The sequence below is a fragment of the Lontra canadensis genome, unplaced genomic scaffold (assembly GCF_010015895.1).
Source record: "Lontra canadensis isolate GAN:19392208 unplaced genomic scaffold, GSC_riverotter_1.0 scaffold13, whole genome shotgun sequence".
Taxonomy (NCBI): domain Eukaryota; kingdom Metazoa; phylum Chordata; class Mammalia; order Carnivora; family Mustelidae; genus Lontra; species Lontra canadensis.
This window is the reverse complement of record NW_022631007.1, coordinates 1243589-1311707: the sequence shown is the minus strand read 5'-3', so window position 1 is coordinate 1311707 and position 68119 is coordinate 1243589. Positions and strand designations below refer to the sequence as shown.

At 52.8% G+C, this 68119-nt stretch overlaps 4 protein-coding genes and 1 pseudogene across 12 annotated transcripts in view; 2 read left to right on the top strand and 3 right to left on the bottom strand.

Annotated features, from left to right (window-relative positions):
• SLC4A3 (solute carrier family 4 member 3) overlaps nucleotides 1–11852 on the bottom strand; it is a 14164-nt gene extending 2312 nt beyond the window's left edge. The window contains exons 1-19 of one of the 4 annotated variants that reach the window (XM_032857315.1): nucleotides 11551–11852; nucleotides 10634–10777; nucleotides 10122–10287; nucleotides 9234–9514; nucleotides 8951–9066; nucleotides 8334–8560; nucleotides 6631–6779; nucleotides 6345–6525; nucleotides 5791–5926; nucleotides 5353–5536; nucleotides 4804–4903; nucleotides 4173–4357; nucleotides 3059–3284; nucleotides 2686–2904; nucleotides 2213–2361; nucleotides 1826–2020; nucleotides 1143–1361; nucleotides 713–802; nucleotides 48–214 (exon numbers count right to left, since the gene is read on the bottom strand). In XM_032857315.1, coding sequence (XP_032713206.1) covers nucleotides 48–214; nucleotides 713–802; nucleotides 1143–1361; nucleotides 1826–2020; nucleotides 2213–2361; nucleotides 2686–2904; nucleotides 3059–3284; nucleotides 4173–4357; nucleotides 4804–4903; nucleotides 5353–5536; nucleotides 5791–5926; nucleotides 6345–6525; nucleotides 6631–6779; nucleotides 8334–8560; nucleotides 8951–9066; nucleotides 9234–9514; nucleotides 10122–10287; nucleotides 10634–10684 — 3041 coding nt within the window. In that variant the 5' untranslated portion in view covers nucleotides 10685–10777; nucleotides 11551–11852. Of the gene's footprint in view, nucleotides 1–47; nucleotides 215–712; nucleotides 803–1142; nucleotides 1362–1825; nucleotides 2021–2212; nucleotides 2362–2685; nucleotides 2905–3058; nucleotides 3285–4172; nucleotides 4358–4803; nucleotides 4904–5352; nucleotides 5537–5790; nucleotides 5927–6344; nucleotides 6526–6630; nucleotides 6780–7244; nucleotides 7623–8333; nucleotides 8561–8950; nucleotides 9067–9233; nucleotides 9515–10121; nucleotides 10288–10633; nucleotides 10778–10931; nucleotides 11101–11550 lie in introns of those variants that run through there. The other 3 variants (XM_032857314.1, XM_032857316.1, XM_032857317.1) reach the window with 3 other exon arrangements.
• Nucleotides 11853–24288: 12436 nt separating this feature from the next.
• On the bottom strand, nucleotides 24289–40837 carry STK11IP (serine/threonine kinase 11 interacting protein). Of its 2 annotated transcripts, none has more exons than XM_032857313.1 (25): nucleotides 40736–40837; nucleotides 40481–40566; nucleotides 37831–38036; nucleotides 37569–37643; nucleotides 37192–37287; nucleotides 36705–36812; nucleotides 36511–36582; nucleotides 35301–35427; nucleotides 34970–35073; nucleotides 34745–34840; nucleotides 34473–34514; nucleotides 34146–34292; nucleotides 33863–33947; nucleotides 32760–33083; nucleotides 32388–32581; nucleotides 31070–31186; nucleotides 30794–30968; nucleotides 28082–28312; nucleotides 27884–27987; nucleotides 26779–26876; nucleotides 26507–26685; nucleotides 26193–26274; nucleotides 25914–25984; nucleotides 25170–25417; nucleotides 24289–24536 (listed from the first exon to the last, which is right to left on the bottom strand). In XM_032857313.1, the coding sequence occupies exons 2-25, from the start codon at nucleotides 40539–40541 to the stop codon at nucleotides 24387–24389; spliced, it is 3192 nt and encodes a 1063-aa protein (XP_032713204.1). In that variant the 5' UTR covers nucleotides 40542–40566; nucleotides 40736–40837; the 3' UTR covers nucleotides 24289–24386. The 2 variants fall into 2 exon arrangements, 1 of the variants encoding a protein (XP_032713204.1); XR_004382645.1 differs by lacking the exon at nucleotides 24289–24536 and adding an exon at nucleotides 25720–25804 and having other exon boundaries at nucleotides 25350–25417; nucleotides 40736–40812.
• Nucleotides 40838–51886: 11049 nt separating this feature from the next.
• Nucleotides 51887–52522, top strand: LOC116867680 (annotated as a pseudogene).
• A 9595-nt stretch (nucleotides 52523–62117) lies between these two features.
• Nucleotides 62118–65343, bottom strand: INHA (inhibin subunit alpha). The gene is made up of 2 exons (XM_032857311.1): nucleotides 64755–65343; nucleotides 62118–63150 (listed from the first exon to the last, which is right to left on the bottom strand). Exons 1-2 carry the CDS (start codon nucleotides 65026–65028, stop codon nucleotides 62318–62320), a joined length of 1107 nt encoding a protein of 368 aa, XP_032713202.1. The 5' UTR covers nucleotides 65029–65343; the 3' UTR covers nucleotides 62118–62317.
• Nucleotides 65344–65575: 232 nt separating this feature from the next.
• The window catches only part of OBSL1 (obscurin like cytoskeletal adaptor 1), a 20527-nt gene continuing 17983 nt past the window's right edge, over nucleotides 65576–68119 (top strand). For 3 of the 5 annotated variants that reach the window (XM_032857306.1, XM_032857305.1, XM_032857307.1), the window contains exon 1: nucleotides 66055–67118. In XM_032857306.1, coding sequence (XP_032713197.1) covers nucleotides 66107–67118 — 1012 coding nt within the window. In that variant the 5' untranslated portion in view covers nucleotides 66055–66106. Of the gene's footprint in view, nucleotides 67119–68119 lie in introns of all 5 variants that reach the window. The other 2 variants (XM_032857304.1, XM_032857308.1) reach the window with 2 other exon arrangements.

Genomic DNA, 68119 nt, shown 5'->3' with positions numbered 1-68119 from the left:
TTCCACTCCTCCCTGGCCTCCCCCACCGAGTCCCCCGGCCCTCTCACGCAGTGATCTGTGTCTCCATGAAGATCAGGATGAGGACCAGCAGGGCAGGGACAGCAGCTGCCACCATCATCCAGGGTGGGAAAGGACGGGCACTGCCCAGGGGTGGGATGAACCATGTGCGCTTATGGGGGGATGTCACTGAGAGTCCAGTGGGCACCGTCAGCTTCTGCACGGTGGGAAGGAAGACAGGGTTCAGGGACACGGCCTCCCCATGTTAAGAACCCCATGTAGCAACTGCTCCCACCAAGCTCTGTGTTCCCAGTACCAAGCCTCCAGGAAACCTGGATGTGAACAGGTTTGTGGGAAATTAGTTTTCCATCTCCCAGAGTCCCTCCAAGGATTTGGTAGCAGACAGAGAATGACATCCTTTCTCCCTGAGCCCCAAGTACAACTGTCCTTTGGCTCCCAGCCCCACACCTGTGCCAGGAGTCTAGGCTAAGGCTCACACATAGCCTCAGACCCCTTGACTGACCTCATCCGCTGAACCGCTCAGCTGTCCCTAGCCGGCCCACCCCAGCATGGCCCCAGCAGGTCAGCCCTCCACTAAAAAGGCTGAATTCTGCCTGTGATCGTGACCACTATGGCAATGGGGATGTGTTGTGGCCTCCCTCCCAAGATGATGGGGTGAGACCCCCCCCGTTGGAGGGAGGCAGGCCCTGCTCACCTGTGTGTAGGTGTCTGTAATCGAGTAATCCACTAGGACCATCACCAGAATGGAAATGGGGATGCCAAAATCCCCAATGATGCGGCGAGCCTTGGGAGTGGCCAATGGGGGGAAAGGAGCAAAAGGCGGAAGTGAGGGTCAGGAGACAAACATGGGGACTTATTACTCCCCACTCTCTCATGTCTGGAATCAGAAGTCCCCTGACCTGTCCTTCTAAATCCCACAGGTGCCACCCTGATCAAGACGGCATTCCTGGACTGATTAAACTTCACTGAAGCTTCTGACCAGGAAGGGACCGCACAGATGTGGTTTAGGTTCACCGGTTGACCGGGAGAAGGGGAAAGTGCCCCTCTGGAGCGAAGACTGGCTGTGATGACAGGAACTCCCAGGGGAACCCATGGAGACCACCCCCCCCTTCTCAGCCACGCACCTTGCCTCCCAGGAAGCGGCTGTTCCTGAACTTTCGCAGGAAGAAGGCAATGAGAAAGGTTCCAAGCATGAGGATGAGGGACAGCAGAGCCGTGTTGGGCTGGTTCCTAGGGCCAGGCAGCCCCTCGGTGGGGGGCACAGCACTCCCATTCAGCTCTAGCCCAGCTTCCAATGCCCCCTCAGGGGGGTAGAATGGCAGCAGTGGGTGCTCCGTGAACACCTGTGTGGGTTACAAGGTTGCCCTAGCACTCCCCTGAGCAGGTGACCACAATTTTATCAACTTAATTTCATACCACTGTGAGGGGGAGTGCTGACCCCTCCCACACCTGACCAGGCAACAGGGTCACAGGACATCGAGCTGCATCACACACACACACATACACACATACACATACTCCTCTACAAAAGGAGCCCCACAGCACTGAGAGTGCCCCCCACAACCACATACTGGCTGAATCCTGCTGGGGTTCTAATCTGTACCTTCTGGCTCCAACTCCTTGCCTAGCAGTTCTGACCTAGCTCAGGGTGTCCCGCCCCCCCCGCAATGCCCACACCCAGAAGGAGCCCTCCTCCCTGTCCCCTCTGCTCCCAGTGCTCCATGCCTCCCCACTCCCGTGCACCCCTCCCCAGGGTGCTACCCAGCCCCCACCCATGTCCACCCCGAAGACCTCTCTGGACCTCCACCTTGTAGAGCTTGTGGAAGGTCTCGTAGATGAAAATAAGTGAGATGAGGAAGGCGAAGATCTCCTGGGTGAAAGGTGAGATATAGCGGACCAGGAAGCTGCCTTCAGCGGCCACCAGGGCAAGGACAAAGACCACCAGCCAGAGGCCAACCCACACCCGGCCGGTGAGGTACTCCAGGTCCTGGGCTCGGCAGAACTGGAGGCCAGGAGGGAGGTGCGGTTAACCACCATGGTCTGCCCTGGACATCGGGCCCCATGGGATGGGCTGGAGTGGGGGTGGGCGGGGTGAACTCTAAAGGGGGAGGAGGAGAGAGACTGCAGGGACCCCATCATCTGGGCCGACAGACGGGACATGAGATCCCTGGGGAGGGGCAGGGAGGGCTGTCACCTTGAAGAAAGCTTCTTCGAAGACCAGCAACGGCCCTGAGAAGCCAACTACAAGCAGCGGCTGGGCCCCCAGCAGAGAGAAGAGGACGCCGAGCACCGCGGTGGACACAATCAGCTCCGACACACCCATCAGCCCCTCAGTCTTCTCCCCTGGTGCAGGCAAGGGTCAGTGGGAGGGCCCTGGCCTGGCTCCTTCTACCCAGCCCCTCCTCTTCATCTAGCCAACCCTGACCTGGGGACCCAACTACGATAGAGTAGCCCCGTAGGGCAATAGACAGGTCCCACTCCCCAGCCCCACCCCCCCACCTTCCCCCCCTCCACCCCCACCTCCAGTCACAGGCTCCCCGACCCCTTGCACCCTTCCTGCCCCCTCTCACTGTATAGCCCCCCCTGCAAAAGTGATGCCTGAGACCCCCGACCACAGACCTTGCAGGTGACACTGGGTCCCCTGCCCCGGCCTCCCCTGCCCCTCACCTAGCAGCCCCCCGAAGGTGATGGCAGGGCTAAGGGCAGCGAAGTAGATGAAGAGCACAGCTGCCACGCACTGGGAGTGCAGGGCGTCTCGCAGGTCACTGGGGTAGTGTGGGTACCGACGTTTCACATCTCGCACAAGCCCCCCAAACACCGAGCCAGTCCGCAGCAGGGGGTCGTCTTCGGGGGTTGCCTCGGAGCCCCCCAGCTCCACTGACAGCTCTGGGGGATGCAAGGAGCTGCTGGAGCACAGACCACCCCCTCCTGCTGGGGGGCTCTGGGCTCAATCCTTCCCATCAGGGACTGGAAGCGGGCATACAGGAGTTAGGAGCTGCAGTGGGCAGGAGGGCGGGGTACGGGCCCCAAAGGGTCTGACCTTTCCCGGGGGCCACACAGCTTCCCTGGGTGGTCATCTCCACTTTGGTCTGTTCACGCTCCCGCCGCTTCCTCAGCAGCTCCCGCTGGAAGGCAGCCACGGAGCGCAGCAGGTCACGGCCCTCCACCTCGGATGGAGGGATCACGATGCTGCCATCCAGGAACTCACTGATGGCACTCAGGAGGTCCTGCCGGTCATCCGCCTGGTAGGCAGCCTCATGAAACAGCTGGGGCGGGAGAGGCAAGGACTAAGCTGCCAGAGAGCCTCTGGGAGGGCTTCAAGGAGGAGGTGTTGGGCCATCACTGACCCAGAGGCAGGGTGGGTGTCTGGCCACATATACAGGCCCAGTCCAACTGTCAAAATATTGACTCATGGGGCGCCTGAGTGGCTCAGTGGGTTAAAGCCTCTGCCTTTGGCTCAGGTCATGATCTCAGTGTCCTGGGATGGAGCCCTACATCGGGCTCTCTGCTCAGCGCGGAGCCTGCTTCCCCCTCTCTCTCTCTGCCTGCCTCTCTGCCTACTTGTGATCTCTCTCTCTGTCAAATAAATAAATCTTTTTAAAAAAAATAAAAAATAAAATAAAATATTGATTCATGTCCTCGCTTGCCCGCAATTGGCCACAGCCCTGAAACTCTGAGTGCCTTCTATTCCCCTAGGAGCTTCCAGACTTTTCCACAATGCAATAACTAAATGGGCAACACCAGGCATAGTAGGGGCCCCCAGAATCATTTTGTCCAGAGAGCTCCCACCCGCTCCGGGTTGGTCAGTTAGCGTTTCCAACATCACCCCTGGCGAAAGGACCTTCCTGTCCCAGCTGAGAGAAGCCACAGCAAAAATCAACATATCAAGCCCTCCCTTTCCAGTCTTAGGTCACATCCAAAATTTGGGGATCTGGGCTTTTTTCTCCCCCTTCAACCACCTCCCCTTCTCACAGCCCCAACCCAGGCTCCCTTTTCTGCCCTTGGACAACAGCTCCCTCCCTCACCACTCCAGAGTGCTGCTTCTACCCAGAAAGGCCTCCAGGGCGAGGAATGTAGGCAGTGAGCGACAGGGGAAGAGGAGGACCCCAGGGGAACAGGCCTAGAGCACCCAGCCCAGAATCTGCAGGACCCACCTTGTCAGACATGAGGGTGGCAATGGAGCGCCCAAGCTCGTGATAGTCAGTGCTGGTATGGCTGGGACCCAGCATCACAAAGAGGAAGCGAACAGGCACAGGGACCTCGAGCACAGACTCCAAGAGCACGGCCTCATTCAGGCGCACAAAAGCTGCTGCCGGCTGCTCCAGGAAAGGCACACACCCTTGGGGGAAAAGTAAGGCACAGGGCACTGAGCAAAGAGGAGCCCTCCAGGCTGGACCCAGAGAAAAACATCTGGGGCCACCCTGTACAGTTGAGCAGGTGGTGTGCTGCACAAATAAAGCCCAATCTAAAGAAACCCTATTCGTGTATACATTTGTAAATTGATTATAATTTACGAGTAGAGGAAAAGTTAACAGCCTCCGAGAAGGAGTCCTTCTCTTTAATTCTCACAAAAGTGCTCTGTGGACTAGCAGCAGTCTAAGATAGCGGAAAACCGAACAGGAAGCAGAGAACTGAGAAAGAGCGAGCTAGGGGCGAGACAGGCTATGAGGAAAGGCAGGGATGCACTGGGGGCCTGAACAGGGTTGGAAGGAGCCTGCTGGCCGGAGCTGAGGACAAGCAGAGCACAGGGGAAGCCCACACGCCCAGGACCCCCTTCCTCCTCACCCACAAGCACAACAGTAGCCTCAGCATCTTCGGGGATCTTCTCCAGCAGCTTCAGGCTTTTTCCCCGGTGACCTTCTCCCCCAGGCATGTGGAGAGGCTTCTGAGGACGCAGAACTGGAATAGGGCTGGGACCCTGACCGGAGGCCGTGGCAGGCCTTCCCATCCCTTGCTCCAGCCCTGGACTCTGCCCTCCGACCCCCAGAGGGGGGCCTCTTTTCTCCCTCCCCAGCCAGGAAAGGGATTGTCTGTGATGCACCCCACACCGGGAGGAGACTGCTCAGGCTGTCGACTCCCACCCCAAGCTGCCCACCACCACCTCTACCTTGTCTTGTTGAAATGGGTCCCCTGGGTCTGCCATATCACCCCATTTAACCTCCTGGTTCTTTAGGGCAGGGGCCCTCATGCTTGTCTCCTACAGATCCCCCCACATCCCCCACAGGGTACCAGGCATCCAACCTCCCCGACCCACTCAGGGAAGCCAACGGCGGCCTCCAGAGAAACCAGAAGCCCCCACAGTCCCCCAGCCCAGGTCCGAGCAAGGCGACTGACCTCCTTGGCATCAGGGTCATGAGGCCAGAGTGGGGCTGGCTCCCCCACATCATCGGCCATGGTGGGCACTGCACCATCAGGGCCGTGGCTGGGGGTGGGGTGATGATTCCCTAGGGCTGAGTTCACGCTGGAGCTGGATGGGTTTCGGGGAAAGAAGCCAGTGTCCTTGTCATCGTTGGGATGGCTGTGAAGAGGGCAGAGGGGCAAGGCCGGTTAGGAAGAGAGGCAGAGAAACGGGAGGGTCAGGGCCTCCACCCCTTCTCCCTCTGTGGAAGGAAGAACTTTCTAATGGCTGGTCCTGTCCCAGAGTGAATGAGTAATAAGCTCCCCATCACTGGGGTTATTCAAGCAGAGGCTAGAAAACCGCACAGGAGAGTCCATGATCCTGGAAGAGCACAGGCACAAGAATGCGCCCACCGAGGCCCCCCACACTGGCACCTGTGTTTCAGTAGGAGGGTACGCAGGACGCTGGCCCTGTCCTCCGGACGGATCTGGTCAGACACAATCATGGTCTCCACCACGAGATGGGCGATCCCCGGCAGAGTGGTCTGTTCCAGGTCCAGGAGGGCAGCTCCTGGGGGCACAGTTCGGGGAGGGTCCCATCAGAGAGAAAAAGCCATCCCTGTCGCCTTGCTCCCCAAGGGCAGGCAGACATGCCGGGTGACCCAGCCCTCAGTGCAGGTACTCAGTGACACCTGGCACCAAAGAGCCAGACACAGGGATGCGCAGAGGGAACCTGGAGCGAACCAGGGAGAGGAGACGCTGGTTAGCGTTGGGCGCGGGGACGGGAGCCTACAGCGGCACAGCCTGGCCCCTCCAGCTCACAACTATGCAGGTGGTCGGACTCCACATCTCCAAGGTGGCAGCCAGACCTCGCCTGGACACAGGCCCCCGGGGAGCAGCATCCCCAAGCTGGACAGCCTGCTGCTAGCCGAACTCCACGGCCGGCAAAGAGGGCACACGGCCCAGGGCCAGGCCTGCAGGGTCCCTACCACGGGCAATGGTCCTCCGGAGTTCCAGAAGGCTGCGGAAGGAGAGCGAGGCCACGTGGGGCTTCCCCCAGCGCTCTGTCTCTTCTTCCACATCCTCCTCAAACTTGATCCAACGCGCCGTCTCCCGCCAGTGGGGCTCCTGGCTGCGGTCCAGCGTCAGTTCGTTCAGCTCCACGAACACCTGAGGCAGGGGCCCAGGGTGAGGGTCTGCGGCCCACAGTGGGCGGCGAGGGGGGAGGAAGGAGGGGAGGAGGGAAAGGGAGGCCCAGCCCCCGGGCCCCTGTACCTCATGAGGCCTCCGATCCAGCTTCTTCTTCTTCTTCTTCCTGCGCAGGATTGGGGCCAAGCCCGCCGGGCTGCCCCTCCCGGCCTGCGCCCGAGAGGGCTTCTTCACCAGGTGCCGCCGCACACCAGGGTTGTCCTCCAGCCGGTGACCTACAGGCCAGGCAGGCTTGGTGGTCCTGGGGGTCCAGCTCAGGGCCTCACGGTCAGAGCCAGCCCTCCAGCCCCCTCCCCTGGCCAGCCAGGGGCCATGGCCACACAACCGCATAAGCCAGCACAGACATGTCACAGACAAAGACATGCAGGCCCAGAGAAGGGGAAGGACTATTCCATAGGAACACAGGGGACCACCGGCTAAGCCACTGTCAGAAGGCAAATCCCAACTCGGTCCAAGCCCCGGCTGCCCAACCTCCCCCATGGCCACTGCCTCTCATTCCAGAGCACCATGACCCACATGAAGTCACCAGGCCCCCAGTCCTTTCCCTATGCCCTCTCTTGGCACCCAGGTCTCCCCCACAGGTACACATCTGGCTGACTCAAGCTGAGCTCTTGCCCTTCCTCCCTGCTTGCCCCTTCCAGGCCAGCAGCCACAGAGAGCCCAGTGGCCCGCTTACTCACAGGCTGGTTCCCCGGCCATGGGGCTCAGCTGGCCCTGGGGGGATTCGCACAGATCACCATCCTCAAGGTCCAGCACCAACATTTCTAAGTCCTCTGAGGCCAGCGAGTCTCGAGGGCTGGGGGCCGGGGCCATCCAAGGGCCCTGGCCCTCTGTGTCCCCAGGCCCAGGGCTCAGTGCCCTCTTGGGCTCTGTGACCTCCTCCAGCAGGCTCATCGTTCTCCTGGTGGCTGAGCCCTTGGCCACTGCTCCCCCCACTAAGCCCTGGCTCTCCTAAAAGGTGGGAGCCTGGATCAGTGGTCTTTGTTCAACCCAAGCCTCCAGACTCCCCACGGCCCTGGGCTGGCTCCCTGCTGCTTCCAGCCCCCACCCTGAGTCTGTAAACACGCCCTCCCCTTACCCACCCCCCACCCCACTGCTGCCATCGGATTGTTCCTGTCCCTGTCCTCAGGCCCTGGCAACTTTCCATGACGTACTGAGCTCAGAGCCCTCCCCACCAACCCCCGCCCACACACTGTGTTTCCAAGAGGGAGGGAGGTGGGGTCAGTGATGCCCCCGGCCTGGGCACAGAGCCCCGTGAGTGATGACAGGTGGCACAGAAACCAGGGCACTGATAAGATGGAAGGAATGTGCCACAATCACAGCCAGGCCCCGCCGAGGGTGGTGCGACAAGTCAGGGGACCCCGATGTAGGAAGAAGCGGGACCTAGAAGAGTGGCTCACCCTCAAGGGGCCTGGCGTGAAGACGACAAAAAGAGTTTGCCCTGAGAAGAGGAGCCCTGCGGGGAGGGGGACATAATGTCTCTAAATGTCACGTGGAAGGGGGGGTTGCCTTATTCAGGGGGTGACTCAGAGGACAAAATCAGGACAGAAGGGCAGAGGTGTCACGAAGGGAAATCTCAGCTCTGGCAACCAGAGAGGCAGCTTGGTGAGGTAGTGAGCTCCCTGTCCCTAGCCACATTCCAGCAGACAGGGATACTGCAGAGGGGACTCAGCACCAGGTTGGGGAGAACACAGATCTTCTCCTAGGTTCCCCACCTGTGGAGCGCCCATGGGGGTGGGCCAGGGGGGCTGCCACAGTGTGTCACTCACTCTTCATGTCATCCAGGTCCGCGGAGCCCAGCATCTGGGCCTCTGCCTCGTCAGTGGGCACCTGCTGCTCCGGGCCACCTGGGGTGCCCAGGGCACTGCCTGGGCACAGCCGCTCCCGCAGGTCATAGCTGGCCGACGGGCTCCACGGCCGGCTCTTCTCCCCAGCGACTCGGGAGACCCGGGCCCGGGGGCTTGAGGAGCTGAGGAGGCACCATGGCAGCCTTGGACTTGACAGGGAACCACGGTGGAGATGGGCCAGGTTAGGGGGTTCCTTTGTCCTCCCCCAGCTTGGGGTGGGGCCTGGAATAGCCCCCTGGGCGCTAGACACAGACTCCTTCTGGACAGAGAAGGAAGCTGACCTCTACCTCCCTCTCCCCATCTCACCGCCCCCCCTACTTCCTGTCTGTCTTCCACTTTTTATCCCTGTCCTCCTCTCTAATGACACCTTGTCTCTTCTCCTTGCCAATCCTATGGACAGAGACAGGATGCACCCCTCCCCCCTTCCTCTGTTCCCTCTCCTCTCCTCCCCTCTTCTTCTCCAGGGTCAGAGCTGGGGACAGTCACCAGGGTCAGAAGAGAGCCTGGGACATGCTCTGGGCTGGGCTGGAGGCCAGTACCTGACTGACTGCTGGGGGCTCTTGTCAGAGCAAGGGCCCACCGAGGGCAGGGGCTTGGTGAAGGCAGCCCTCCCAGAGAGCCCAGGACTTTCATCCTCATCACTTCCAATGGAGAACTGTGGACAAAGCAGCGTGCCCTGGGTTCCTGCACCGGGGCTCAGCCCCCAACCGCCCCCCCACCCCTCTGCCTCCCCAGGCAGCCCCGGCCCCCTCTGCGGCATCCTCTTCTCCCCCCTGCACCCCTCCCTGAGGACTCAGCCCTCCTTCAGGAACAGACCCCTACCTTCGCTTTCTGTGGGGACCCTGAGGGTGGGGGTTCCACAGGTTCTGCCTCAGATTCCCCTTCCTCTTCCTCTTCCTCTTCCTCTTCCTCCTCCTCCGCTCCAGCTCCCCCCTCCTCCTGGATGGGAGGGGTCCCCTCTGAGGGGGGAGCCGAGGTTTTCTCCTTCTTCCTCTTCCTCCTGCTCTGCCGGGCAGAGGTGGGGGGCAGTCGCCGCAGCTTGTGGGGTGGAGGCAGGCGCGCCGAGAGCGGGTGGTGGGTGTGGTGGGATGTGTGCCGGTGAACTGGGGGTGCAGGAGAGCCGGTTGGGGGTCCCCACGGCAGAAGCGGGCCCCCTCACCACCCTAGGGGCACACACCTTATTCTAGCTCAGGGCCTCAAACAAGGGCACCCTAGAACTTCCTCGAGAGCCAGCTCCCCCCAACACCTGTGTCCTTGTCCTGCCATTGGTAAGGCCTGGTAGAGTGGGGGAACGGGAGTCAAGGAGAGGGCAGGCTATGAAAGTGGGGCTGGGGGACATGGGAAGACACGATAGAACAAGGGGGGTAGGCAGAGTCAGAAGAGCTGAGGGAGGTGAGGAGGCAGAGAGAAGAGAGCAGGGCCGGAGGTACAGCAGAGCCTAGGTGAAGATGAAGGTCACCGAGGGAGGCCTCGGGCCCATCTCCCTACGTCTCCCTCTGCGTCTGGGGCCCGGCTCCCCTGGAGGGTGGACAGGCGATGGGTGAGTGAGGCAGGATGACTTAACATGGCATGGTGGCCCAGCACAGCGTCCCGCACAGCGTCCAGCACAAGATGGCACTGGGTGACCAAGCCAGTGGTGAACACGGTGATGGTGGCAATGAAGGTGATGGTGGTGAGGGCGGCCACACTAGGGGGCCCCGGGCTACCCACACTCAAAGTCCCGCTCGCTGTAGCTGCGGCTGGGCTTCTCAGGGTCCCAGGCTGGGGGCTTGCTGATGAGGTCCCCAAACCTGCTCACAGCCAAGGTCTTGCCCAAGTCATCGTCCTCCTCCTCCAGGTCTGGACTCAGAGGGGGCTCCTCCAAGGGCACACGGACCTGCAGGCTCAGACAGCCTCTTCTAAGAAGGACCCTTGACCCAAGAACGCCCCACATCCACTCCAACTCCAAACCCTGGCTGGGGGTGGAGAAGACCAGCGGCCTCCATCTTCAACAATCCCCTCTCCCTGCGCCCCAGCCTTGGGTCAGCCTCCCAGGACCCTAGGGCTTGGGGGGAGAGGGGGCAAGAGAACTGAAAAAATACCAAAAGGCCCTCCCTTTCCCCATCCCCTCTAGCCCAGCTCCATCCCCGGATGTGGGGGTCCCAAGGTCGGCCAGAGGACTCCCCTCTCCTCCTTGGGGTCCCTCCTTCCTCTTCTCCCACCTCCGCGCGCGAGGCAGTCACCTGGGGTAGGGGGGAGGCGCCCCCGGGCGGCGGGATCACTCCGTTGGCCATGGCCGGGGAGGCAGCTCGGGAGCCTCTCGCTCACTGAGGGACCCGCGACCGGATTGAGAAGAAGGGGGCGCTGCGGGGGCCTAGTGGGGAGCCCTGGGGGAGGAGGGCGGGGTCAGGAGCCTCGCGCCGCCGCCCTCTCCCCCTCGCCAAGCCCGATCATCCGACCGCCCAGGCGAGGCCCCGCCACGCCCGCGACACCCCGGGGCCCCGGCCCTGGCCCGCCGCGCCCCGCCCCGCCCTGCGGTACCTCGGGGCTCCGGAGCGTGCGGGGCCTTCGCCGGCCGCCGCGCCCCATCTCCCTCCCGCGCGCGCTCAGGGGCCTGGCGCCGCGCAGGGCCGCACGGCCGGGGGCTCGCCCACCGCGGCAGCAAGCCGGGCCAGCCGGGCGGACGCAGGCGCCGGAGCCCGCAGCCCGGGGCTCCACCTCCTCGCGCTCGGCTCCGCAGCTCCGCCGCTGTCGCCGCCGCCGCCGCCAGGCCGCACAATGGGAGCGGGCGGGCCGTGACTCACCCCGCCCCGGCCGGCCCGGCCCCCACGCGCGGGCCCCCGCAGGACCCCCACCTCCCACCCCCCACCCCTGCCCACCAGCCCCTTCCCCGGGGCGCCCCACGCAGGGCCGGGGTCGGGTGCACGGCCCCACATTCCCACAATCCCCAGGTCGCTCTCCTACTTTGCTTTTAGTCTCCCCTCCCTCCCCTCGGGAGTCCTGGAGGCGACCCCTATCCCACACAAGCCCCTCCAACCTTGGGAACGGAGCTCACAGACACCGGAAAGCTCCCACTACCTGCCCCTTTGGTCCCAATATGGGCTCAGATGCCTGGTTTCTGCCACCGGCCACCACCCAACATTTGACCTTGGCACATTACCTCCCCTCCGGGTTTCCCCCTCCGTGGCCTAAGGAACCTGGAGTAGAAATGTTCCAGGGTTCCATCCGGCTCTAAGATTCTGTAGCTCAGTTTCCACGTCTCCTCTCCCCTCCTCCACTCCCTGGGATCACATCTCCTTTTCCAAGGGCAAAGGTCTCTGGAAGGACTTGCTGGATACCAATTTGATCTTCTGGTGTCTGGCTGAAAATTGGGCACCTAGCACAAGGCTACATCCATTGCAGCCCCCAACCTGTGTGCTGAAGCCAGGTCCCTGAATCCTTGGGAAGACCGGAGAGGATGTGGGGGTAGAACTGCGGAGGGAGCTAACGGGCAGAAGAAGGTGAGCCAGCCAGCTCCAGAGAGGGAAACCCACACCTGCAGAGAGGGGTGTGGGGGACAGACAGGGTGCTGGACATGATGGACCCCTCTGGGTGGCAAGGAGGTTTAGCCCTGTGACCTTTGACATGTAATAGACCCTCTCCCACCCCTGCCCTCATCTGAGTCTCAGGTCAGCCCAAAAGATTTCTACATTCAAAGCCACATACGAGGAGAGGGGAGAGCAGGTGGCGGGTCTGTGAACACTCACTGCCTTGGCTGGACCCTCCCCACACTCATCTTAGCCTTCCCCCAACAGACACGCAGAGAGACTTCCCACCCCACCACAGTCACAGCTGGGAAGCAGGCTGTGTGTGTGTGCAGGTGACTGTCGGAGCCACAGCCATCTAACTGCCCCCCCAGCCTCTTCCATCAGAAGAAATGTGCTTGGCCTCCTCCCCACCAGGAGTTGAGAAAACGAGATGAGAGAAGATGCTGGTGAGAGTCAGCTGTGTAAGTGGAGGTGTGAACTGTGCTCCAGAACTCGGGGGTGCAAGACCCACCAGGGATGGCTGGAATTGGGTCCCCACCAAATGTATATGCTGAAGTTCTGATCCCACGACCTTATATGGAAATAGCACCATGGGGGGGGGGCGTTAAGGGGAGGTCGTCCTGGGGTAGGATGGGCTTCTTTTCCAATATGGCTGGTGCAGTCATAAAAAGGGGAAACGTGGACCTAAATGCCTGCTCAGGGAGGACTCCATGGGAAGATGGAGTCAGCACGCCACAAACCAAGGAACTACCAGAAGCTGGGAGAGAGGCCTGGAACAGATCCTTCTCTGGCATTTTCAGAGGGAACACAGCCCCACTGACACCTTGATCTCAGCCTTCCAGCCTCCAGATCCCTGAGATAATGAATCTCTGTTGTTTAAGCCCCTTAGTTTGTGGTATTTTGACAGCAGCCCTAACGTGCCAATACACAAGCCCAAACCCTTACACTCCGAGTCAGGCGGCTGGGTGCCGAGTCTCTAGAGGATTGCTTACAGAGGGCCCTCACCTCCCAAAAAAAACTCAAGAGCCTTGGAGCCTTCCCCAGTCGGGAACATTGCAGAGGACTCTCCCTGGTCTACCTCTGACACCTCGGTCCTCCTCATGGCCTCTCAAGCCAGTCCCTGGCTTGTAGGCGAGGAACTTGGGACAGCAGCTACTTGAATACCAAGACAGCCTGAGGAAGGTCCTGCCAACCTGGGACCCCAAGTGTACTGGGCCCTGGACACCGTTGCCTTAAAGAGACTCGTGCCTCTGAGGCCCCTGCCTTTCCCAGGGAGCCCGCTGAGCACAGTCTTCCTGGACCATCTCAGGCTCCCACCCTCTTCCCAGGTGGGGACTCCTGACCCCGCCGGGGAGTCGACAGCTTTGGTCTCTAGCCCGGAAGTCCCTCCCCTTCTCCCCGAGTTGCTGGGATGATGGGGTGACAGCCCCCTCAAAGAACCTTTAAGATGCTCATGTTCATCTCTCCCTCCAGGGTTGGACTGGAGGAGAAGCTGACCGCCACCCCCGACTCATGCCAGCTCATGCAGTTGGTCATCCTCGAATGCTTGCATTATTCCCACTCAGATGTCCTGCCCTCCTGCTTTTCCAGTTGTGTTCTCTGGCACCTGTCATGTCAGTCCCCAGGACAGTGTTCCCAGACACAGTCTTTATTCCTGTGACAAGAGTGTTCCCTGCATACACAAAGAATGGTCACTGTGTGTGAGAGACAAAGCGGACAGCAAAGGGGACCACAAAGGTAGAAGCTCCTACTGCAAAAGTAGAAGCCTCCTCCTCCGCCCAGGCTGACCTGAATGTCCCCACCCTGCATGCTGAGGCCCGGAACGCTCATGGGACATAGGCAGCACCACTGAGGTCTGTCCCCAGTGTCCGAGAGCCCAGGAGCCATCCCGCCACACCACCCAGATACCAATACCAGGGAGCTGGGAGCAAGCACATGAGAGAAGGGCGTCTTTTTTTTTTTTTTTTTAAGTTTTTTTATTTGATGGGCACCTGGGTGGCTCAGTGGGTTAAGCCTCTGCCTTCAGCTCAGGTCATGGTCTCGGGGTCCTGGGATTGAGCCCCATGTCGGGTTTTCTGCTCAGCAGGGAGCTTGCTTCCCCCTCTCTGCCTGCCTCTCTGCCTACTTGTGATCTCTCTCTCTCTGTCAAATAAATAAATAAAATATTTTTTTAAAGATTTTATTTTTTTGAGAGAGACAGCAAGCAAGAGAAGACAAGCAGGGGGAGGGGCAGAGGGTGAGTGAGAAGCAGACTCCCCACTGAGCAGGGAACCATCCATGGGCTCGATCCCAGAACCCTGGCATCATGACCTGAGCCGAAGGCAGACACTTAACCCACTGAGTCACCCAGGCACTGGGAGAATGGCCATCTTATTAGCAGGCCTGGGTACTCCTTGCATCTCTTGTTACTGTTAACTCCATCCTTGCATCTCTTGTTACTGTTAACTCCATCCCTTAATCTTTTCAAGTTTATTTATTTGGGGTACCTGGCTGGTTCCGTCAGAAGAGCATATGACTGGGGGTCCTGAGTTCAAGCCCCACCCATGCTGAGTGCAGAGATTACTTAAATAAACTTTAAAAAAAAAAGTCCCTCGGGGCACCTGGGTGGCTCAGTGGGTTGAAGCCTCTGCCTTCGGCTCCGGTCATGATCCCGGGGTCGGGGGATCGAGTCCCACATTGGGCTCTCTGCTCAGCTGGGAGCCTGCTTCTCCGTCTCTCTCTGCCTGCCTCTCTGCCTACTTGCGATCTCTGTCAAATAAATAAATAAAAATCTTTAAAAAAAAAAAAAAAGTCCCTCTATTCCTGAATCTTAATGCTAACACAATGATAACCTCATTACCTTAAATGTAGGTAGTGCTGTCCGGGTACAAACCACGTTGATATCCATAATCTCATTAGTTCGCAACAACCCTCTCAGGTAGAGTGTCTTAATCCCATTTGACATGCTAGAGAGAAATAAAGGCTCAGAAAGTTGAAGTGATTTGCCCATGGTTCAAGGCTCTGTAGGTAGCCTGGCCAAGAACTGAACCCAGGGGCGCCTGGCTGGCTCAGTTAGTGGAGCATACTTCTCTTGATCTTGGGTTTGTAAGTTTGAGCCCCATACTGGGTGTAGATATTGCTTAAAATTTTTTTTTGTTTTTAAATTAAACCCAGTGGCTTCTGGTTTCATGTGCAATATGTACCCCCATACATTACAGGGCTCCTAGCCCCCACCACCCTGTCCTGACGCCTTTTCCTGCAACTGTTCAACCTCCCAGACCATCGGCACAAACTGAAATATACTAACTTTCCAGATGAATTTTTTTTTTAAGATTTTATATATTTATTTGACAGAGAGATCACAAGTAGACAGAGAGGCAGGCGGAGAGAGAGGAGGGAGCAGGCTCCCTGCTGAGCAGAGAGCCCGACGCGGGACTCGATCCCAGGACCCTGGGATCATGACCTGAGCCGAAGGCAGCGGCTTAACCCACTGAGCCACCCAGGCGCCCTCAGATGAATTTTTTAAGGAGATTGCATCTTTGCTACTAGAAGCTGTACAGGGGAGTGGTTAGGCATGAGATGTCAGAGCTAAGGGTTCTGAGTTCCTAGGCCAGCCCCTGGTGCCACACAGTCACATGACCTTGAGCAAATTATTTACCTTCTCTGGGCTTCAGATTCCCCATCTGTAAAATGGTAATAATAAAGGGGTTGTTGAGACAATGAAATGAGTTCGTCCATGTGAAGTGCTTAAAACAGTGCCTGGTACAAGGTAAGGGCTTGATAAATGTTTGCTAGCTTCACTACTGTTACAAATCTGAGAGACACAAGCGTGCCTGGGTGGCTCCGTCAGTTAAGCATCTGCCTTCAGCTCAGGTCATGATCCCAGGGTTTGGGATCCAGCCCCTCATCAGGCTCTCTGCTCAGCAGGGAGCCTGCTTCTCCCTCTCCCTCTGCCTGCTGCTCCCCTTGCTTGTACTCTCTCTCTCTCTGTCAAATAAATAATAAAACCTAAAAAAAAAAATCTAAGAGACACAGCACTGAAAAGACCTCAGGTAACTTAGAATGTGAAAAATGATAAAATGTACGCACATGAAATAAGTGGAAATTGCCTTACATTTACAAGGACAGCTTAGTCTTTCTGCCAAATTGAAGATGCTAGTCATGCAAATTCCAAGAAGACAGAGAGATCCAGAACAGCCTTTACCTCCACTGGGGTAGATCCTGACCCTCCTTGGCCAGTGGACCCCTCTTTGCATTTGTAATCCTCACTCAGAAAACTAAGGAGTTTCTGGAAGGTGGGAGGGCATGGGCTTAGCCCCCAGCTGCCATTCCGACTGGCTGGGAACCCCCTCTGGCCAAGAGTATCCCCTCACTGCTCCTCAGAGCTGAGCACCCAGTGCCCTTTGCTGTTGACTGGCCTCATGGTGAGTAAGACTTTATTTTTACAAGAGACAAAACCGGGCTGGAGAAAGAGCCCCAACTCTGGAGTTAGAAAGACTAAAATAAAAATAAAATGAAATACCAGTTCAATGCTTGGCGCAGAACAGACACTCAACAAAGGTCATTCTTATTTACTCTTGCTGTTGGCCTGCGGTGGTTATCCCATCCTCACCGGTGTCCCTCAGTAAACCTGGACTCAGATTTGAAACAAATCCAATCTTGGGAGGGCACCGCGTATCCCAGGAGATTCGCTCACTCCTGCAGAGCCCGCCTTTCAGCTCGGATGCGCGGATTTTTTGTGGCTGGACTGACATTTTGACATACAAATCTGTGTTGTTTCTCTCTGCTCCCCCAACCACCCGATCAGGAAGCCTGCTTTGAATTGTGTTGTGTTTTGAGAATGGATAGAACAGAAACCCGTAAGTCTTTTTGTCTTTTGTTCACCCAGAGCCAAAGCCTCAGGAAAACTAGGGAGGTTTGCAGAGGAGGAAAAAGATAGTTAGCAAGACATGCAGTGTCTTGGCCAGAAGTGGGGGAGAGGCCGGAAGCTGTCCCAGACCCCTTGTCTTGCCTCATCAGCAAAGCAGGAGATGCCCCTAAGATGTGGGGGATGGGGAGAGTGAGGTCAGGGTGTCCTGCCAACCTCAGGGGATGGGGGCTTGAAATAAAAGGTTTCGAGAATGTCCTAACTTAGTAATTCATGCATACCCAAGGGTGTAAATGAAACCAACACACTCCGTACTCTATGCCAGCTCTGGGGTGTTTGTCAGTGAAAAAACCTGACATGGTTCCTGCCCTTGGGCACGTTACAGTCAACAAACGAGCAACATGTCAACTTGTAATTACAAAATACAGCAAGTGCTAGTTACAGAGCGCATCCCAGTGCACAGTGAAGGATGGGCTCTGTAAAGAGAGGACAATGGAGCAAAGACCTGAAGGATACAAAAGAATCAACCATGGGATGAAGGGTGTGAGGACACACGGGGCAAGGGAGGGTCTTCCAGGCAAAAGGAAGAGCTTGGGACCGGCCGGGTGGCAGGAAAGAACCAGAATGGAGATTTGGGCACTGAGGATCTGGATGGTGTTCTTCTGGTAGCTTGTGGTATCCCTAGAACCTGGGGCCAACAAGGGACAGATTGAGGGTCTGAGGGTGAGGGTGCCTGGCTGCCTCAGACGGTAGAGTGTACAACTCGATCTCAGGGTTGTGGGTTCAAACCTCACGTTGGGTGCTGAGAGTACTTAAAAAAAATAAAATGTTTAGGGGCGCCTGGGTGGCTCGGTTGGTTGAGCGTCTGCCTTTGCCTCCGGTCATGATCCCAGGGTCCTGAGATCAAGCCCTGCATTGGGCTACCCATTTGACACGGAGCCTGCTTCTCCCTCTCCCCCTTCCCACTGCTCATGCTCTTTCTCAAAGAAAGAAAGAAAATCTTTTTTTTTTTCTTAATGAGACAAAGTAAAGTGACTGAAGGTAAACCAGAGTGGCCAGTCTAGAAGGTCTAAGAGGCAATAAATACCATTTAGGAAAGAAAGGTCCTGAATGTGAGATCCTGTACCCCCCTTGGTGAAACTCTTAACCTGAGCCTCAGCTCCCTCCCCTATAAAAGAGAGATCAGGCTTTTCCCTAGGGTTGTACTGAGCACAAGAGTGTCCATAAAACGATCAGTACAGAGAGCCGCACAAAGAAGGGGCTCCAAAATTGCAGCTGTGACCATGTTCTTCTCCCAGAGTCTCACCCATCCTGCACTAGCCAACCCCAAGGCACCGCGGTCCGCTCCCTCCCTGGACGATAAGCTCCTTGACAGCAGGAGCAGGTCTGATTCCCCCTTCTAGTCCACCCTCCCACCTGCTCACGGCAGAGCCTGGCCCATGCAGGGAGCTCAGTAAACGTTGTAGAATTGAAGACAAGTGTGTGAGTAATTATAGTAACTAATAAACTGAGGGATGTTTTTGCAGAGGACAGAGAAGTCACCGAGTCCAAAATGATCAAATGACAAGGGACGGGCCAAGAGAAAGCACACCGCGGCTTGCTCAGCTCCCCGGCCATGTCCGGAGTTCCCTCTGAGCCACACCGGGGAAATAGCCACTCATAAGGGGATGGGCAGTAAGAGGCAGGCTTCTTTCCTCTGCTTACAAAGGGCATTTTGAGGCAACCAAGTGGGCTGCAGTAACTCACGGGCAGTTTCTGAAACCAGCTTGGATTTGAGGCTTGATGGCTCACAGATCACCCCGTGCATTGCTACGCAGCATAGTTTAGTTATGGATTGGTCCCATCTGCGCTGGAGACAACGGGGCCACCAATTGGCAAGGGCGACTTGCCCGTGGTTAAATAGCAAGCCTCAAAACTAAGGCATAAACATGGACCTTCTGCGCTCAAAACCACTGTCCTCTTCCCGTACGACTGCCACACCACGCTGACTGGTGAGCACACAGGTGCACAGTTCTGCGGGCACCAAGAGACGGGCAACACGTAACACAGCCCTGGGGCAGGATTGCCAACCACGGCTAACCAGTCTGGGGAGGGTCTGCTCAGAAGCCACCAGGGCATCCTGGCAAAGGAGGAAGGATATCACCCCTCATTCCATGTGAAAGGACTCACTGACTATCTCTCCCATTGAGAAAAAAAGAGCCTTCAACTGACCTACACCCCACCTTCCAAGGTCTTGGGAGTCAGGATTTATATCACTCAGTTTAGGGGGCGCCTGGCTGGTTCAGTGGTTGGAGTGCAGGACTCTTGATCTCGGGGTCATGAGTTCAAGCCCCACATTGGGGGTAAAGTTTACTTTAAAAAATAAAATTTAAGAGGGACGCCTGGGTGGCTCAGTTGGTTGGACGACTGCCTTCAGCTCAGGTCATGATCCCGGAATCCCGGGATCGAGTCCCACATCGGGCTCCCAGCTCCATGGGGAGTCTGCTTCTCCCTCTGACCTTCTCCTCGCTCATGCTCTCTCTCACTGTCTCGCTCTCAAATAAATAAATAAAATCTTTAAAAAAAAATAAAAAATAAATAAAATAAAATTTAAGAAAGAATAAGAACAAAAAGTAAAAATAAATTCAAAAATAGATCATTCAGTTTTGGCCACTGAACACCCTACGGGCTCATCTGAATTTTTAAATGTTACTCTTTTTTTTAAAGATTTTATTTATTTATTTGACAGACCACAAGAGAGGGAACACAAGCAGGGGGAGTGACAGAGGGAGAAGCAGGCTTCCTGCTGAGCAGGAAGTGGGACGTGGGGCTTGAACCCAGAACCCTGGGATCATGACTTGAGCCGAAGGTAGACACTTAACCAACTGAGCCACCCTGGTGCCCCTTAAATATTACTTTTGAACCAAAATACATTCTAGGAGTTTAAAAATACTTTTAAAATAAAAAGTAACAGAACCTCGATACCATCCCTGACCCCTTCTGCCCGTTCTCATCTTCATTCCCACCACCAATTTGTTTGTCTCTCTGGAATTCATTTATACAAATAGAAGCTAACAAGAATATATCCCAACCTACCTTATTTCTACAGAAAAAGTGGCAGAGTGCCATTATGGACAGTTTTAGGGAGTGAATCTTTCTCTCCACTGCCTCAGGCCACCACTGCCAGCAAGCCCAAGGCTGGAGAGCCAATCAATAAGCACTTGTTAGGGGAGGGAAAAGCCAGACTGAATGGACAAGTTGATCTCTGGGGCCAGTCCAGGGTGCGAGAAGCAAGTGCTTGCAGACAGACATCTGTGCATAGGCATCAGTAGCGAGGCGGTCCCGTCCACCCGGTATGGCAGGTGTCGGAAACAGGTGCATCCTGGCTCCTGAGGAGACGCCAGACGCTTCCAGGGGCAGCAATGGCCTCACCCTTGGCAGCTTCCTTGGTGGCCAATACCAGCACCTGTCTCCTGGGTCACCAAAGACACAGCACCCCCAGGATGAAGGGGGCAGAGGACTTTGCTGCTCTGTTAAAACAAAGTCACGTGCAGAGAATTTAAGCACAAAGAAACGGGAGGATACTCCTCTTCGGCTGCTCTGGCCTCACACCGCTTGGCGGATCATTCTAGAAACCTTGCAGGTGACTCTGCCCCATCCAGCCCATGACCTGCCAGGACTTCTGGGGAAGCGCTTGTAAATGGGCCGGACCTATCTGAAAGGGAGCTCTGGGCCAGGGGCTGGAGAAGGGCTCTCTCGGGGCCAGTCCTGGCTTGCCTCCAGACAGCGCAAACATGCTGTTGGGGAAGGGGGTGTGCACACTGCCAAGAAAGTGAACTCATATTTTTGGGAAGTATTAATTTGCTTCAGTTAGAAATTCAGGCCAGCTCTGAGCAAACAGAAGTAGGTGAACTTGTTTTCCGAACCTCTGCTTTGTCCTTTCTGGGCCCCTCCACCTTTGTGCAGGCCTGTCACTGAGGGCCGTCTACCCTAGCCAGCATTTCCCAACTGGCCGGTTCCAAGACGCGCACTGCTTCAACCAGACCAGGGTCCTGCTGCGGGAGAGGAAGAGAGAAGGAGAGACCATCTGGTTCCACGACGTGGGAGAAGCTTTGTCTCTGGGGCCTCAGCACCAGCCTTCTTGGTCCGGGTCATTTCCATACACAGGGCTCTTTCCTTAAACTTTCCTTAAGCTCTAGGTCTTGTGACCAAAACACTGTAAGAAACACCTGGGAAAATGAGATGCTTTAAACAATGCACGGGCCCTAAGAAGGGCTCACTGAGCCATAGCTATTGCGTCATTACCGTCCTCGTTACCTAGAGGTGTGCCTCTATAAATCTTCCAGGGAGCTTTCAGGGCTGCCCTCACCGTCCCCTCTCAGCAGTCCTGGCCCAGAGAAGGTAGTTGCTCTCCTGGGAGTAGTTTATGAGCCTCCTGCCCTGACATATGCTCTAATGGGCTCTGCAGTAGGACCCGTGTCCTATTAATCTCTGTCAACTGAAGGAATAAATAAACTCACCCATTCAGTGTACTTATGAATAAGTAACAGACATGTTTCAAGACAGGAACGATGCTGACACGAGGGTCAGAGAAGGCAGCGCTGGGGGCTCCTAGACGGTCCAGTCGGTTAAGCGTCTTCTTGCTCAGGTCATGTTCAGGCTCCTGGGATTGAGCCCCACAGCGGGCTCCCCACTTAGCATGGAGTCTGCATGTCCCTCTCCTTCTGGCCCTCCCCCAAGTCATGCACTCATTCTTTCTCTCAAATAAAATCAAAAGGAAGGACTGAAAGGAGGGAAGTAGAAAGGGAGGAAGGGGAGGCAGGAACTAAGGAGTGAGCTCTAACCAATATCGAAGGCTTCTACCTCCTAGGGTCCCGCATTTCCTTCCCCTCCTCAGGACCCAGGGGCTTCTCCACTGTACTTTTGCTCTTACAGGGAAGGAGGCTGAGTGACTGTCCTCGCGTGCACTGATTAGTTCCCCAACAATTTCGTCTTCTGGGGCACCAGGGTTTGCAGAGGGCTGGCTGGGTCAAGGGTGGAATTGGGCCCCAGGAGCCCAATACAGTCTTCTCTAGCCTACAAAACACCCCAACCCCAGGCTCCACCTTGGACTTCTTCAAAACAGCTTTCAGTGAGGCCTGACCAAGTTTTCAGAGCACATCCCTCCCCATGAACCCTAAGTCAAAGGCCTTCTAGTGGGGGAGAAAGGAGCAACCCCCAGTCCACCATAAAGAAACCATACCCTCTCCTGCTCTCTAGGTCCACACCTTCCAGACCCTCCTATGTTGACCTTGCAATGGTAATAGACAGAAATCTCAGAGAGAGGGCAGTCCTCTAAACTCAGGTATGCAAAAATGACCTTTTTCTTGGTAACTTTATCTTTGTAACGAGCCCTCATTTCCAACCAACAGAGAAGTTGGTCCAATATCATTCAAGTCAACTCAGCCTCATCGGTGATTTCAATTCCATCCACTCCAGTCTAACTTGCTCACATCCCGTTTGGGGGCTGGGCTTACACCATCCTCCTGCTGCGTTCCTGCAACAACTGGCTGCCTGCTCTCCCCTGACGTCCTTGCACCCCAGTCACCTACAGGATCCTCTGGACCCCCTCCCTTTTCCATTCAAGACAAATCTGGGCAATTAACCTGCCAAGTGCTTCCAAAACGCCGCTCCATGTGCTCTGGTGGCGTAGGGAGCACCTGACAGGTCACTGTCCTCTGTAATTCCAAACACGGAGCTAGGCCCAGGGCCCCTCCACCCTGAGAGCCCCAGTGTAAAGGGGAATTGTTCCTACACTGCTCCTAATGCCCTTCTCTAAAAACTCTCCCCTCTCTCCCATTGCAGAGCTCTTGATATCCTTCTATGGTCCCTTTCAAACCTCTTCCTACTGCTTAGCTCTCTGACTTAACGCCTCAAGATTGGCATCTTTTTCTCTACAGTTCAGCAGGAAGGGGTGAAAATCACCCATGAATGAATAGGTCACCTAACATCTCACTGCTTCAGATACGTACAGTCCACCCGGCTGGCCCGTCCTGGACAAGTGGAGGATTGTGTAGGGCTGAGTGGATCGGGCTCCCTCTCTGTGAGTGGGGCTGGGCACACAGGCCCAACAGAGGGGAGGCAGGGAGGCTCCGTGGTTTGTAGACCGCCCTGGCTGTGAAGTCACAGGAGCCTGGACACAGCAGGGCTCCTCCCTTCACTGATGTGACCTTAAACGCATTGTTTAACTCCTCTAAGCCTATTTCCTGTAACAAGATGTCACCCCTTTCCCAGGAACCCCCATGAGTAGCAGAGACCATCACTAGACACCCGGCTCAGTGGCCTCCGTATTAAGTGCTCAGTAGAGAAGAGCCACTCCAAAACCACCCAGCAGACTCAAACAGAGCCCACCCTCCGCATACAAGGGCGGCCTGACGAGCCTCCAAGGCTCCTTGCCCAAGCCTTCCTCCCAAGGCCTCTCTACACAAACATGCAGGCACCACTCCAGCCACATTCATTTTCAGGAGCAAAAATCAAATCCCAAGTCAGATCAGCTCACGTCAAAGTGGGGATTTATGCAGTTAGGACCCTTTCCGTGGCGCATTATTTGATTCAATTAGCCTAGGCCAACAAAAGAGAGAGGGAGAAGGAAAAGAAACAGGAGGGGGTCTCCTTTAGTTCACATGACCTGAAGTCCCAGGGGCGCCTGCCTGCAGGCACAGCTGGATCCAAGAACTCCAAAGACACCTCCAGGACCTGGCCTGTGTGCCCCTGATCTCTCGGCTCTGCCTCTCTCTGCACGGCTCCGCTCTCAGGAAAAGCTCTCCCCGCCCCAACCCCTCCCAAGGCCGGCAGCTCTGGGCTCACCCTCTCAGCACCCCTCACAGGGAAAGTATACCTCTCTCGGGTGCTCCAGCAACCAAACTGAGTCACGTGAGCACCCCTGAATGGATCACTGTGGCAGCAGGGACAGAGGTGACAGCATGCGGTCCACCCGACCAGGCCTCTGGGATGCACGAGGCAGGGCTGAGAGGAGGCGACTACTCCCTCCACAGCCCAAAGTCCACACACCTACTCCCCAGACACCCCCCCATACTGAGTGCCCACTGCCAGTGGCGGAGATCCTCATTAGAGCCCCACTGGAATGAGAAAGCGAGAACCCAGCTGGCCCAGCCGTTTATTCCGCAGTGATTCCCACGTCAGGTCCCCTTAACAGGCATGGCTGGCTGAGGCCTGGTGCCCATGGTTCAGGGATCCCACTTGCTCCCATCGCCTGGGGTAGAGGGGGTCTGGAGATGCGGGCTCGCGGGACTGACAAGGCTTGGGCTATCCACTGAGGGAGAGCTGTGGGCGGGGCGGTTTCTGTGAGAAGCGGAGAAGAGCAGACCGCCTGAGTGACACACGAAACACACCCGTGGCATCTGGAAGGGAAACCATTTTATTGATACCTGAGAAAAAGTGCAGGAGAAACATTCCTACTGTCCATGTAGCCTGTCTCCTTGGGCTAGACCAGGCCAGGCGACTTCTCTCACCGCGTCTTGCACCGTGGGCCGTCTGGGGCCTCGCTGATGAGCGCCCACGGCTGCAGAAGTTGGCAGCCAGACTCGGGACAGAGAGCTTCGGCGGCCATGGCTCCGAGGCCGGGGCGGGCTCAGCAGGGAAGCCTCACCGATCAAGATCCAGAGTCTCTTGGGTCACTGTCCGGAGTCCGATGGAAAACAGCTCCTCCCAGGGCTCCCGGATCCAGGCCAGCAGGGCCGTCAGCTGCTCTGGACACACAACACGAAGGGCCCAAAAACTCTCCAGCCGGGACACCTGGAGAGCAAGTGATAGTGAGGGGAGACTCGTGGAGGATCTGCTGCCCCTCCCTGCCCCAAGGCCTGCCTCCTGCTCCAGGCCTGTGTCTTCCACAGAAGACCCAGACTTCGAGCTTTTTAAGCAGAACACTTACTGAAGGCCCCCACACAGAGGCTTCCATGTGTACGGTCTTGTTTCTTTAACTCACCCTGTTTTCCAGAACGTAAGGTCTGGACTCAACTCCAAGAAACTGGTTGGAGTTCGATTCCTGCATCAACCACTTGTGACCCAGGCAAACTGGTTAATGCCCCCAAGCCTCAGTTTCCCCATCTGTAACAGGCCTAACGACAGAACCTCGTCCCACAGAGTCTGGGAAGAGCAAAGAGCCGGCACCTGGGGCCCCTTCACACGCGAACGCCAAGCAGCAGCTGGTGCGTTACTGAAGGCCTCCCGCTGACACAAGCTGGGCTCCAGGTCCTCGGGCTTCCACTGCCCACAGCAGCTGCCCTCTCTGCCTGCTGCTCCTCCAAACCCAGCGAGCCCCCCAGCTCCTCACCCCACTTCTTAGTGTGCCCTCCACCACAACTGCCCATCGCAATTCCACCCCAGCCCCCGCCTCTCCCTCTCCCTCTCTCATGTGCACGCACACACCTCATCGTAGAAGACCAGCCGCAGGTCCCCTGGGGCGCTGCGATAGAGCAGCACGGAGCTCAAGCTGCTGAGGGGCCACTGCTCCCTGACACACACAGAGGGGCCTGGCCCCGAAGGCAGGGAAGTCTCAGAGGCTTCACCAGATGCTGCTGGAAGAGCGGGCCCCGCCGGAGAGCCTGCAAGGTCTTCCTCTAACAGGTACAGGGTGGACAGAGTCATCAACAGGGACACAGGGCAGGTGGCAGGGCCTGGAGGGAAAGAGACAGGGTGAGACCCAGAGTGGAAAGCCACAGAGGAGCCCAGATCCCCAGGGCGGCCTCCTGGTTCCACTCGAGAGGGATGAACCACATCATGCCAAGGTGCTCACGGAGCAGCCCCTGGAGGCCAGCTCTCCTTTTTTTCCAACTCCTGGCATCTCTAGACTCCAAAACCCCTGAGGCCAAAGGAAGAAGGAACCTGCCCCACACCCAGCCCGCCGAGAAAATCCGTGCTCTCCTCTGACAGGATGAGCAGATCCAGCCCATCTGCTCCACCTCAAAGAAAGCCTAACCTCTAAGCAAAGGTCTCTGAGGGCTCAGGAAACCTGTCACCCCACTCAGAGAGGCCAGAAGACCGAGGCTGTCATTTGGGTGTGCCTGTGAAAGAAGTCCCGATTCCAGAAACTGAAAATGCTACAAGGGCACAGAGGCACAATGCGGGCGCCTATCCAGGGGCCTGAGGCAAGACAGAAGACAGAAGCCTCACCTTCCACCAGGAACACCCGAAGGTAGAAGAACAGGGGAGGCTCCGAGGAAGGGTCTCTCTCCAGCAACGGCCTGAGAGGAAGGAGTGGTCAGCCCAGGGGTAGGAAATACTGAGAGAAGCAGGGAGGACGAACCCAGGCGGGGTCAGGAGGTGTGAGCATGACCACAGGCTGGCCCAGAGGCTCAGGGCCCAACCCTAGTGGGTGCTTGTGGAGGGGGCCCTGGCTCCTGGAGCGGCTGTCTAGGCACCAACCGCGGCCTCAATCTCCTATCCACTCACCAGAGGCGGTGCTTCGGGGTCACCTCCTCCTCCGTGGCATGGACACTGCTCCTCCAGCTAGGGGGCAGAGCCTGTAAGACACCTGGACGGAGCCAGCCAGGGACAGGGAACCTCAGACTCCAGCTCTTCCATCCCAACCTCTCCACCTCTCAAGACCTTCCTAATTTCAACTTCTAGATTCCAGAAAACTCTATAGGGGATGAGTCCCGCTACCTGTCCATCTCCACCGTGGCCTTGAAACATGGGCAGCTGTGACCCCTCGGCCCCCACTCGCCCTCCCCACCACTCTCTTCCCTCTCTCCTTCCTCTCTCACCGGTGAGTTCATCTAGAAAGGCCCGGCAACACTTGGCATCTCGGGGCAGCAGGACACAGCTGCCTGCCCCAGCAGCCCACTCCAGCCGCAGACTCTGTCCTGCCAGCCCCAGCTCGATGCCGCTCAGGTCGTGCAGGGGAATGGCCAGGACTGGCTGCAGCCAGCTAGCTGGAGGCCCGCTGTAGGGAGGGAGGGCCAGAGCAGTGGCAAAGAGTGAGTGGCGGGACACCCAGCAGGAGCCCTGCCCCGTCCCTGGCGGCCTCCTTGCTCACCATATCTCCCCAGTCACCTTCAACACATAAAGCCTGAGGTCAGACACCACCACAAGACACACAGACTCCCCAGCGTGGCCTGCCAACACCAGTGGCACCTAAGGGGAAGAGGAAGGCAATGAGAAAGAGGGGACAAGGGAGGCAGCTGCCAGGCTGAGCACAGAGTCACTACGGCCGACGCTCCCCACTACTCACACATCTAGCCTCACCCGCCACCCCCCTGTGCCCTGGCCTACAGGCGGGCTCAAGGGGTTTCCCTGCCTGGCATCGCACCCCCTCTGACCTGCCCTCCACACTCAGCCAGACTCCTGGCAGGACTCTGGTAGAACAAAACCAATGGCTGCTCCACTGCCTCCGGGGCTCCTGCGGCCCTTGGGATCAAGTCCAAGCTCCCTGGCAGAAACTTGAGGCTACCCGGGAACAGACCCCTGCCTGCCACTCAGGGTCCCTGCCCCCTCCCAGCCCCACCCCCTGCCACCCCAAAGGCAACAATTTGTCCCCACTAGCTGCCCCTCCTTTAGGACCCTGACACAGGTGCTGCTTCCTTTCCCCACATCACCCCCCATCCCCTGAGAACTCATCCTTCAAGACCTGGATTAGATCTTAGATTGGCTCCCCGAGAAGCGGAGGCCCCATCACTCCAGCTGAATCCGATGCCTCAGCCTGATTCTAGCACTTTCCTAGCTTATGATCATCGGGTTTCTCCACCAAAATATAAGACAGATGGCAAGACTACTTTACTCTAAACCCTAGTGTCTTGCCAATGCCAGGTGCTCGCAAAGGGACTGATAACACCGTGTACTTGTAGTAGTGACAGAAGGCCCCACGTGAGTCAGTTGGTGGGCTGGGCAGCTTCCAGACCCGGGCGCTCACTGATGCTAGCACACTCTATGAGGTAGGCATCGCCATCCCCGAAGCAGAGTGCCAACGACAGGTCACTGTCCAGGACCGTGTCCACAGCCACACTGCGAGTGACCGCAGGAGCTGAAACTGGGCACCTGACCCGGAGCTTTCAGAGCCCCTGTGCACACACCGTCGGCTGTGGGGGACACAGCAGGCACTCTGGCCAGTGAGAACCGCAGGGCAGCGCTGGGCTGGCACAGACCTTGAGGCAGCACTGGAACTCCTCCTGGGCATCGGCGAACACCTCAACATCCAGGAAGAGCCGGAGTCGGTGGTCCACAGAGCGGAGGCCATGGCGCTCAGGGGCTGGGGGCGAGCAGGGGGCCATTAGCCTGCCCAGGCTACCTCCGTGCTCTCCTGCCTCCCTAAACCACCTTGGTCCTGTTTCCCCACTACTCACGGGGACTGAGGCTCCAACTGTGGCGCTCTCGGGAGACTAGCGCCTGCGACGGGGTCCCATCAACCCTGCTGCTGTGGTCACTGTGGTCAGGAGGGTCACAGACAGGGCTGGCCATTTGCAAGGTAGCTGGCGATCGTTCGTCCTGTCTGTGCTCCCTGTCAGTGGTTCCCAGGGACCGAGCCAGGAGAACCACATGATCACTACCACAGTTTGGACACACGGCAGGAGATTCTGGAAGGATGAGCACAGTCCCTGTGAAGCCCCACACACAGCACCACAATCCCCCACTCTGTCATGCTTCCCACCCCCTCTTGGACTCACCTTGGCCGACATCCCCAGTTTCCTAGGCTCCCCACCATTCCCAACAGGCCCCCTCCACTTCCTGGGTAGGCCAGTTCACCAATTGCTCTCCATCCCAGTGAGGGAGGAGGAGACCCAGGGCCCACAGTCACCTCAAACTATACCCCACCTTCTTATTTTAGGCTTTCCCAGAGAGAACCAAACTCAGTCAGACCCTGCTCCAGCCCCTTCCACGGCCTCAGGCTATCATGTGCTCTGAAGCTCTACCAGCCTCGTCTAAAAGCCCCAAATCAACAGATCAGGAAGGCAGAGTGCCAGGTATGGGTCCAATTCCAGGCTCCATCATCTAACGGCTGTCATCTAAGCAATCCCAAGTCACCTAAGCTCTCTGAGCCTGGTTCCTCCTCTATAATAGGGAGCGCAGACAGTGCCTGTCCTATAGGGTCGTCAGGATGGGTGATGGGATCAGGTAAAGAATGCAGGTCAGGGGGGAGCCTGGGTGGCTCAGTGGGTTAAGCCTCTGCCGTTGGCTCAGGTCATGATCCCAGGGTCCTGGGATCGAGCCCCGCATCGGGCTCTCTGATCAGCGGGGAGCCTGCTTCCTCTTCTCTCTCTGCCTGCCTCTCTGCCTGCTTGTGATCTCTGTCTGTCAAATAAATAAATAAAATTAAGGAAGGAAAAAAAAGAATCCAGGTCCGAGATCAGCAGTGAGAGAGGAAACATTCTCTGAGCAGCTGTCGTGGGCATATGCTGGACCCTTTGACAGCGGAATCAAAACTCCCTTGAGGTGCGTAGGAGGCTCAGTGTTTACGCCTCTGCCTTCAACTCAGGTCATGAACCCAGGGTCCTGGGATGAGGCCCTTGCCAGGCTCCACGCTCAGCAGGGAGTCTAGCTGTCCCTCTCCCTCTGCTCCTTTTCCCACTCATGAGCCCGCTGCACTCTCTCAAATAAGTAAACTCTTAAAAAAAAAAAAAAAAAAAAAAAAAAAGAATTGGGTGCCTGGGCGGCTAACCATCTGCCTGCAGCTCAGGTCACGATTCCACTGTCCTGGGACCGAGTCAGCAGGGATGCGGCTTCCCCCTCTGTCTGCCGCTCCCCCTGCTTGTGTTCTCTCTCTCTCTTAAGATAAAACAACAAGAATCCTGACACGCCCTGTCCAAGACCATGCCGCTGAGGCTGGAGCAGCAGCAGCTGCCATTTACACGGAACCTCTGGTTTGTGCCAGACACTGTGCCTGGTGTCTTCCTGTGACATTTAAATCTAACAGCACAGAGGGTGAGTTCACGCTCTTCTTGCTCCAGATAAGGTAACCAAGGCTCAAATAAAAGGAGAACATAGCATACAGCAATGTCCAATAATAATGACCCACTGAAGGGACCCCAGGGGCCATACAACCCTGCATAGTACAAAAAGGTCTCAAAGAGGATGGGGCTGTTTCCACTGCACACATTGTGTTTCTGGACCTCTGGGGAGGTTCAGGGTGGGGGACAGTGAAGGGTCCATTTTCTTAATAAATTTTAAACTCCTGTTCCAGCTGCTGCAAGGAAGACAAAGTGGCTAATAAAAGTCATGCATTTCGGGGCGCCTGGGTGGCTCAGTCGGTTAAACATCTGCCTTCGGCTCAGGTCATGATCCCAGGGTCCTGGGATTGGTCCTGCATCGGGCTCCCTACTTGGCGGAGAGCCTGCTTCTCCCTCTCCCTCTGCCTGCCGCTCCCCCTGCTTATGCTCTCTCTCCCCCTCTCAGTATCTATCTATGGATCGATTGATTGATAGATACATATTTTTTAAAAAGTCATGCATTTCAACACAAATGCTATCAAGGATATCTCTTTTCCTTTTAAAGTCCTTAAAGAAAAAAAAAATTTAAGGTTTTTTAAAATCTGTAAAAAAAAATTCTGACTGATCTGCAGTGGAAAAAATACAGAACAGGGTGTGAAGAGATCCCATGAGGTACCACTTGATCTCAAGTAGCTCACAAGGTCAGTCAAGGCAGGACAACCTCAGCCAACTCACAAAGCACCTTACTCAACAGCCAAACATGCTCAGAGGACAGCACTACACCCAGTACTGCAGTGAGGGTTAAGCAGCTTTTATGGAGTTTCCAAATATTAGCCAAAAAAGCAGAAAAAGCCTGCAAGTTATGAAAAAATAATGAGTATGTTTCAAGAATTACAGAGATTGTATTTCCTGACTTTTAAAGAGAAAAAAAAAGAGGATCTAATTTCTTCTTTTGCTCCTTGTCATTTTTTTTTTAAATGTACCAGACAGTTTTATTTTCCTTCCAGACAGAAGAGTTGGTCCCCACTTCTTCCTTCCCTGGGTTCCCGTTTTATATTCCCTCCCTCAAAGCCAACATCTCTGAAATGGTGGGAGTCCCATGGGCAGGAAGGTCAAGGGCAAGATGTGTACCTGTCTTTTGGACCAGAGGCCTCCAGCCTTCCTCACTGTCTAACAACCTGGGCTCCTCTGGCTTGAACTCATGGCCACAGCGTAGACACTGGAGTCTGTCCCCCAGCAGGTCTCTCACTTCCCCAAGCTCACGCTGAGCCGTGGTGGCTGCTGGGGTCAGCACAGCAAGAAGCTCCTGAAACAGGGTGGGCCAGAAGCAGCTGTGAGCAGTGGACACTGGCCCTCTGCCTTTCAGGCCACCCCCAGTCTCCTGAGCCTCACTCCAGGCCCCGTTACCTGGAGAGCTGCATGGGCATCGGGCTCTAGCACCACATAGCGGCGCAGCTGCCGGTCACGGCAAATGTAGGAGAAACGCAGAACAAGGACAGGGGCCCTGGGGAGCGGATCTGAGCCCTGTGCACAAAGTGGGGAACCAGGTAGAAAAAAGGAGGGAGGGAAAAAATGTTCATCACTAGCCATCGGGGAAATTGAAATCAAAACCACGTTGAGATACCACCTTACACCAGTTAGAATGGCAAAAATTAACAAGGCAGGAAAAAACAAATGTTGGAGAGGATGTGGAGAAAGGGAAACTCTTACACTGTCGGTGGGAATGCAAGTTGGTGTAGCCACTTTGGAAAACAGTGGGGAGATTCCTCAAAAAATTAAAAATAGAGTTACCCTATGACCCAGCAATTGCACTACTGGGCATTTACCCCAAAAATACAGATGTAGTGAAAAGAAGGGCCATATGCACCCCAGTGTTCACAGCAGAAATGTTGACAATGGCCAAACTGTGGAAAGAGCTGAGATGCCGTTCAACAGATGAATGGATAAAGAAGATATGGTCCATATATACAATGAACTATTACGCAGCCGTCAGAAAGGATGAATACCCAACTTTTGTAGCAACATGGACGGGATTGGAAGAGATTATGCTGAGTGAAATAAGTCAAGCAGAGAGAGTCAATTATCATATGGTTTCGCTTACTTGTGGAGCATAAGGAATAACACGGAGGACACTGGAAGAAGGAAAGGAAAAGTGAATTGGGGGAAATCAGAGGGGGAGATGAACCAAGACAGACTGTGGACTCTGAGAAACAAACCGAGGGTTTTGGGGGCGGGGGCGCTGGGTGAGCCTGGTGGCAGGTATGAAGGAGGCCACGGATTGCATGGAGCCCTGGGTGTGGTGCATAAACAATGAACCCTGGAACACTGCGTCAAAAACCAATGAGGTACTGTATGGTGACTAACATAACACAATAAAAACTAAAAAAAAAAAAAAAAAAAAAGAAGAGAAGAAAAAAAAGAGTTAAAAAAAAAAAAAAAGGGGGAGGGAGGAGATGAGAGAGATCTGGAAACCGCAGCTCTGGATGCCTCGGAAACGCTCTTGCTCACACCCACACTAGCTCAGCAGCCCCGCTCCTCAGCCCAGCCTTCCAAACTGTCTGGGACCTCGCCTTCGCCCCCCGCAGCAACCCTGCTCTGCTCCAAGTGCCAGCCAGAGACTATGGGAAACTCACAACCCAGTGCGCGGCACCCAACAGCCGTCTGTCAAGGGGGCTCCAGCGACAACTCCAGCCCCGCTTCCAGGACCCCCAGCGCTGGCACTCACCTCAAGTGCTGCCTCGCTCTCGGGCTCCACCTCGGCTGCCTCTAGGCTCTGGAGCTCCAGCCGAGCCAGGGTCCGGGCGGCTTGGAGCTCCACCTCAAACAGGTGGCCGGAAGTGACCCGGAGAAAGCACTCCCTACCGCGCACGCCCTGGGGCCCCTCCAGGGGACACACCAACATGGGGCGACACAGTTCGGCTGAGGAGAGACCAGGAGAACAACCCTGTAAGAAGGGAGGGGTATCCCTGACTCCGCCCTCCGTGGGGTGGCCCTCCATCCAGAAGGGATCAGCCGCCCCAAGTCTGAGTTTGCCCAGCTCTCCCAGACACACCCACCAGCACCTGCCCCTGGTGCTGAATGAGCGCTCACTGCTTACCTTCCACTTCGCCCTCCTCCTGCTCCTCTTCTTCCTCCTCTCCTTCTTCCTCTTTTCCCTGCTCCTCCACCTCCTCTTCCTCCTGGGGCTCCTGCAGGAGCCTGACCTCTGCCATTCCCTGCGGTGACTCCTTCTCTGGGGGCGGAGGGCCAGGCACAGACCCTGGGCTCAGGGGCAGTGTGCTGAGGGCAGGGGTGCTGGGGGTAGCCAGAACGGGGGTACTGGAGGTCTCCAGGTGATTCCTATACTGCAGCCAGTCACAGCCAAACCGTTCCCGGAAGCTATTCATGAGTTCGAGTTCCCGATGCTGCTGCACAAACCGCCCTGGGCCGGTGGGGGGGTGCACCGCTTAGCGAGCCTGCACCCTCACCACGACCCCCCAACGACCCCAGCCTCTTCTGCAACTGCTCCTTGGGGTGAAGTCAGAGGGCATGTGAGGTGATGGGGGCTGGGGATCAGAGGGAGGCTCAAGGCTTCCCCTCAGCAGCACATCCCAAAGCGTGTCCTCTGGAGCCCCGTGCTCATGAGCAAGTCAGAAGCATGCAGCATATGCTGCTGGGGAGACTCGAGACACACGAGAGTGTGCTGGAGGTCCTGAGATATCCTGCAGAGAGGATGCCTACTAACTCTGGTCAGCCCAGCCTTTCCCATGCACTCTTTTCAGCAAGTGACCTTTCAACATCCCATACAATTCGAGTTCCTGGAAAAACACTTTGGAAAATACCGCCCAGGGTCTCTTTCTTCCTTAAACTAGAAATAAGGAGGAAAGCCTAAGAGACCCTCTGCAACGCTCTGCTCCAGCTCAAACAGAATCCCTCCTACCCGGCAGACTGGGGCAGAAGCTTTAAGACAAGACTAGGGCAGGGCGCCTGGGTGGCTCAGTCCTTAAGTGTCTGCCTTCCACTCAGAACATGATCCTGGGGTCCTAGGATTGAGCCCCCCACATTAAGCTCCCTGCTCACCAGGAAGCCTGCTTCTCCCTCTCCTACTCCCCCTGCTTGTGTTCCCTCTCTTCCTGTATCTCTCTCTGTCAAATACATAAAATCTAAAAAAAAAAAAAGACGAGATTAGGGCAAGGGCAGCTGGGGCCGCCACTGACTTACCAGCCGGGGAGGGGTCCAGAGTTCGGGGCTCTGGGTCGGTATCACTGGGTTCCGAGATGCTTGCTCGCCTCACACGGACTCGGCTCTGAAGGCGGACGCAGGACGGATGCTCTAGGAGAACTGGGCCACCCGCCCCACTGTCTACGGCCACATACCCAACTTTACTCAGAAAGCTCCACCCACAAGCAAGGATGAGGCCTTTCTATTCCCAGCCCATCCACAACCCAGAGCCCCCAAAAAGGGACCTGAGCCCAGGCACAAGGGGGTCCAGGACACTGTTTACCTTAACCTTCCGGGGCAGATGCTGGGCTACCACACCCCCTGAGGAGATGCTGTCACTCAAGTCAGGGCCACCTGAGGTTTCGACAGTACTCCCCGCTGACCAGGGCACAGGTGGGGCAGAGGAGCCAAGCCCCGAGGAGGTAGAGGTCTGGAAAGCGACAACAGGAAGGAGAGCAGGGCTGGAGCCGGAGCTGCACCTCCCCACCGGGCTAGCTGAGGGAGGGGCCCTACTCTGTAGCTGCCCGGAGAGACCCCCACCCTCGCACCCTGTCATGTCCTCCCAAATCAGTCCTGGATGGCCTACTCCCAGTGCTCCCAGCACACTAACCTGCAAGTCGGTCAGTGACAAGACTTTCCCATCAAGAAGGAACTGGGCAAAGATAAAAGGGAAGGGGCCGAGTCGGTGGCTGAGTACCTGCCCGCCCACCCAGGGGGGCCCTCTCTGCCCCACAGGGACCAGCGGGAGGGAGCCGCCGAACAAGCAGGGGGTCCCGGGCTGTGGCCCCTCCCCCAGGGCTGGGGTTGGGGGGGTGAAGGAGGGGGCAGGGGGCAGGACAGGCAGGACAAGGAAGGCAGAGCGGACAGGAGAAGACAGCTCACGCCGGCCGCAGCGTCCCTGGCGCGAGGTGACAAGTACTGGGCAGTGGCCACTCGATGCGCGGGGTGGAACCACAGAGGGTTCCCCTCCAGGTAGAGCTGAAGGGCAGAAGAGGAGACTGAGATGGGCCGTGAGGAAGGGCACTCACCAAATCAGCCTGGGAGGCAGGGAGAGGTCCCAAGCTGGCTCCCGGGTCCCGGAAGGTCCTGGAAGTGCCTGGGACGCACCTTGCGGAGCTCAGCCAGCAGCCACAGAGGCGTCAGCTCCCTGTGGCCTTCCAGCAGGTTGTACGCCACATCCAGGTGCCGCAAGCTCCTCAGCTGCTCCAGGCCTAGGGTGGAGGCGAGCAGGAAGGGCATGGGAGGGGGGCAGTGCTGATGGAGGGTGGAGCAGAAAAACCAGCTGGGGCACCTCTGACCTACCCACAGGCCCACCTGAAGCTCTGGAGGCATGAGGGTCCCAGGCTGAGTCTCACACTGCCCCTCTACCCCTTCACACTCGCCCCACCCTCTCGTACTCCCTGGCACCCCCGCCTCCTTCCCCAAACTACCCACTCACCCTGCAGGCTCCGGAGCTCATTGCCTCGCAGTATCAGGGTCCCCAGAGCAGCACCCGAGGGTCCCATTCTTGGCACCAAATGCAGGTGGTTATAGGAGATGTCCAGATGGTAGAGCTCAGACAAGTCCTGAGAGGGGATGGTGACAAAGATTTTCTTCTTGACCAGACTCGAGCCGGGCTTCTCTAAGCCTTCTTTTCAAGTAGGCCTCAACTTTGGCCTAAAAAGACTACATACTCTCTGCACAAATGAGTTCATCCCATCCTCCAGCCCCCCAAAGTCAACAGAGTTAAACAAATCCTAGAATAGTTCCTAATAGCTCAGGCTCATATCCTTGGGAGGACAACTCCAGCCCCTTACTTTCCCTCCTAGAATAACCCAGGCTTCCAGGAGAATTTAGTTTGTTCCAGCCAACAGCTGAAGACAGAGCCCCTGTCTCCCAGCCTCTGTGGGAAGGTAGGAGGCTAACTCTGGAAAGCGCCAGTTAGCAAACCCAGACGGATTTCATATGGACCAACACCCCCTTCCTGCTTTTTATAAAATTTCCACTTCCTTGACTCCATAGGAAACGGAGTAGTTCCGTGAAGGAGAGAACCTGCTTAAGCCCCTGCCTTCTCACACCCACTCCCTCACTCTGCCTTTAAAACATCCAGCAATCTCTGCACAAATCAAATCTGAGATTCATTCATCCTAAAGTTTATTACAAATTAAAATGGCTTTACTACTGATTACATACCATGATGCCTTATTACTACTGCACTAGCGTGTGACTAAAATCTGTTCTCACCACAGTAACTGCTGTCCAGCCTTGTCTCTGAGAGCGAGACCTGGCAGAAGGTTCCTCACCATCATCCCCAAGCTACCTTCCCTGAGCTAGATGCTGGGCTAAGTAATGTGACACAATCTCCATGACTGCTCTAATACTATAAGAGCAGCTACTCCTAGCTAGGATTCCTGCTTGACAAGTTAAGACGGCCCCAGTTTAGTTTGCCCCAAGTCACACAAGGATTAGGAGTTGAGATTTGAATGTTGGCTTCTCTTATGCTCCTGCCTGAGTCCCCAAGGAGTATGGCTTCCAGGATGTAGCCCCACCTGGGAGAGGGTGAGGGACAGGAGTAAGGTGGGAGCAAAACCAGGTCCAGGAGAGAGGTTCAGAGTGGAATAATCAGAGCCCCAGGTGGGGCCAGCCCCAAGCAGCCTGCTCACACTCACCATCAGGAAGCCCTCGCAGTCCTGGACTTGATTGTGGCTCAGATTCAGGAAGCGCAGAGCTGACAAGAGACGCTGGGGCGGGTGGGGGGAGGGCGGGCAGCAGACAATCAGATACCTCCAGGTAGCCAGCTGGCCCTCCCCGCTAAGGGCCTCCTCTGTCTTTCCCCAAACCCCCTTCCCTCTGAGGCACTCACCAGGGAGCTGTCTAAGGAAGTCAGTGCATTGTAGCTGAAGTTGGCAGACAGCAGAGCCAGCCAAGGCAGGGCAGAGCACAGGTCACCACCACAGGCAGAGAGGAGCTCCTGTGATAGAGTGCTCCATTACCTCCACTATCCTCTCCTCCCCATTCCAAGCCATTGTCCTCCAGCCATTCATTCATTCTTTACATACAAAACTTGGCCTGCAGAGACAGACTGAAAGCAAGCCCAGGGCCCTGCCCCCAGGAGTCTGTTGTGGGGCAAATTGGGAGATGGACTCGAGAATACTGAATATAAGATGGTTAAGTGTGACCATAAACACACAGACAGGTACACACCACACTGGCAGCGCCAAAGAGGGGGCAAGAACACTGTCCAAAGGGACGCAGGAAGCAGAGAAGGCTGCAGAGAAGAGGGAACGGCAGAGTGCGGTCCTCTACGTCCCTAAGAATGGGAATCTGGGCCCAGCCCTCATCCACCTTACCTCCAGGGCCTGGATGCTCCTGCTGCAAATCAGGGTCTCTAGCTGGGAGTAGATGCCACAGAGGCCACGGAGGCAATGAAGAGGGACACCTCGGAGCTGAGGGAGAGGGAGAAAGAGAGGAGAGAGGGAGGGAGACAGACAGAATTTCACAAAAGACAGAGGTTTCACCTCACTTCCTCCTTTTACGGGGAGGGAAAAGATGACAAAGCCAACCACGGTTGAAGGCAGCGTTAAATGAAAGAGAAGATGCGGTGTTACTGCAGAGCAGTAGACACACTCAGGCATGGCCCACCCACCAAAGGGGGACCCTTCTTCCCATTCCCAAAACGTTGTCTCAAACAGGGCTTTGCATGCCGGCATCCCCCAATACTCCATACCTCCAGCTGCCGAAGGGACTTGAAGGGAAAAATCTTGATGGGCCCAGGGAGGGAAGAACCAGGGATGTGGACCAGCTAAAAGAAAAAACCTCATGTCACCGAGGCCACACACCTCCCTTTCCTTGGCCTCTCTACCCTCACACAGCCACGCACAGCTCTCACGCCTTCTTGATCTGGGCCCTGCAGACTTCTTGTGCCCCTGCCCCTCCCCCCCCCAGCTCTTGGGCTCTTCCCACACCCTACACTGTTCCCACTGCAGGACCTTAAGGGAAAGAGTTTTCTGCAGCACATCAAAGAGGAACTGAAGCTGGAGGATGACAGGGGAGTCAGCAGGGTGAGAGGGCAGAGCCACGAAGCCTGTCTGGCCAGGGCCCCATGGCCCCAGATGCAGCTCGAATACATGGTTCAGCTGTTGCAGGGTGGCGGTCAACAAGCTCAGGGTGGAACAGCCGGACAGGACCACGTCGCCTGCAGGGAAGGCGCAGACAATAAGGAGAACATGACAAAGGGATTTTTTTTTTTAAGATTTTATTTATTTATTTGACAGAGATCACAAGTAGGCAGAGAGGCAGGCAGAGAGAGAGGAGGAAACAGACCCCTGCCGAGCAGAGAGCCCGATGCGGGGCTCGATCCCAGGACCCTGGGACCGTGACCTGAGCCGAAGGCAGAGGCTTTAACCCACTGAGCCACCCAGGCACCCCAACAAAGGGGTCTTTCCCTTTATTCTGAGACTCTGTGACCCTGGGATACACCCACTCCAATCCATATTGTAGAGCTCCTACTGCTGGAGTCATTCTCTCTCCTCCCTGCTCAACAGTCTTCCACAGCTCCCCTCCAGCTTCACAAAAATCCTAACTCTTCAGTCTGATGACAGGAGTTTGTGTTTGCTACAGCCAACCAACTCTTTCAAATTTTCTTTCACCATCTGCTCAAGAGAGTCTGGTCTATTCAAGGTGCTGGGAATACAGTCAGCTTGGTTTACAGATTCCTCATTTTCTGACACTTTCCCTTCCACTCTGCCCAGGTTGAAACCTTCCTCCTCTAGACAGGCTTCTCAGTGTGTGACACAGCTGTCCTTTTATACTATAATCACTCACTTTACATAAAAGCTGGTTGGGCGTTTCACTTTTTTTTTTTTTTTTTAGTAAATTCTGCACCTAACGTGGGACTCGAACCCACAACCCCAAGATCAAGACTTGCGTGTTTCACCGCTGAACCAGCCAAGTGTCCCACGTGTTTCATCTTTACTTCTCTGATTGCAAAAGTAATATGCACACTTACAGAAATTTTCTAACCATCTCAAAATGCATGTCATAGAGAAAAGAACCACTTGTTATATAGCACTGAAGCATTATTCACCATCTCCATGTTAAAACTGCTCTCTCTAATAAGACTGTCATCTTTGAGGACATCTTTTGATCACCTTGGTACCAATCACTGCACCTAAGAAGTATAGCTATGAGGTAGACACGGAGAAATATTTTTTTAACTTTTTTTTTTTTTTTAAACAAGGATAGAGTCAAAACGTGTTACAAAACTATTACAGAGAGGTACCCTACATTCTCCATCCAGTTTCCCTCAATGTTTACATTTTATGTAAATAAGACACAATATCAAAGTCAGGAAACTGAAACAGTCTGTACCTATAGTTCTCTGCTACTTGTCTGGCATTGGCGTGGATTCCTATAACCAACATCACAATCAAGATACAAAACTATGCCAGCACCATTAAAATCTCTTGCTACCTCTTATAGTCACACACAAACACACACACACACACAAACACCATCATCCCTAACCCTGGAACACCCGGTCAGATTTGTGCTGAACAAACTGATAAATCCTGAAACCTTACATGAAAGATGTTCAGGTATTAGACACTAAGGCTAGACGCAGACAGGGTTCAAAGACTCTTCTCACCCTCAAAGAGCCTCCTAGTATAGAAGAGATAAAACATGTACACAGTTAATAAAACAAGTCAGAGGGTGAAACTGCTCTAAAGAGAGATTTCACAGGCACCACCAATGCGAGTACAGACAGCGGGCAAGTGGCTAACATTAATCAGGTGGTATGTGGCAGACAACTTTTTTAACCTCATTTAAACTTCATCGGAATCTCCTAAAGAGAGGCACTACTGACCACCCCTTAAAGAGATGGAAACTGGGGCTTGGAGAAGAACACTAACTGAGCTTATATAAATGGCAGTAAGCTGTTACTTCTGTCTGATCTCAAATCAAGGCTTGCTCTACCACAACGAATGTCAACCACACATTGAACAACCAGCGTGGCTCCACCGAGCCCAGGAACTGAAAGAAGAAACTGTAGTAACAATAGCTACCAGTTTTCAGCCCTTACATAGTATGCAAACATTGTCCCAAGCCCTTCACGCGGGTTAAGATTAATCCCCACAACAGTTTGAGTTAAGTACAATCGTTATGCCATATTCCTGCTGTGGAAAACTGAAGCTCAGAAAACTTAAACAACTTTGCCGCGTTTGAAAGAGTTGGGATTCCAAGTGCATCTGACTCCAAATCTCCTGCTTTTAACTCTACTAAGGGCTTTGCCACTAGAGCAATGATTATGCCAGTCCCAGGTCTCCAGAGATTTACAGCCAAGTAAAGATCACTTTCCTCTTAGAGCATCAGAGAACGCGTTGAGGAAGTGGTACTGGAGTTGGGTCTCGAAGGATGGCTAAGGTTTGAAATGTCAAAAACAAAGGACCCTGTAAGCAAGGGCACCAGAGAATAAACTTCAGAGGAGTAAAAAAAAAAAAAAAAAAAATGAATTGACGCCAAAACCCTCGTAACTTTAAACAGCTGTAACTCTATGACTTCTAAGGGGAGGAGTGTCTCTGGAAGGCAGGGCGCACCCCCACCTTGCCGCAGCCCCAGATCAACCGTGTATCCACTCACCGGAATCACGCAGCAGCCCCGCGAGCCTCCACACTAGGGAGTCCCGCTGGGCGGTCGTCATGGCCACGAGACGCTGGGGGCGGAGCCTGGGAAAAGAGGAAGCGGAAGAGCCTCAGGTGGGTTGTGGTACCAAAAGCCCAGGACGTCCGCGCAAACCGAGGACTCGCGGGGAGAAAGAAGTAAGAAACAAGGCGAGGAAGAGCGTCCTCTCAGGTACCCTTTCGAGAAGCGTAAGGCCGGGCCACCTACACTGACCTTCTGTGTGCTCCTCCCACCAGCTCTGCAGTCCGGCATCTATCAATAATGACCAGGAAGTCCCGCCCCGGAAGGAAGTCGGGTAGGCGGGACAACCGGAAAGCACGCCGGAGATGCCGGAAGCCACGGACTCAGTCGTGCTTACGTGTCCGACGGAGGCGGGGACAGATTGGTGCGGACGGGGCGGTCCCTCGGCAGTCGGGCCGGCTGGGGCAGGGACTCCCGCCCGCCATCCCTGCCCCCACCACCCTTGCCCCATTTGTGGGCCTCGCTCAGCGTGGGTCTCCTGCTTGGCTCTCCAGGGCCCCTCCAGGCCTGGGAGGGAAACCTGACTTCTTGTTTTCAGACTGGGCGTGGAAGCACAGTTTGGGGAAATGGAGTTTTCTCTGTGAGGAAAGGACTCGGCCAAAGCGAACGAAGGAGAACGCGTTCGCCATGTGAAGTTTTTTGGTGTCTGCTGAAAGAACTGGGGCTTGCCAAGATACACCTCTGGAGTTACCCTGACACTGTTACCTAATGTCCCTCCAAACTCATTGTTCTTTTTCCTTCGCTAGTGTCAGACTCACACTGTGATTGGTAATATGTCACGTGTATCCAGGCCTTTGCTTTTTGTGTTTCCTTCCATAACCCCTGAATCTAAGAATTGTTAATGCCGGTTTGAAAATGAGAAAGCAGTTTCACAGACGCTGGGTTACCTGCGAAGGTCGTTCAATTAGTAACCAGTTTCGTCAAGACCGCCAGTTTCCTGGCTCCAAGTTCCCATTGTACCTTTCACCTGGCTCCCCGTCAAAAAAAGGATGTCAACTACTGAACTAGATTAGGTAAAGAAAAAGGTAGTTTCTCCTTCCCAGCAGGCCTGGTGGTAGCCCTTTCCCAACCCAGTCCCTGTCCCAAGGGTCAACCCCCGCCCCCATCCTCCCTGCTGCCATCTGTCCAGGTTCTCCCTCCCACTCCTCCAGTGAAATAAAGCCCTCTACCAGGCAAAAAAAAAAAAAAGTCTTTTAGCAGAATTTGATTTTCAAGGAGAGTTTTCGTTTTTTTTAATAAGTTCCTTTTCTACAGAGAAATCAAAATGAATCATATGCCAGTTTAGAGTGCCAATGTAGTTATCTTTATCTCAAATTGCAAAATTGGAAGGATCTTATTTTCTACAGCCAAAATATTTGAAATGGCAATTTATGTCCCTAAACCACACAGTTCAGTGTTTATGGGATACTACGTGATCTGAGCCAAGATGAAGTAAGCGGAAGCACATGGTGACCAGCAAAGCAGTAGGGGCTCAATATATTTTTGTTGAATTATTAATCCCAGAGCAGTGATGATTGTCAGTCCCTGTTTATCAGTCATCTGGAACTAGGAAGGGAGGGTTCTCCCATACCATTTCTGCCAACTCGAACCCTCTTAGGCGAGAAGAGACAGATTGTTTTCAAATTCCTGACGTTGCAAAGCTTTGAAATCCGTGTCAGGAGTCGATCCAGCCCGCAGACGCTGAGAAATGCTCCATTCACATGGATAGACCCTGTAGCCAGATTTGCTCTATATCGTCTTGCTTCCCAGAAATGTGAAGCGGGACAAAGAGAGCAGCAAAGAAAGCTAAAAACTACAGAGGGAGAGGAAAACATCTACTGAAAAGCAACACAGAGAAACTAAGCAGTTCTTGTTTCCAGGCCCCCTCCTGAGGCCCACTCCCCCTTCTGCCCTCAGGCTGCAGAGGAGGCCTTGGCCAGCTTCCAAAGAATTCCCACCACCCCCCCCTTTTTTTTTTTGCCTTAGAGTATATCTCTGTAAATTGCTACCATAGGAAACTTGACTAAGCCAAAACCTTGTTTAAAAAAATTAAAGTCTGAAATGGAAAAACAAAAAACAACAACAACAAAAAATCCCATTGGCTGAAAAAAAAAAAAAAGAGAGTATATACCTGGAACATTTTGAGAAATATATGAAGAAAACCAGAGAACTTTAAAGACATAAACAATGACCTAAGTAAATGAAAAGTCAACATGTTCCTGATGAGAAGATTTGATATTCTAATGATGTCAATTTAATGCAATTTCCATCAAAATCCCGATGTGGAGATTTTGGAACTTAACAAGTTGATTCTGAAATTCCTCTGGAAGACTCACATGAGCACAGCCAGAACATTTTGAGGGTAAAAAAAGAGTAGGAGGCACTAATAGGGTCCTTGCCCCAGCAGTAGCAAAATGTCCTGTAAAGAAAGCAGCAGTAACGGCAGCAGCATGAAACTGACAAAGAGGTAGACAAAAATGGTTAGATCAGTAGAGCACAATACCGAAATAAGCATGATTATGTGGATTTTTTTTTTTGCTATACGTGATAAATTGACTTAATGATAAAAATAATGAGTTGTTCAGTCGTTTGAGGACAATGAGCTGTCCTAAAATAGGAAATACTCAGCTGCACCTTCCAGGCATAGGACTAAAACCTCCCAAAGTTAATTGTGTGAGGAGAGCAGTGAATTGAAAGCAGCTGCCACTGGTAGCACTCATGACACCTTTAATTTCCCTGGGGTAGCCTCTACAAAATGTTTGTGATCAAAGGCGTTAAGGAAAGGCAAGCCGGTTACCAGCTTAGGCGGCAGGGATGCAGCTCTGGAAGGGAGGAAAGAGTCCTCATACGAGGATGACAGAGTCCGAGGCGCCCGGGTGGCTCAGTCGGTTGAGTATCCGACTCTTGATTTCACCTCAGGTTGTGATCTCGGGGTTGAGATCCAGCCCCTCCTCGGGCTCCACGCTAGGCTTGGAGGGAGTCTGCTTGAAATTGTCTCTCTCCTTCTGCTCCCTCCTCCCCTACTGGTGCTCTTTCTCTCCTTCTCCCTTTCTGCTTCTCCCTCTCCCTCTGCCTGCTGCTCCCCCTGCTTGTGCTCTCTTTCTCTCTGCCAAATAAATAAACAAAAAATCTTCAAAAAAAGAGACAAAGTCAGCCACCAAGAGAATACAGACCTCAGAGTCCTGTCCCGCTTGTTTCTGATGCCTTCGGAGCATGCAGACCCCTAGACCATTGTCCACAGGGGAACAGAAATAACAACTCATTGTTAGGACAGGAGCCATCATCTTAGATCTGGACCTCACTTCTGTGGTGCCCCAGCCTCCTGCAGCAGATCCGATGATGGAGACCTAAGGATTCCTCCAAAATGAAAAGTTCACACCTGAAATTGAGTTGTAGGGAGAGTGAAATTGGATGATCTACTTGTTTCGTTAACTAGGTATCTTCATGGAGTGGGGGGATGGGGGGGATGGGGCAAGTGGAAAAGAACGAAGAGGTGTGAATATCACCTGCAAAAACAGAGTTGTGTTAAGGAGTCTGCCCTTGAGCGGCATCCTCATGCCTGGTACAGACAGCACCAGGACCCAGTAGTCAAAGGCAGCAATCTCACTATGTAAGTTTCCACACATTGATTCTCTTGGCTCTGCTACCAGACCTAGCCGCAAAAGACTGCCCAGGAATTGGCCCGCTTACCAGAATCAAACATATGGAACAAATCAGCAGCATTACAGGAGGTCTAGCATGAGAACGCTGCGTTAGACCGTGACCAAGCGAGCCCATCAGAGCCTGGTTCCAGGAGAGACTGAACACAAGGCACACGAAGGGAAAGCCAGAAGGCAAAGCCAGAAGGCAGAAGCCAAACTCAGCTCAGGATGAGAGAAGCCAGGACCTGAGAATGGCTGCCTGAGAAGGCAGCAACAAAATAACAGTATCGCAGTGACCCAGCAACAGCTCAGAAAGCCCAGCCTGGGGAATTTCGCAGTTCTGCAGAAAACGAACTGAGGGAGTCCCTGAGTGGCATTGTAGTAAACCCAAGGTGGCCTGAGAGTGCCTTTAAGTCTTTTCATTGTCTCTCCTGGAAACCGCTGGGATCATATGAGAAGGTTTCAGAAGTGTTGCAAGGAAGATGGGAACCTTGAGGTTAAAGGAAGAGATGAACCAAAAGCTATGCCCCTCATTCAAGCCGCTTGGCAAAGTGCAGAAGCTGGCTGGGGAAAGAGGAAGGGAGGCAGCTGAGAGAAGAGAGGAAAGCAGGCAGGATCCCAGAGAGGAAGAAAACATTCGTTTCAGGCATAACCCCCCAGAAGCCCTGTGGGCAAAATTGGGTACATATGTGACACGTGTCCTCCATCCCAATTCTTGCTGCACACAGGGTTGGAGAGGGGAGGGCCACAGTCCCCAGCAGGGGAGGCAGCTCCAAGTGCATTAGCCTAAGACCTGCGGTGGGGGACGAGGAAAACCAAGAAAAGTGAGATCAAAGGGCTTCGGGTGTCCAGGACCTGGGGAAGGAGAAAGGCAGTGACTGCTTTGCAATCTCAGAGCCTGGGTGGAACGTCAAAGAGTGAGAGCAGCCTTTCCTTCTCTCATTTGTTCCACAAATATTGACTAAGCCCTGACTGTGTCCCAGATCCTGTGCGGGATTCCCAGTAAATAAAGGAGACAACAGTATGGCTCTTGTTCTCCAGAAGCTGGCAGTGAGGTGGAAGGACAGACACCAACAACCACATTTCAACATTGTGTTCACTTCCTATTGTTGCTGTAACAAATTACACCCAACTTAGTTGCTTAAAACAGCCCACATTTGTTATCTTAGAGTTCTCAAGGTCAGCAGTCCAAAATGGATCTCACTGGGCTAGAATAACGGTGTGGGCGGGTCTGCTTTCTTTTTTGCAGATTCTAGGCCAGAAATCTGTTTCTTGTCTTTTCCAGCTTAAAGGGGCTGCCCACTTCCTTGGCCCCCTTCTATCTTCACCGCCAGTGGTGGCCGGTTGGGTTTTTCATCACATCAGTCCCTCTGACACTAACTCTTCTTCCTCCCTCTTCCACATTTAAAGACCCTTGTGATTATGTTGGATAATCCAGGACAATCTCCATATTGTAAGGTCGAGCTGTTTGGCAACTGTAACCGCATCTGGATTCTTAATTCTCCCTTGGTATCTAGCATAACATTCACACAGCTTCCAGGGATTAGGACACTGACCTCCTGGAGGAAGGGACGAGGCCATTATTCTGCCTACCATCGACATTGGTATTATGGTGGAGAGAGGCCTATGGGAGATGGTTCCAGTCCCAGATTACAGACGGAATACAAGCTGCAGCCTTTCCTTCCCATCCCAGCTGGTTAGAAATGAAAACATACAAAAGATAGAAAAATAAGTAATATAGGAGCACCTGGCTGGCTCATTCAGTAGAGCATAGGACTCTTGATCTCAAGGTGGTAAATTCGAGCCCTACATTGGGTGTGGAGATTACTTAAAAATAAAATCTTTAAAAAAAAAAGTAATATAAATTCATAATCACCCTGGACAACAAGGAGAGCCTTTGGTGGAGCATAAACCATGAGAATTCCGAAAGCTAGTTGGCAGGTAGGAACTGGTCAGAGAAGAAAACCACAGCCCAAAATGTGCAGAGCTATAGGCTGACCACCACAGGAGTTGAAAACAGCACCGAAATCACTCCAGGCTCAAAGAGGGTGGATCCTGGGGGCTTTGGGGCTCAGAAGTTACTGACAAGGCACTGATGACTCAGGATGTCACGACAGGCACCACCAAGCATGTTAACCACGCCACACACTCCCCCTTCTAGTCTCCTGGGGCTGAGAAACTCCAGCAAGATTACCTGCCTCCGGGTGAGAGCAGTGGTTAGGAGATCATTAGGTGGAAGGAAGGACAGCAGTGGTCTTGATGGCTGATGAAACCGAGGAGGAAAGGGAAGCACCGTTTGCAGAAGAGGAGCAGCCAAAATACCCCCCATCGTGATATGCCCCCTGCCAGCTATTGACAACATAGCACCATCGCACCAGGACGTGGTCCCATCCCCCTTTTGTTAAGGAGCGTGGACATGGAGAGCACAAACGGTCGGTCGGGAAATCTCAGATAAAAGCTGAGCTTCTAAGGAGCAATTACCAAACATAAGAAGAAAATCAACATCTTGAAAGAGCTATCAAATCCAGCGTTGAGAAGAACTTTTGCCCAGTGAAATAGCTCATAGAGCAAGAACAAGACTTCAGAATAATTATAACATTCTTGGAGGCAAAGGATAACACATGCATTTAAAAAAAAACAAAACTGAAAAACTGAACATGCTTACAAAATAACAGAAACCCCTCAATAGAACAACCCAAATGGACACTGTTTTTATATCACACAGTACAAGGCAAAATGTGAACATGATTATTCATGTACTCATTTCGTATTCAAAATATGAAAAATTGAGCGTGATTATGAAACAGCAAAAACCCTCCAACGGAACAACCAAAATGAGCAATATGGTTTTTTTTTTAAAGAGTTTATTTATTTATTTGACAGACAGAGATCACAAGTAGGCAGAGAGGCGGGCAGAGAGCGGGGGGGGGGGGGGGGGAAGCAGGCTCCCCGCTGAGCAGAGAGCCCCATGTGGCGCCCCGAGCAATATGTTTTTGTATCTCACAGCACAGGACAAAATACAAACATGATTGTTCATTATGTATTTCGTGTTGAAAATAGGAAAACGTGAGCATGATTATGAGACAACAAAAACCCCTCAACAGAGCAACCAAAATGGGCAATATGTTTTTGTATCACAAAGTACAAGACAAAATAAGGAAAATATTTATTGAAAGGAAAATCTAAGATATATGGAGGACCAATTTAAAACTTTCAATATCAGCTAATAAGAGTTCTGAAGTAGGGGCACCTGGGTGGCTCAGTGGGTTAAGCCTCTGCCTTAAGGCTCAGGTCATGATTTCAAGGTCCTGGGATTGAGCCCCTTATCAGGCTCTCTGCTCAGCAGGGAGCCTGCTTCCCCTTCTCTCTCTCTGCCTGCCTTTCTGCCTACTTGTGATCTCTCTCTGTCAAAAAAATAAAATCTTAAAAAGAAAAAAGGGGCTCTGAAGTAGATGGGTGGCTGGGTGGCTTAGTTGGTTAAGTGTCTGCCTTCAGCTCAGGTCATGATCCTAAGGTCCTGGGATCTAGCACCATGTTGGGAGCCCCATGTTGGCCTCCATGCTCAGTGGAGACTCTGCTTCTCCCTCTCCCTCTGCTCCTTCCCCTCACTCTCTCTTCCTCTCAAATACATAAATAAAATCTTTAAGAGCTCTGAAGTAGAAAATACAATATGAGAGGAAGTTGTTTTTTTTTTAATTTAATTTTTTTAATCAATTAACTCAAGTATAGTGTAGTATTAGTTTCAGAGGTAGAGTTCAGTGATTCCTCAGTTTTATATAACACCCGGTACTCATTACATCACATGCCCATCACCCAATTACCCCAATCCCTCATTCCCCTCCTCTCCATCAACCCTCAGTTTGTTTCCCTTGTTTTTTTTTTTGTTTAGATTTTATTTATTTGTTTGACAGAGTGCGCAAGAAGGGGGAGTGGCAGGCAGAGGGAGAGGGAGAAGCAAACTCCAGCTCAGCAGAGTCCAACTTGGGGCTCATTCCAGGACCCTGGGATCATGAAATGAGCTGAAGGCAGATGCTTAAATGACTGTGCCACCCGGGAGCTGCTCTCAGTTTGTTTCCTATACTTCAGAGTCTCTTACTGTTTCTCTCCCTCTCTGATGTCTTCTTGTTTTATTTTTCCCTCCCTTTCCCTACGATCCTCTATTTCTTAAATTCCATATATGAGTGAAATCATATGATAATTGTCTTTCTCTGACTGACTTACTTTGCTTAGCACAAACCCTCTAGTTCCACCCACGTCATTGCAAATGGCAAGATTTCATTTTTGATGGCTGAGTAGTATTCCATTGTATATACACACAACATCTTCTTTATCCATTCATCTGTTGATGGACATCTGGGCTCTTTCCACAGTTTGGCTATTGTGGACATTGATGCTATAAACATTGGGGTGCAGGTGCCCCTTCAGATCACTACATTTGTATCTTTGGGGTAAATACCCAGTAGTGCAATTGTTGGGTCATAGGGTAGCTCTGTTTCCAACTTTTTGAGGAACCTCCATATTGTTTTCCAGAGTAACTGCACCAACTTGCATTTCTACCAACAATGTAAGAGGATTCCCCTTTCTTCATATCCTCTCCAACATTTGTTGTTTCCTGACTTGTTAATTTTAGCCATTCTGACTGGTGTGAGGTGGTATCTCATGTGGTTTTGATTTGTATTTCCCTGATGCCAAGTGACATTGAGTGTTTTTTCATGCATCTGTTGACCATTTGTACGTCTTCTTTGGAGAAATGTCTTCCGCCCATTTCTTTACTAGATTATTTGTTCTTTGGGTGTTGAGTTTGACAAATTCTTTATAGATTTTTGGATACTAGCCATTTATCTGATAAGAGATTTGCAAATATTTTCTCCCATTCTGTTGGTTGCCTTTTGGTTTTGTCGACTGTTTCCTTTGTTGTGCAAAGCTTTTTATCCTGATGAAGTCCTAATAGTTAATTTTTGCCTTCGTGTCCCTTGCCTTTGGAGACATGTCTAACAAGAAGTTGCTGTGGCCAAGATCACAGAGGTTGCTGCCTATGCTCTCCTCTAGGATTTTGATGGATTCCTGTCTCACATTTAGGTCTTCCATCCATTTTAAGTCTATTTTTGTGTGTGTGTAAGAAAATGGTCCAGTTTCATTCTTCTGCATGTGGCGGTCCAATCATCTCAACACCGTTTGTTGAAGAGACTGTTTTTTTCCCATTGGATATTCTTTCCTGCTTTGTCAAAGATAAATTGACCATAGAGTTGAGGATTCATTTCTGGTTTCTCTGTTCTGTTACACTGATCTGTGTGTCTGTTTTTGTGCTAGTACCATACTGTCTTGATCACAGCTTTGTAATAGAGCTTGAAGTCCAGAATTGTGATGCCACCAGCTTTGGATTTCTTTTTCAACCTTCTTTTGCCTATTTGGGGTCTTTATGGTTCCATACAAATTTTAGGATTATTTGACAGCTCTGTGAAAATGTCGATGGTATGTTGCTAGGGATTGTATTGAATGTATAGACTGCTCTGGGCAGCATAGACATTTTAACAATATTTGTTCTTCCAATCCAGGAGCATGGAATGTTTTTCCATTTCTTTGTGTCTTCTCCAATTTCTTTCATAAGTGTTCTGTAGTTTTCAGAGTACAGATCCTTTACATGTTTGGTTAGGTTTATTCCCAGGTACCTTACAGTTTTGGGTGCAATTGGAAATAGGATCGATTCCTTAATTGCTCTTTTTTCTGTCTCATTATTAGTGTACAGAAATGCAACTGATTCTATATCCTGCCATTTTTCTGAATTCCTATGAGTTCTAGCAATACTGGGGTGGAGTCTCTTGGGTTTTCCACATAGAGTATCGTGTCATCTTCAAAGAGTGAGAGTTCGACTTTTTCTTTGCTGATTTGGATGCCTTTTATTTCTTTTCGTTGTCTGATTTCTGAGGCTAGGACTTCTAATACTATGTTGAACAGCATTGGTGATAGTGGACATCCCTGTCCCGTTCCTGAACTTAGGGGAGAAGTTCTCAGTTTTTCCCCATTGAGAATGATATTTGCTGTGAGCTTTTTGTATATGGCTTTTATGATATTGAGGTATGTTCCCTCTATCTCTACACTGTGGAGAGTTGTAATCAAGAAAGGATGCTGTACTATGTCAACTGCTTTTTCTGCTTCTATTGAGAAGACCATACAGTTTTTGTCCGTTCTTTATTAATGTAGTGTATCACATTGATTGAGTTGTAGATGTTGAACCACTCTTGCAGCCCAGGAATAAATCCCCACCTGGTCGTGGTGAATAATCTTCTTCAAGTACTGTTGGATCCTACTGGCTAGCATCTTGATGAGAATTTTTGCATCTGTGTTCATCAGGGATATGGGTCTGTAATTGTGAGAGGAAGTTTTACTCAAATAAATAAAAGAGGGAAATGTCCCAGGAAGAAAAAAACATGAACCCATCAAATGCCAATCAGGATCCTTTTATAAAACCAACATGCAGATCTATTGTGACACAGTGGTAAATGCCAGGAATGAAGGAAACCCTGGCACTTTCCAGTGGAGGTGGGGGGAGATGAACTACAAATTTATGACCATTGTATTGACAGGAAGTCTCTCATTGAAAAGCAGAGGCAAGAAAAAAAAGGGGGAGAATTTTTAAAGTTTAGAGCAAAAATCTCTCTCTTTTTTTTTAATGAAAAGTGGCTTTTATTTTTTATTTTTTAATATATTTTTAAGGAGGCTCTATGCCCAATGTGGGGCTCAAACTCACAACCCCAAGATCAAGAGTTGCATGCTCTACCAACTAAACTCACCAGATGCCCCAAGAGGAAAAATCTCTTTGAATCTAGAATTACGTACACAGCCCAAACATGATTCAAGCATGAAAATAAAAAGACTTGGGGTGCCTGGGTGGCTCAGTGGGTTAAAGCCTCTGCCATCGGCTCAGGTCATGATCCCAGGGTCCTGGGATCAAGCCCCGCATCGGGCTGTCTGCTCCACAGGGAGCCTGCTTCCTCTTCTCTCTCTCTCTGCCTGCCTCTCTGCCTGCTTGTGATCTCTGTCTGTCAAATAAATAAATAAAATCTTAAAAAAAAAAAAGAAGAAGAAGAAGAGAAAAGAAAAGAAAAAAAAAAGAAAAGAAAAAGACTTTTTCAGTTGGGACTGGACTCCGGAAGTTTAACATTTAGAGACTCACTGTGAAGTAAATATAAAGGAGGGTAGATCAGCACTAAGAGAAAAATGAATCTGAGAGGAAGAAGTGAGGAAGCTAACAGCAATGGTAAGCAAAGATCTTAGCAAATTCATTCAAACTAAAAAGTAGGAAGAAATAGGCACACAGACCCACACAGGAGGGAGGGAGTTAAAAAAAAGAAATAAACGATAAGATTGGAGGAGTTGGCTAGAGAGGGCTGGAGGGTAAGAGAGGAAGTCTATAGGGCCAAGCCCCCCCCCCCCACCAACACGCAAGATTTGCAGAATTTTTTTTTCTTAAGTAGGCTTCACATCCAAAGTGGAACTTGAAAGCAAGACCCTGAAATCAAGAGTCGCATGTTCTACTGACTGAGCCAGCCAGGGGCCCCAGAATTTATAGAATTTATAGAGTGTAAAGACCTGGGGCCCCTGGGGGGCTTAGTTGGTCAAGCGTCAGACTCTTGATCTCAGCTCAAGTCTTGATTTCAGTGTTGTGAGTTCGAGCCCCACACTGGGCTCCACACTGGGCATGGAGTCTACTTAAAAAAAAAAAAAAAAAGTGAAGACTAAAAACAAGAAACCTGAAAACAACCAAAGTGATGATGTATCAAGAAATAAATTGGCCTTGGCAGGATTAGTTAAAAATGAAATGAAAGGCAAATCTTCCAAATGTGACAGGCCTACAGTTACAGTCTTTAAAAGCGCATGCACACCACCGCAAAGGTTGCCTGCTCTTAGAGATATATTCCCTTGGCTGAGGTGCTGACCACCACATCACTGACTGTAAGAGTCTACGCAAGCGAACACGAGTGCAGAGGATCACATGTAATTCAACCTTCAACTGGAAAAATTGTGAGTGACCTTTTCAAAGAGACAAGGGAACATGGGACTGTCCCTCTGAATGAAGCCACAAGAGCTTTGAGTGATGACAAATTAAAGTCATTTGAATGTAGAGGGGACAGAGTGGGGCATTCCTTTCATAGGCAGTCTCAATACATCTATGGAGAAAATCAGCCACAAGAAGTTCAGATTTTGCCTACAACAGTTTCAGCAACAACTTGCGTTTAGATGATGAGGAGTCGAAACCATACAATGACCCAACAAATGCTGAATTTCTGGAATCTGTTAAGAGAAGGGTGACTCTGCATGTATGCCTGAAATCCAGCAACTTATATTAGAAATCTTTTAACATGACATTACTGGTGGCAGAATATTTCAAAAAAGAGACTCCCCTCGAACTTCAGTGACTGACTTGTGGTGGCCAAGTGAATTTGGATATGGAGGATCATCAAGGTCAAGCATACCGAAAACCTAGAATAAGGCTCAGGGCTTTTAATGGAGAAAGACAAAAACTTGGAAGCCTTACCCCTGAAAGAGCACACCTTCCTCCCCAGAAGTCGAGGAGAAGTCACTACTTAACATAGCTGTGCTTATTCATGATTCAGGGGCAACAATAAAAATTCAAACCCGGGACGCCTAGCTGCCTCCATCAGTAGACAATGCGACTCTTGATTTCAGGGTCATGAGTTTGAGCCTTACGTCGGGCACAGAGATCACTTAAAAAATGTTTTCAAACCCTGTTAGTCAAAGACAGTCATTTGATACAAAGATTCAATAGTGTTGAATCCCCAGGTTCCTGGATGTTGGGGACTTTTTTGTACAGTCTTGTCCCGAATTTGCGACTTAAAAGACTTTATTCTTGTGACTTCATTTCCAGAGAGCTAATGAAAAGCCTACCACAAGAAGCAGATATTCTTAATACAGATGATCCTGGAACATCGTGAGGGTTAGGGGTGCTGACCCTTCCCCCCACAGTTGAAAATCTATGTATAACTTTGACTTTCCCTAAACTTAACTACTAATAACGTATTGTTGACCAGAGCCTTAATGATAACATAAAGTTGATGATCATGTATTTTTTATGCTATATGTAGTATATACTGTATTATTTTTCATAAATCTGAAGAAAAAAAATTGTTGATAAGAAAATCATAAGGAGGAGCGCCTGGGTGGCTCAGTTATTAAGCGTCTGCCTTTGGCTCAGGTCATGATCCCAGGGTCCTAGTATCGAGTCCCACATCGGGCGGTGGGGGGGTCCCTGCTCAGCAGGAAGCCTGCTTCTCTTTCTCCCACTCCCCCTGTTTGTGTTCCCTCTCTCATTCTGTCTCTCTGTGTCAAATAAATAAATAAAATCTTTTTTAAAAAAAGAAAATCATAAGGAAAAGAAAATAGATTTACAATACTGCACTGTGTTTATCAGGAAAAATCTATGTATGAATGGACTCTCATAGTTCAAACCCATGTTGTTCTAGGATCAACTATACTATAATGTTTGAGCAACTAAAATAATATTGCTCTTATCCATGAAGCAGAGGGTAGGAAGGATTATGTGCCATTTTAATATAATAAAATACTTCCAGCATTAAAACAATCAAATTATTTTTATTACTTAAGTACATTTTAATACTTAAATACATTAAATACATTTTATACATAAATACATTTTGGTCCTATTCTGTCTTCGAGCCTGAGTATAGATAAGTTTGGACTAGAGATGGATCTTGAGATTACTGTGTTTGAGTTTTTAGTTGCAGGGCGGGCTTATGGTGATATACTTTTTTTTTTTTTCCCCAGTAAACTCTACACCCAACATAGGGCTCAAATTCATGACCCTACGATCAAGAGTGTCACGCTGTACTGACTGAACTAGCCAGGTGTCCCATGGTGATTGATAGCTTTTAAATATCGAGTCAACCCAATCTGTTACATTCTCAATATTAATGTAATAACACCTATTTGCTGAAAAAGGGAACAAAACCCCCATTTTGATGAATGCATTTGGTAGAATTTGCACTAAACTTCCTTGGTGCTTCATTGATCAAGAGCCATTAAGAAATCACTTTATGAGGGCACCTGGGTGGCTCAGTGGATTAAGCCTCTGCCTTTGGCTCAGGTCATGATCTCAGGGTCCTGGGATTGAGCCCCACATAGCGCTCTCTGCTTGGCGGGGAGCCTGTTCCCCCACCCACCGCCTCTCTGCGTACTTGTGATCTCTCTCTCTCTGTCAAATAAATAAATAAAATCTTTTAAATAAATAAATAAGCAAATAAAATGGAGTTATTAGGGTGCCTGAGGGTGGCTCACGGGTAAGCGACTGCCTTTGGCTCAGGTTGAGATCCCAGGATCCTGGGATCAAATCCCGCATTAGGCTCCCTGCTCAGTGGGGGGTCTGATTCTCCCTCTGCCCGCTACTCCCACTGCTCATACTCTCTCTCTTCCTGTGTCAAATAAACAAATAAAATCTTTAAAAAATAAAATGGAGTCATTACAGTCTCTCCCAGAGCCTGTCCTTATCACATTCATTTATTTACTCAACACAGGGGGACCCACAATTTCTAGGGGACCCACTTTATACACTGAAAACTGTTGTAACTGCTCAGTATATTCTATTCCAGGACAAAACTAGTGTAGAATCTCATGAATGTTTTTTCTGTTAGACACACCGGATCTAAGGACTGACAGCATGTTTGCATTTCTGCTGAAGCCAAGCATTTTGTGGGTGAGGCCGGCTGCATCAGGAACAACAGAAATGCTTTTTCTTCTTCCCAGATATGATTTCATCTTCGGTCTCTACCCCTCATTAATAATAAAGTAATAGTTTCCTATCACTGCCATAGCAGAGTACTACAAGTTTGGTGCCTTAAAATAACACAGATTTTCAATCTTACAGTTCTATACGTGAGAAGTCCACCATGGGTGTTGCTAGACTAAAATCAAGATAGCAGGGATGCAGGGGCGCCTGGGTGGCTCAGTGGGTTAGGGCCTCTGCCTTCGGCTTAGGTCATGATCCCAGAGTCCTGGGATCGAGCCCCGCATCGGGCCCTCTGCTCTGCGGAAAGCCTGCTTCCTCCTCTCTCTGCCTGCCTCCCTGCCTGCTTGTGATCTCTCTCTCTGTCAGGTGAATAAATAAAATCTTTAAAAAAAAAAAAAAAAAAGATAGCAGGGATGTCTGACTGGCTCAGCCAGGTCAGCGTCTGACTTCAGCTCAGGTCACATGATCCCCAGGTCCTGGGATCAAGTCTTGAGTCAGCCTCCTTGCTCAACAAGGAGTCTGCTTCCCCTCCCCTGCCACGGCCTGCCCCTCCCCCTGCTTGTGCTTTCTTTCTCTCTCTCTCTCTCTCTCTCTCTCTCTCTGACAAATCTTAAAAAATAAAATCAAGGTTGACAGTGGGGCTGCATTTTTCTCAGGAGGCTATAGGGGAGAATCACTTCTTACCTTTCCAGCTTCCAGAGCCTGCCTGCATTTCTTGGCTCGTAGCCCCCTTTTTGCACAGTTCAGGCACCCCTCCCATAATCCCATCTCTCTGCAACAGCCAGGGAAATTTCTCTGTGTTTATGGGCTCTAGTGATTAGATTGGCCCACTGGATAATCCAGGATTATTGCCCCATCTTAAACCTGTAGGAACCTCAATCCCACCTGCAAAGTTGAAGGGCCTTTACCACGTTAATTAACACATCACAGCTTCCTTCTGGTTGCTCCAGGGGAAACCTGTCCTTCGCCTCTTCCAGTTTGCTGAGGCAGCTGGCGTCCCTTGGCTCAAGGCCATATCATGGCAATCTCTGCTTCTGGTCTTAAATCTTTTACAGTTTTGATTCCCTTGCTTCCCTCTTACAAGGACCCTTGTGATCACACTTTTTAAAGATGTATTTATCTATTTCAGAGAGAGGGAGAGGGGCAGAGGGAGAGAGAATCCCCTGTAGGCTCCTCGCTGAGCGGGGAGCCCAATATGGAGGTTATCTCTCTCCATCCCAAGATCATGACCTGGGCAGAAATCAACCAACTGAGGCAGCCAGGCTCCCCTCCTTGTGATTATGTTTAGCTCACCCGGATGATCCAGAATAATCTCCTCATCTCAAAATGTTGGATTTCATCATATCTGCAAAGTTCCCTTTATCATATAAGGTAAACTATTCACAGATTTGAGGGTTAGGACATGAACATTTTTGGAGGGCCATTATTCTGCCTGCCATAGCTGACCTTTGCCCCCAAAGTCTGCATCCAACCCATATAAATGCATCCCATCCAAAGGTGCTCAAAAGCCTCAACCCATGACAACATCAACTCAAAGTCCAAAATTTTATCAGAATCTCACCATTGGGGTGCCTGGGGGGCTCAGTCTGTTGGGTGGCTGCCTTCAGCTCAGTGATCCCAGGGTTCTGGGATCGAGCCCCACGTGGGGCTCCCTGCTTCATTAGGGGTCTGCTTCTCCCTCTCCCTCTCTCCCTCCCCTACTCCCTGATCTTGTTCCCTCTCTCATTCAAATAAATAAATAAAATCTTTAAAAAAAGATCTCACCATCTCGAAAGTCCCAAATCTCATTATTTAAATTACTTGACGTTTGGTGAGGACTTGGGTATGATTCCTGGGGCACAGTTGCTCTCCCTCTGTGCACCTGCAAACCTACAAAACAAGTTCTCAGCTCCCAGATGTAAGAGTAAGACAGTTCTAGAATAATAGTTACAGATATGCCCGTTTAAAAAGCAGAAAATGGAATGAACGAAGGAGCCACCAAGGTCCCAAGCAATGTAGAAACCCAGCCAGGCAGGCAGCATTCATTAGGCTTTAAGGCCTGGGGATAATCTGTGGCTCCCGGCTCCATCCTATGGGCCTGAAAACTCCGCAGCAGAGCAGGCTTCCCTTTCCCACGAGAGGCACCACACATTTGCAGCTGACGCGTTTTATCAGCTGGTTTCCTGCCTGTAGATGAGCAGTTCTTTCGCACCTGCTGTGGAGTGTTCTGGTCTTAAATCATCTTCCTGAGTTCTTTTTAGTGAATTCCTGAAATCACTGTAACTTTTAAAATGTGTAATCAGGGGCGCCTGGGTGGCTCAGTGGGTTAAAGCCTCTGCCTTCGGCTCAAGTCATGATCCCAGGGTCCTGGGATGGAGCCCCGCATCGGGCTCTCTGCTCAGCGGGGAGCCTGCTTCCTCCTCTCTCTCTGCCTGTATCTCTACTTGTGATCTCTCTCTCTATCAAATAAATAAATAAAAAATCTTTCCAAAAAAAAAAAAATGTGTAATCAGGGTGCCTGGGTGGCTCAGTTGGGTAAACGTCTGCCTTCAGTTCAGGTCGTGATCCTGAAGTCCTTGGTTCAAGTCCCATGTCGTCTCCCTGCTTAGCAGGGGAGTCTGCTTCTCCCTCTCCCTCTGCCTGCTGTTCCCCCTGCTTGTGCTCTCTCGCTCTCTCTGCAAATAAAATCTTAAAAAAACTATAATCATCTCAAGAAAGATTATGTCACAATGAGCAGAAAGACAACCATGGGTGAGGTCAGTCATTTTGTGTCTGCTTATCAATAAAGAATGTTGTTGGGGGGGGGGGGGGGGAGAAAACTTTCTGAGAGAGGGGAAGTGACGGGGAAAAAAAAAAAAAAAGACGGCGGGGGCAGGTGGGGGATGCCTGGGTGGCTCAGTCGTTAAGCATCTGCCTTTGGCTCAGAGTCCTGGGATGGAGCCCCCTACCAATCAGGCTCCCTGCTCAGTGGGGAGTCTGCCCCTCCCCACTGCTTGTGCGCTTTTGCTTATGTTAGCACTCTCTCTCTGTCAAATAAATAAAATCTTTTTTAAAAAATGACAGAAAGAAAGAAATTGCCATCTTCACAAGTGTCCTGGGGCTAGATTGTCTTCCTTATCAATGGACACATTTTCATCTCCTCAGCTGAGCGAATTTGAAGAAGAGTGGCGAGGAGAAGCCACGCACCACGTGTCCTAGAGGCGGAACCAGACTCCTGGAGTCCCAATCCTGGCTTACCACTTATTAGGGATGTGACTCTGGGTAAATGTTTAATCTATCTGTACCTCAGTTTTCTCATCTATGCAATGGGTATGGCATCGGTGCATGCCTCATAGGATAGTTATGAGGATTGCATGCGCTTTTACTTGTAACCTATCTGGCACATTGTAGGTTCTGTATATGTGTTTGTTATCTAAATACTTAAATTAACAAAAGAAGATTATTTGGTGTGGGGTGCGTGATTTCTAAGAAGAAATAAAAAAGGTAAAAGGTAATAAGGACTGGAAATAAAATCAAAGAAAGCCCCCAGAACATAAAGTAAAAGAGTTTCCGTCCAATGCATAAGGCATGATACCATTTGTGGGGGGAAAATCTACATACAGACAAGGTATGTGTCTGTACGTAAACTCACAGAAATGTGTCTGGCAGGATTCTTAGCTCTCTAGAGGGGACAGACGGGCGAGGAGAACCTCTGCGTTATTTTCCACAGCTGAATCGTTACCATGAGAACATATCTATGTGTTCTTTGTTTTTTGGGTTTTGTTTTTTTGGTGTTTTTTTTTTTTGGCAAATCAACGTTCAAGAACAAAGCCCCCAGGAAGCAATGAGGAAGAGTGGCCAGGTCGCCATCTGGGAGTGAAGGGAAGTCACAGAGTAGATGGCATCAGAACTGGATCTTCAAGGAGGCATCGCCTGAGGAAAAGAGACTGCTGAAGCCAGGGCAGCCAGAGAAGAAAATGATGTGTTTGAGGAAGGGTCGGAATTTATCTGAGCAGAGTTCTGGCCTGTGTGGTTGGGCGGGGAGAGGAAGGGAGGGACATGTCTGAGATTGGGCTGTGGGGATGGGTTTAGGGTCGGTTGGGAAGGGCTGCTAGACACACAGAGGGGGTTGAACTTTGTGGAGACGACTTTTTAAGCCACTGTGGGGCATGATTACAAAAGAAGTATCCTTTGGCAGCCAGGTGGCAAGTGGACCAGACAGTAGGGAATGGTTGCTTGGGGACTGGTTAAGGAGACTGCTGCACTGCCCCTGAAGAATTGCCCCGCAAATGACAGAACAGGGTCTGCAAGTGACAGAATAGGGTCTGTGTAGGGATGGAAGAAGGGCTGGGTTTTAGAGAGAATTAGGAGGAGGCATCCACAGTACCTGCCCTCAGCATCAACTCCCCATTTTTGTGGTAACTGTATCCTGCTTTGGGGGACCACCTTTTGTCGCCTTTGGCCTCTGTGCTTTTGGCTCTGGGCTCCAAGGGTAGGACATAGGATGTAAGTCATTAAGGCATCTGTCTGCTCAGCCACCTTTCCTGGAGCACATGATCCCAAGCAGGACAATCAGGGACACCAAGACCTGTTCTGGGACATCCGCAAGCCAACTCCCTCCTGAGACCAGGTGTGAGACAATGGGAACCTGAAACTGCTCAAGCCACCGTGTGCCCGAGGGAAGGGGAGTCTATAGCTGGATCTTGGCAACATCCTTGGAGCCCCACATGAAGCTAAACCTTAGCCAGCTGTGGCCACAGACTTCTCACAAGCCAGTGATTTTTAAATTCAGTTCAATTTAATTTAGTTTGTCTATCAGGCCTTCCCAACCGACCCTAAACCCATCCCCACAGCCCAGTCTCTTGCCTGGGTGGCTCAGTTGGTTAAGTGTCCACCCTCAGCTTGGGTCATGATCCTGGGGTCCTTGCTCAATGCGGAACCTGCTTCTCCCTCTCCCTCTGCCTGCTGATTCCCCTGTTGTGTGTGCTTTCTCTCTCTCTCTGACAAATAAATAAGCGAAATCTTTTTAAAAAATTAATTTAGTTTGGTTTAAGTCAGTTTGAGTAGCATTTTCTGTTCAAACTGAACTGAATTAAGAGTATTCAGCATTTCTAATGATTAGCCCTGGGAACAAAGAGCATCTCTGAAATCTATTGCTCTTGGTCTTCTGGTAGTAAATAAGGACAAAAAGATGTCCTTAGCCACTGTCAGGCCCTCTTAGGGAGAGAAGGATGTGTCGCTCTGATTTGCTAAGTTAACAGAATTTAATAAGGCTTTCGAGATTCTGGAAAGGGTGGCTCAGGCCTGTGTGACTACCAGACTTTGGGATTTCACAGAATTCAGCAGCAAAGTTACAAAGACAAATCTTAGGGTCCAAATTAGAATCCCAAGTGGTTTGTTGTTTTGGTTTTCTTTTTTTAAAGATTTTTTTAAAAGAGAGAGCAGGGGAAGGGAGAGGTATGGGGAGGGACAAAGGGAAAGGGAGAACAAGAGACTCTCAGGCAGATTCCCCACTGAAAGCAGAGCCTGTCCCAGAGATCATGACCTGAGCTAAAACCAAGAGTCAGATGCCCAACTGACTGAGCCACCCGGGCACCCCCAAAATTGCCAACTTTTAATTTTGGTAAATAATCATAAAAGAATACATCATAAAATACCATAAAAGAAATAATATTTTTGATCTCTGTCTCTCACGCACACATATCGACACATACACACACAGAGAAAGGATAACTTTCAAATAAAGCATATCCCTTTCCAATGAAAACGTCCGGCGGGTTTGTAAAGGACACTACCTTGTTCTCACGGCTCTCTCTCTGTCTCAGGTACGAGAAAACTTTTTTACCAGCAGTGCCTAGTGGAGAACGCTGTGCCTCTCGGTAGAGCCCACACCCCTCAGATGTCATCCACATCCCTGGGATAGGGTAAGTCTGAGCTACACAGGCCCAGGCCTAGAAGGAGGATTGCAGATCCCAGGGAAAGGCCTCTCTCAAGGTAGGGAGGCTCTGGCAAGGGAAGCCAGACAGCGAGAGCATGAAGCTCGGAGAGACTGGAGGAAATCTCGTTCCCACCACTGCCCGAGTCCAGCCAGCCCTCTCGCCAGTCCACCACCTGAGTGGGGACCCCAGGAGCCCTGAGTACAGATTAGTTGCAGTGCTAGGTCTAGAGGAGGGTGCTGGGAGAGACTGGGGACTGTGAACAGGCAGGGTCCCACCTTTGGAGCAGCAGCGGCCTCGCTGGTGTTTCAGCATCAACAGAGACTGGGGCCAAGCTCCAGAGTGTGGCGTGGGCTGCTCTTTTGTGCCCTGAGGAAGAGTAGCTCCTTCAGCTCAGCTCAGAGAGGGGGAAGACATTAGCCTAAGGGTGACGGGATGGAAGTCTGGCCCTTCCACAGCCCCTTCCTAGGGCAGGCACTTACCCACCCAGTGAAGCAGGGTTCGTAGGAAGGAGACGCTGACAAGTCACCGTTAGCAGGCATGTGCACTGCAGTCGTGCGGTAACTATCAGAAAGTGCTCCAACTTTCAGTCGGAGGGACCTGAACACCCCCGTTTTATAAGGGAGACTGGATGGAAGCTACTGGCAGAGAGCCAAGACCCTGGGGCAGGGCAGGAGGACAACCAGATGGAGGGGCCGGGGGAGAGTGAACAAAGCATGGAGGAAGGCCAGGGAAGCAGGCCCAGACAAGCAGGCAGGAATGGACTGACAGGAAACACAGTGGGAAAAATACTCTCTGCACCTCTCTCTGGACACGGAGTGTGTGTACGTGCATACACGGACCCGAGAGCTTGTTTCTCCGGTAGTAGGCTCTGCTCTTCCAGAGCGTTCTCCCCGCTCTCTGCCCTTGTCAACTTCCAGGCCCTGCCAACTCATCTGTCTTTGCCTTATCTCCCACCCAAGTTCCTGAGAAACCCAAGATCTAAGCTGCTCGGAATGTCTGTCTCCAGTGAGGCCCTGAAAACCATCATCCCCAGCCAGTCTACAACTCCCCTGACCTTGAACTAGGGGTCCATCAGCTCGGGCAGAGAAGAGCAGGGGTTCCAGCGGTCTCCGGAGCGGCCACCAACAGCTCAGAACACTTTGTGTCTTCTGCAAGAGTTGTAGCTTCCCACCGGGAGGCATACCCAATCCCAGCTCTGGAACTCCACGACTTCAAGGTCGAGTGAGGCTATGTGACCTGAGATCCTATGATCCCATGCTCCTGGGGCCCAGACCTGCCTCCCACCATATCAGAGAAGCCAGAGGATGTGTGCCAAGTCATATGCACTGTGTTGTTTATTGTCCCATGTTACCCATGGGACAGGGGAGGGATGGGGAAGGGAGCCCTGAGGCAGAGAGAGACGGAAGGAGGGGGCAGTGGGAACCATCCATTTTCTGAACTCTGCCCTTTCTTCCAGCTGGTGATGGGTGCGGACTTGGCTACCAGCAGGACGCCGTCAGATACAAGCACAGTGTTGTGTGAGAAGGTTGGGCACCGTCTCATACTTGAAAGAGTAGCCGCCGTCTGTGGTGGTACGGACACGTAGGGGCCTCATGGTTCCAGGGAGGGCAGCACAGCAGGGCTGTGCCCCTGGCAACAAGGAAAGAGGTTGGACAGGGGTGGGAGGAACCCCGGGCCCCGGCAGGGACAGGTCCAGTGGGGCAGACAGCCCACATCCCCCATGGCAATAATGGAAGATGAAACTGGGTGGGTATACAATCCACCGGTCCCAGCCCAGCTCCTGGAAGGAGATATTGAGCGCAGCTCTGTGACAGTCGGCATAGGAGGCAGGTTCCTCCGGAGGCCTCTGGAGCAGACGCAGAGCGGCCGGAGACCAGGGCCAGGGCAGTGGGGGAGTGGAGCGTCGGGCTCGCTCCCCCACACTGGGTGGCCTGGCCCGAGTGTGGGCCACCAGGAAGGGTGTGGCCTCGGGCCGGGCTGAGCAGGAACAGAGAGGGCAGCGGAGCAGCAGCACCAAGACTGGGTTGGTCAGCAGAGGGAGGGCAGAGGGGGCGAGGTGCAGCACCGCCCAGCGAGGGGGTGCCTGGCCCAACGACATGGGCACGGCCATGGGGACCCCCGATGACAGCGCCAGCAGGCTTAGCAGGGGCCCAGAGCTATTGGAAGCCACTTTGCTCCGCCTGTCCAGTCCCGTGTGGAACCACAGGTGGGCTGAAGTCACTTGGCGGCTGCGCATGTGCTGGGATGGCCGGAACACGTATGTGAAGAGGCCGTCCTCCGCCTCCGGGGTCAGCTCTCTAGCCACTGGCTGGTCCGTGCACCTGGCACCTGCAGGAGACAGAGGGAAGGAAGAGGGCAGCCCCGACCAGGAGAGCCTGGGACCTCTCCTCTTCCCCAATGGCAGGGACGCGACTGCTGGCCACCAGCCAGCCACACTCTGAGCGCTCTGCCCACGCACAGAAGCTCTCCATTTGTTATTTCATCCCTAAAGGACTACAAAAATACAAGATGTTGCCAACTTCTCTCCGAAATGGTTTTACCAATTAATATTCCCGTCAGCCACGTATGTAAGAGGCCCTGCTGCCCTTCGCCAGCGCTTGGCATCGTTAGACCTAAATGTTTGTTCACCGGTCATGTGAAACAGAATCTTGAATGAAGGTACCTTGAATACAGAGGCATTTGTTTTATTCCCCCAGATAGCTTTAAAAAAAATTTTTTTTAAGATTTTATTTTTAAGTGATCTCAACACCCAACGTGGGGCTCAAACTCACAACCCCAAGATCAAGGGTCACACGCTCTCCTGACTGAGCCAGCCAGGCACCCCACCCCATGTATCTTTTTATATTGTCAGAAATACTGCATGATACAGTCTTTAAAACAATTCCGCGTTTAGGGGCACCTGGGTGGCCCAGTCTGTTGAGCATCCTACTCTTGGTTTCAGCTCAGGTCATGATCTCAGGGTTGGGGGATCAAGCCCCGCACTGGGCTCCACACCAGCATAGAGTCTGCTTGATATCCTCTGCCCCTCCAGCTTGTGCTCTCTCTTTCTTAAAAAAAAAATAAGTATTTTTTTTAATTCCACTTAAAAAAATAGGTTAACATCTGAAAGAAAAAGCGGCAGGGGTGGGGGGTTGGGAGGAGAAAGCATATCACCCAGGATAGAGGGCAGTGCTTTCTAAGAAAGGCAGTAGGCGTCCTTCCACAACAGGTACGCAGATAGGGGAAGGACTAGAAATTGGGACGACACTGTCCCACGCATTCTCTCATTTAAAATCTCACGATTGATCTATTCTGCGGATAAGGAAACAGGGTGACAAAGAGGAAGGGACATTTAACTACTAAGTGGCCAGGCTGGGATTCCACCCGATCCGAAAGCCGCCCTGAGTCACTGCGCTGCACAAAGCACAAGACCAAGGCACAAGGAGGAAGGAGCTCCTCTCTGAAGCAAAGGATAAGCCGGATTATGAGAAAGTCCACCTGGAAGAAGGCTTTACTGGTTCTGTTAGTGGAACTGCAAAACACACATATGGAGATGAAAGGCAATTTAAGAGAAAGTAGATTAATTTCCTGGAAAAGTTTCCCAACAAATCTTACCCCTGCATTTCTGGTATCTTTTCAAGTCTCAGCTAATTGGAACAAAAGAAACAAGGTTTGAAGTAGGGAGCAGAGGCAGAGGAAGAAGGAAGGGTGAAGGAAAGGGGCCCAGACCCAAATGTCTGTCTCTAGAGACTCTTGGTCTCCCAGATGAATGTCTCCCAAATGCCTCCCCTGAGCCTTGCACCTTTTCGCTTAATCCTGAGAGGTAGGCATTATTGCCCATTTTCGGGTGAGGAGACGGGAGATTCAAACGCAGACCTGTCTGGCCATGGAGCCCACGCTGTATGTACCACACTGCTTCTCCAAGTCGCCCTGCCGGTCCCCACCTTCATTACCTGTAGCTGGGAAAAGGATGGCCTGGGAGACATCCTCCTCCTCCCTGGGCTCAGAGCCCCTGCGCAGGAAGCCCCCCTGGGCATGTCTTCGGGGCAGACGCCTGCCTCCAGGATCCCCTCCTTCCCCAGCCAGTGTGGGGGGCCCCAGAGCATCCAAGAACAGGGCCCTCACCTTGGCCAGCACAAGTGCCCGGTCCAGCTCTGGCCCATGGCAGCCATGCCCACTTTTGGGGGACAGCAGCAAGAGGAGCAGGAGTGGCAGATGGGGCGACATAGCTCACCTAGCCCTGCCAACTGTGAACCCGCTCCCTGCCCTGTGCCCGTTCTGTCAGGGTCTGCCCCCTGCTTCCCCACTCTGCCCTCAGCATCCCACCTCGGGTCCTCTTCTACCCTTTTCATCCTGGTCTCCCCAGTCCTTCCCACGCCCTGCAATCCAGAGTGGCCCCTGCCCATGGCATTGAGACCTCCTATCTCTGACGCAGATGTCTGTGGCCCTGAGCCTTATCTTCCACTCCTGCCAAGTGTGTGGGGGAGGGGGCTGGTGAGGGTTTTCACCCCGAGTGACCTGACCCACACATACCACCCCTTCCCCTACACTCTCTCTCTCTCTCACACACACACAGCCACATCCCTATACCCAGCACAGAGGTGACATCAGGTGGGACAGGAGCCTCGGAGCTGGAGCTGCGGTCTGCCAGCTCCTAAGAGTGTTATTCGTCGCAAAGACAGAATGCGACAGCCCCTCAGACCTTCTGGGGCCCCTTTCAACCAAGCAGCTGCTAGGCCAGTCCTGGGGGGAAGGGCTGAGGCTGGGGCTAGAACTGGGGCTAGGGTGGGGGGCAGGTGGTCCCGCCTGCTCTAAACTTAGCCTGGAGGAGCCAGTCTGGGCTCTTGTCCCTCCAGCTGTGTCATCAGAGAATATTTTTGGGATTGGCAGCTGCAGGCGCCTCTGCCACTCAGGCCCCAGCCTGGCGGGCGGTTGGGGACCTGGCGGCTGGAGGTGGGAGGGAGGAGGGGAGAGAGGCCCGGGCTGTGGGAGGGGGCTGGGAAGAGAGGCTTTCCGGAGCAGGAAGCCAGGCCGCGGGCAGAGGAGGCTGCGGGGCCCCTCGCAGCAAAGGCAAACAGGAAGGACTGCCCCTGAGCGCTCGGCTCGGGGCCCGGGAATCGCCGCCGCCGCAGAGCCGCAGCTCCGGGCCGAGGGTAAGGAGACGAACCGGGAACCGGCGGCCGGGGGAGAGCTCCGCGGCCGGGTCCCAGCCGCTCACCCCCTCGCAGGCCCCCGCCGCCGCCCCCGGCCTCCGCCGCCCGCCCTTCCCCCGCGCCGCTGCGGGCTGGCCGCGACCGCCGCCACGATGAAGGCGGGCTCCGGGGATCAGGGGAGCCCCCCGTGCTTCCTGCGCTTCCCGCGGCCCGTGCGGGTGGTAAGTGGCGCCGAGGCCGAGCTCAAGTGCGTCGTCCTGGGGGAGCCGCCGCCCATTGTCGTGTGGGAGAAGGGCGGCCAGCAGCTGGCGGCCTCGGAGCGCCTGAGCTTCCCGGCCGATGGCGCCGAGCACGGCCTGCTGCTGAGCGGCGCGCTGCCCACAGACGCGGGGGTCTACGTGTGCCGCGCCCGCAACGCGGCCGGCGAGGCCTACGCGGCGGCCGCCGTCACCGTGCTGGAGCCGCCGGCCCCCGAGTCCGAGCCCCAGCCCGCCGAGCGCCCGCTGCCGCCTCCCGGGGCCGGGGAGGGCGCCCCGGTGTTCCTGGCGGGGCCTCGGTCCCAGTGGGTGCTGCGGGGGGCGCAGGTGGTGCTGACGTGCCAGGTGGGGGGCCTCCCCGCGCCCGCGCTCTACTGGGAGAAGGACGGGATGGCCCTGGACGAAGTGTGGGACAGCGGCCACTTCACTCTCGAGCCTGGCCGCGCCGAAGGCGGCCAGGGCGTGAGCCTAGCGCTGCGCATCCTGGCTGCGCGGCTGCCGGACTCGGGCGTCTACGTGTGCCACGCCCGCAACGCGCACGGCCACGCGCAGGCCGGAGCGCTGCTGCAGGTGCACCAGCCCCCTGAGAACCCGCCCGAGGACCCCGACGAGGCCCCCAAGCCCGTGGTGGAGCCTCTCAAGTGCGCGCCCAAGACCTTCTGGGTGAACGAGGGCAAGCACGCCAAGTTCCGCTGCTACGTGATGGGCAAGCCGGAGCCCGAGATCGAATGGCACTGGGAGGGCCGCCCGCTGCTCTCCGACCGCCGCCGCCTCATGTACCGCGACCGCGACGGCGGCTTCGTGCTCAAGGTGCTCTACTGCCAGGCCAAGGACCGCGGGCTCTACGTGTGCGCAGCGCGCAACTCCGCGGGGCAGACGCTCAGTGCCGTGCAGCTGCACGTCAAAGGTACTGAGACGCGCCCCCCATCCCCGCCCGGGTTTCCCCGGCCCCTGGGGAGGGGCCTCCCGCGCAGCCGCAGAGACGGTGGGGGAGAGAGGCGGAGTAGTCATATACCTTTTCCTGTCCACCTCCTACCCCCAAGATATTCGGATGTAGTAGGTCTCCAGGGTACCCAAGAACTACTTAGCAACCCCCCTAAGTGATTCTGAGGCCGAGAGTGGAAAACGACCCTTTGATAAACGGCTTTAAGGAATGATTGATGTACCAGCCAAGAGGAAGCGCTTCTAGTCCAGTGGATTTCAGCCTTTTTGTTTTACTCCCCCTCCCTCAATTGAAATCCCATGTGGGGCCCCAACATAGGAGACTGATATAAGGAACATTTTAGGTCTAGGTCCAGATTTATACCATGTACTTATAAAGCCTATCAGTGAGGACAGTGGTTTATTTTATTGAATATACACTGCATTCCTAACTGGGTCTCCTCGGTGAGTCCTGTGGGAAAGTCTCGGGCTGCAGGGAACACACTGAGAAACTCCTGATTCACACCAAAGGGAAGTTTGAGGGAGGAAACATGCCCTTTTACGAAACTGCTCTCCATGTTCGAAAGAAGAAGGTGAAGGAGAGGAAATTTCTATTTCACAGTTGAATCATCAACAATATTTCACAAATGCTTACAGTGCTCATAAACAGAAAACCCGAAGGGGCGGAACGCAGCCCCCCACTGGAAGGTAAACTCTCCATAATTGGAGCTCATCACAGCTGGAGGGATTATACCGTCACTAGTTACTACCCACCTTGTTCCCTCGGAGGAAGAAAAGTTGGCAAATCCCGCCAGCCCTGCCTGGTGCTCAGTCAGGCGTATGGTCCCTGTGTTGTCCTGCTAAGGTCTGATACACCCCAAACCCGCGGGGCCACACTAACTAACACCACCAGGAAAGAGAAGCCCAGTGGGAAGGCAGAGCTTGCCCACACCTTCGGGACAAAGTTGATGCCCCAATGGCCTCATA

Coding starts and splice junctions, on each gene's coding strand:
- STK11IP (XM_032857313.1), bottom strand. CDS start 40,541: ATGACGACCGCCCAGCGGGACTCCCTAGTGTGGAGGCTCGCGGGGCTG. Junction 36,813..37,191: donor GGAGCATCCAGGCCCTGGAG/GTAAGGTGGATG, acceptor ACTCTATCACAG/GAGCTCCTCTCTGCCTGTGG. Junction 34,293..34,472: donor TGTCACTGACCGACTTGCAG/GTTAGTGTGCTG, acceptor GTCGCTTTCCAG/ACCTCTACCTCCTCGGGGCT.
- INHA (XM_032857311.1), bottom strand. CDS start 65,028: ATGTCGCCCCATCTGCCACTCCTGCTCCTCTTGCTGCTGTCCCCCAAA. Junction 63,151..64,754: donor CATCCTTTTCCCAGCTACAG/GTAATGAAGGTG, acceptor TGTCTCCTGCAG/GTGCCAGGTGCACGGACCAG.